This window comes from Enhydra lutris, unplaced genomic scaffold (genome assembly GCF_002288905.1).
Source record: "Enhydra lutris kenyoni isolate GAN:26980312 unplaced genomic scaffold, ASM228890v2 scaffoldscaffold93, whole genome shotgun sequence".
Lineage (NCBI taxonomy): Eukaryota > Metazoa > Chordata > Mammalia > Carnivora > Mustelidae > Enhydra > Enhydra lutris.
In genome coordinates this window covers 5,389,191-5,461,279 of record NW_019154177.1, presented here as the reverse complement: position 1 = coordinate 5,461,279, position 72,089 = coordinate 5,389,191, and positions in this window count along the sequence as shown.

Genomic DNA, 72,089 nt, shown 5'->3' with positions numbered 1-72,089 from the left:
ATAATAAACCAGCATTTGAACTGATAAAAATAAACCCCAGCTCTATTCCTACTCTCCACTACATGCCTATTCTCCTTCTCCTGTAACTAACAAATCCCAAAACAGGACACCCATCTGATTCCACATAAGTACAACATTGACTATATTTTATTTTAATCACAAACAAATGATGCCTCCCTACACTTTTTTTTTTCTTTTTTTTTTGATAGGCATTTGTTTTGGAAGCAGAAACAACATAAATAATTTCTGGGCTAAAAACTGGGCATTTTTGGTGATAACTATGGATCAGTCACAACTAATACAGAACAACATGTTCAAATCAGGTATTTGTTTCCCACTCAGTGACATAAATATACACCTCTACTCTCCCCATGAGCTTTATTTTCAATCATTTTATTTATTAGAGTTAAAAAGACGCAGAATAACAACACTGTATAGAAGACTATAAATTTAATGGCAAGTCTATCAACAGTTGGCAAGGTTTACCTCATTAAATAAATGCTCCTGACATGTTTATGTATGTTCTAACTAAAAGGCATTATTAATGGGTTAGAACTTGCTTTAAAAGTGGTTCTGTGGGGCACCTGGGTGGCTCAGTGGGTTAAAGCCTCTGCCTTCGGCTTGGGTCATGGTCCCAGTGTCCTGGGATCGAGCCCTGCATCGGGCTCTCTGCTCTGCAGGGAGCCTGCTTCCACCTCTCTCTCTGTCTGCCTCTCTGCCTACTTGTGATCTCTGTCTGTCAAATAAATAAATAAAATCTTTAAAAAAAAAAAGTGGTTCTGGCCTAAATTTCAGAAGTTTGGTTTTATTTTAACCTAAAGACATATTTTCTACATAACTTCCCATTTCATTAAAGGGATGTTGCTCCCATTCCCTCTCCAATTCAATGATATTTTAACTATTGAAGATTTAAGGGAAACTATTCAATTATTGGATTGGAAACTATTCTTCTGATGAGGCTGGCAGGGCATTTTCACAGTTTTAAGTACCCAGAGCTGAGTCTTCAATGAGGTCATGCCACTCTTTATGGAGACATCTGAAAGCAGGGAACGTTCTTATTATTTCCATAGGGTGTAAGTCAGTGCCCTGCACGTGGTTAGGACTCTATCAATGATTGTTGGATGAATGAGTGATGACTAGAACCTTCTAAAAATATCAAACCTTTCCTATCCTTTGACTCTCATCCTGCCTCCCATTGGATTACCAGAAATTGTGAGGGTTTTTCTCCCCCCTCTGCTGGAAAATGCAACTGTACTCACCCAGATGGTTGCATTCATGCAGATAAATCCATAACCTCCTCCTTCCTTAAATCCATTTTTAATTAACAATTGTGCATATTTAATTTTCAACGAAGCCTCTGCAAAGCTCCAAGCACCCCTTTCTCATCACTGAGAGGTTCCAATGGTGATAAGACTCCCGCATCCATCGGGTTGGAAATTAGTGCATTCATGAGAGGTGTTACTTAAATAAACAAATTCATTCTATCTTGCAGCATTGAATAGAGTCAGCCACAGCATCGAGGGCAATTTGCTCTTCTCGTGAGATGCTGTGGTTCACACGGGAAGACATGGAAAGCTATACCCATGCAGGTGGGCTCCATTATCCTCGCTTCAGGGGTTCTCCAACCAATTTCTGAAGATTGAAATCTGTTCGAAAGATTGAAAAAAGCCAGGATGTGGTGGATTTTCCAAGAGCCCATCTGTGTGATGTTTTGCCTCCCAGTCTCCCGCCTCTCCAAGAGCCGGGATAAGTAAATCTCCGTGATGGGCTCCACGGCACGGGCTGGATTATTTGTATTAGGAATAATCTTCTGGTGACCCCACAGGTGGCCAGAGCGTGGTTGGCAGGCAAGCAGTGGGTTGATTCTTAAAGGATTTTAGCAAGGTGAATATTAACTGTGACTTACACTTGAGAATAAGCCAGGGGATGGGGCTCTGGTCGGTGCCATGTTGTTACAATCCACTTCTTGTTTGTCACAGAGCTTGTCCATCCTGGACCGTGAGGCAGACACCCATGTCATTCCAGCAGAAACCAGGAATTCCAGGTGAAATGGAATGAAACTTTTTAAAACGTTATGATTATCATAGTCTTTATTCCCTTTGCCTCCTTCAGATCCTTGAAAACTATCAAGAAGAGATATTTTCAGCTCATTCATGGTCTATTACTGTGAGGTCAGGAGAAGTCTGATTTTGATAATCACAGGATTTCAGTTGGAAGAAATTTAACTGCAAAAAATTATGCTTCTATCTTCAAAGAGCATGCTAGGAAAGGGGGATCAAAACTACACTGCAAGGTCACAGTGAGGGTTCCATGAAAATTCTCGTTTTTGCCATATTTGGAAGAATTAAATTTTTTGAAGTTTTTTGAGGTATAAATTACATACAAAAAATTCACCTTCTTAAAGGTGTTCGTTTCTATGAATTTTCGCAAATGCACACAGTCATGTCACCACCATGATAATAAAAACCGAGTGTGCGTATCATGTTGGAAAGTCCCTTCGTGCACCTTTGCCATCTCCCCACCCCTAAGAACGTAGCCCAAGGTCTACTTTCTGTCCCATTAGCTGTGCTATTCCCAGAATAGTACACAAATGGATTTATACAGTCTTTAGCTTTTTGGGTCTGGTTTCTTTCACAAAGCCTAACGCAACTGAAATCCATCCCTCTGCTGCACGAAACATTGGCTTTTCTGCTGAGTAGTATACCACTGTTTTCACTGCACACTATTTGTTGACCCATTCCATGGTTGATGGACATTTGAATTATTTTCAGTGTTTGATGATTATAAATAAAATTGCTCTGAACATAGGAATACAGGTGTTTGTATGGATATAGATTTTCACTTCTTTTGGGTAAGTGGGGATTTCTGGGCTGTATGGTAAGCACATACTCACTTGGTAAGAAATTGCCAAACTGTTTTTAGATTGGTTTTACCAATTTTCATCACCATGGACATTTAGGAAGTTACTGGTGCTCCATATTGCTAACAAAACACGATATTGTTATTTCTTTTTTACCATCCTTATAGTGATATCTCATTGAAGTTTTAATTTGCATTTTTCTAATAACTAATGAAGATGAGCACATTTTGATGTTTATTTATAAATAAATATGGCATTCTAAAGCAGCGTGTGTTCAAGTCCTTTGCCCATTTAAATATATTTTTTATTATTGATATATCAATTACTTAATTATTAAGAGTTCTTTATATATTCTGGAAACCAGTCCTTTACCATATATTTATTACATATATGTTCTGTCAGTATTTCCTACCAGTCTGTGGTTTCATTTTTATAGCTTTTTCCCAAAGAGTAGAAAGAGCTAGGTAAAGTTGGTATTCACTGCCTTGAGGTAGGTTTGTAAAGCTTGGTGATCACATATGCACAGCAGGCGTAGAAGAGGTAGCCCCTGGAACTTGGCCCATATCACCTGTTAGACACAGAGAGCCCTGGTGGGAATGACCAGTCCACACAGTCTGTCCGCCTAGGGATAAACACACAAGTAGACACAGTGTCCAAACAGGCTGAGTACGTTCAAATGTGATTCAAGTAAGGGTCAACAACAAGGCATCATGAGACAGGTGGATGGGGATGGAGGGAGGGCGGTAAGATCTATGCGCTGCAAAGTCATTACTCAGAAAGTCTGCCCCCTAGTGTCAGAAATCCAGAAATCCAGCTAACATGATGCTGTAACCTGGTGATATTCATTTCTGAGAGAGAAGATGAAAAGGAAAAAACAAAAAAACAACAAAAAAAAAACAAAACAAACAAACAAACAAAAAACACAAAAAAACCCCACAGCTTCCTGGCTCTCTTTTCCAGAGACACCTAATTCCAGGAGTATTGTGGTATCCTATGAAAGCCTGTGATTTGGTCTTGATTATAGGATCACACAGATTTTAAAGCACTGTTTCTCAAAAGTGTGATTTGAAGACCATCTAGGTCAGAAGCACCTAGAAAGTCACTTAATATACACATCCCTGGGCTCCGTCTCAGGCTCGTTGACGGATGGCAAGTAAGACTGTCATCTATGCATGCTTTCCAGGGGACTGCTAAATTCTCCACCAACTTAAGGTATAACAATCATTAACCACAGAAGGACTGGGAGAGAGGGGAGATAGGAGAGGGAGCTGTGTGTTTTCCTACCATTCCTGCCTGTGGACGAGAATTGTTTCAGGAGCTGGAGCTGTGTCTGATTTTAAAAACAGAATCAATCAGTCATATTTCTGCAGACTCAGAAAATGGAGAGAACTCATATTTTGAACTAATACATCAATTGGCTATATATTACATAATACAGACATAACATACATAGATAGACATAGGTTGATAGAGATAGATGGTATCAGCAGAGTGATTTGCACCGAAAGAAGATTCGGTAATTACAGAAACCATATAAATATAATAATCAGGGGCGCCTGGGTGGCTCAGTCGGTTAAGTGGCTGCCTTCAGCTCAGGTCATGATCCCGGGATTCTGGAATCAAGCCCCAAGTAGGGTTCCCTGCTCAGTGGGGGAGCCTGCCTCTCCCTCTTCCTCTCTGTTCACGCTCTCAATCTTTCTCTCAAATAAATAAATAAAATCTTTAAAAATGTATATAGAAATCAGTACAATATTTTAGCTGGAACATCTGGGGTTTTGTTTTGAATTAAATACTTGATCTCATCATTCGAAGTGGCAGCGTCATCTCTAATGATGTATCAAAAATTTATGAAATGCTTAAGTTATATATGGTACACTGCCGCAATAGCATGAAAATAATAAAGGTGTCCCAGTAACTGAATCCTGACAAGCCTTCTCATACAGAGGGTCACATGCATTAATTCTTAATCAGAACTCCAAAAGGCTGTTTCTTGATTTTTTTTCTCTTGGTTTGGGTATTACCACATTAGTTTCTAATTGCCTGATTTTACACATTTAAAATGAAAATTTAGACAATGCAAATGAAAATTTAGTCTATGCGCATGGATGAAAATCTGAATAGAAATATACTTTGTGAAAGAAAACAGCAAGAGCTTTTCAATCTGAGACACAAAGTCCTACCTGAAAATATCAATTACAGGCCACCGTTGTTTAAATAGAAAACTAGAAAGAGCCACAGCCAATTTCAAAGCACAGGGAGGCTGTGACTTCTGAGCAGGTTCCACCTCTTCCACAAGTGAAAAAGAGACCTTTTCCCCCAGTGGGCTGTTCTGTCTCCCTGTTCTCCTCCAGTACCTCACCCCAAATGAAAACCAGACTTTGGGTCTGTTCTAGCGTTATTTACAAAGAATAAATCATGTTACTGCCTACGAGCAAATTTGGTTTGGTTTGGTTTCTGTTGCAGCATAAATTAACAAGGTGTCAAATGAACATCGTGACCCCATTTTGATGTCAAGCAAAGCACAGTAAATTCCTGAGAGCAGGGCCTCGTTCCGCAGCTCAGCGAAACTGGATGTGGAGAATTTCACAAGCACAGCTGCTTCTGGGGCACAGAAAATCTGCCTCCTGACCATGATCTGGTGGGAACATTTCCACCCTGGGTGACTCCCGCGTGTCTTGATGTCATGGTGCGTTCAGTGGCCGCGGGATGCGGTCGCCACCTCTGCTCCCCGCTCCCCTCTCCCCAACACAGAGAATGCACCGTGAAGAAAGTTCTCTCTCAGCTGTGGGTTTTCTCCACACAGCACTACCCGGATTTGGAAAGAGCTCAACTCCGCGCCTCCCCTGGGTGCATAGAACAGCAGAATGGAAGAGTGAAAACTGCCAAAATGCTAATCATGGGGAAAAAAAAATAACAAGATCCAGATGGGACAAAATGGACATATTTCATTTATCCTGGGAAACTCTACAGTATATCATTTGTGATGCATCACACACCCAGCCCCGGCCCTTTACAAACAAACACGACAGAGGCATATGCCACGAGATTATAAACAGAGTTGGCCATAAATTGGATGGGGCCGAACTCAGAGTTGCACACACGGCGGAGCCTTATTCCTTGGGTTCTGGGGGCTACAGTGTGTGCCTCTGGCTGCCCACCAACGGGGATCTCAGCTCACCCAATGGGGCAGGATCCCAGCGGATCAATTCACCCTGATGAAACCCAGAGGTTTTTCACACCCAAGAAACCCTAGGTCACTTTGATGTGGCCCAGGCTTACGCTGGGGGATCACATTTATGGGGCAGGGTTTCTCAGCTTTTAGTGGGAAGAAACGGGCTGTTTAAAAAAAAAAAAAAAAAGCAAAGATTCTTAGGGTCCTGCTGTCAATTCTCAATCTCAGCCCCGCTCTACTGACTCTGGAGTCTGGGAAGAGGGCTTCCCGTCCACCTTGGGAAGTTCTTCAGACTCTAGGAAACACACTAAGACAAATGCTGATGGGATAGATTATTAGGTAGGGGCATTTAAGAGCAACCGAATATTTCTAAAAGTCACTCCTTCAGCTCAGGAAGGAAAATGCCCTCCATCCATAGCGGGGCACATGTGTGATGAGATAGGACTAGCTACTTAGGTTAGAATCCTCCAGCAACTTATCACAAACTGTTACCTAGTCATGTAAGCATGAGAAGGGATTTCCAATAAGTAATATCTTCCTCTTCATGTGCCTCGTGTCACCTCTGCACGCTGACCTGTGGCTTCCACGGGGGTGAACTGTGTCTTCATTCAAGAAGCAGAGCGGTAGGGTGCCTGGGTGGCTCAGTGGGTTAAACTTCTGCTTTTGGCTCAGGTCATGATCTCAGGGTCCTGGAATCGAGTCCCACATCGGGTGCTCTGCTCAGCAGGGAGCCTGCTTCCCCCTCTCTCTCTGCCTGCCTCTCTGCCTACTTGTGATCTCTCTGTCAAATAAATAAATAAAATCTTAAAAAAAAAAAAAAAAAAGAAGAAGAAGAGAAGCAGAGTGGTAGGAGCCGAAGGGAGCCAGACCCAGGGGCAGTGAGCTAGAGTTCTCACCTCCTACAAATTACTTCAATGTCCCTTCCAGAACATTCATTCTAAACTCAACATCTATGTGATACTGATTGCAAGCTGGAGCATAAAGTGAGGGAATTAGAGGAATTGGGAAACCCACAAGGTCAGAGCCATGAGCCTGTGTCTCTTGCCGGCCAAGAACACAGAGAACAGGAAGTGTCGGGGGGAAGGTCCTTACTCCACCTGCTTCTCTGCGAGGGAGGACCGGACTGATCGATGAGATGGAAGCAAAGACATGCCTGGCATCTTCACACAATTTTTTGTTTTGGTAATGGATTTGCCTCTTTAATAATTTATGATTTAGAGTTTTTATTCAAAAATGGTTCCTTTTTTACACAATGTCCCTCTCATCACCTGACGTGGAATTTGCTCTGGATCAACAGAAGATTCTGCCTACTCAACTGTCTTCTGTCCCCTCCACTCTTGGGTCTGGAGTCCTATATACTTTCCAGAGTAATGATTCTGGAGAAGGCAGGACACCGTGGGTGCCTTGTCTACAGACACAATATGGAACTGTCTGAAGGCACATAGAGCATCACTATCACATTGCACTACGGTATGCCCTGTCAACTTTCCTTTGGTCTAAATTTACTTTTTAGATGTTCTATAACTTGTTATCATGGCACACTATAGGAAAATCTAAATGTTAATAAATCTTGATGTCCTTGTCCAGATCTTCAAACGGACTGAATGTTTGCGCCCGGCCCCTAATCTGAGTATGATGATATTTGGAAGTAGGGCCTGTGGAAGGTGATGATACCAGAAGTATGAAGCAGTCAAAAAAAGGATTAGTGGCCTTAAAAGGAAAGGCCCGAGAGCCTGTGAGCTCTCTTTCCACCCTTGTGGTGAAGGAAAAGTTGGTGCCCAAACCTCAGAGAGGTCTCCGCACCCTGGTCTTGGACTTCCAGCCCCTAGAGCTGTGAGAAATGAAGTTCTGATGTTTCTAACTTTGTTACAGCAGTCTGAGTTGACTAAGACAAGACCCAGGTTTATAAAGGGAACATGAGTCTTTTGATGTCACTACCTAAGACCTTTCCATCAAACTCCCCAAAGGTATAAGAAATAATGTCTTTTAGTTTTTCCTATATCACTCTAATTCCCACTTTGTGTTCCTTCTTCTTGGTTGTAAAAAGAAGCCACAGCCAAATTAGTTTTCCTGCCCTGATCTCCTCTGCACGCCATCTAAACTCTAGGGACTCTTACGGTGCTATGCTTGTGGGGGCAGCATCTGATTTTTGGTCACTACTACTGCAGGCTGACATCTCTTGAGCCAAGTTTCATCTCACCTGCTCCAGAATATTCCCTGTGGCTGAACGATACACTTCTCCTGTGCTCCTAGATTTCCAGATTAATCCAAGGTTTCTAATATTCCCCCTCTTCCCAGTGTGCTCTTAAGGATAAAGGATAAGGAGCCCAGACCTTCTCCCAAGTTTTTCTCTATTACTCTTTTTTCCTCCTGCTTGTTCTTCTGTTCTCCCCATGTGATAAATTCTGTCTAGACTCTAGGGTTAAAAACACTGCTCTGTTGTTTCTTTCTTTCTTTCTTTCTTTCTTTTTATTCTTGCTTCCTTTCAAATCTATTTCCTTCCTGTGTCTCATCTTTTTATTTTAAAACTCAAAAGCCAAGGTTTTTATTCCTCACTCATTGTCGTCTTCAGCAGATACTTCTCTTAAGGCAAGGCTGGCAGAATGCCTTTTCTAGTTTGGTTGGGATTGGGTAAGGGCGAAAAATAAAGGTGCAGAAATAGTGGGAAAGTCATGTTGGCTAATAAATAAAAGTATTTTCTCACCACAGTTACTTGTGAGCTTATCTAAACATATTTTTAGGTTTATCACAGAGTAGCACACAAAGGTTGCTAGAGTTGGCGGGATGGGGTCAATGAGTAAGTGAACCAAATTAACAAATTTGATTTTTAAAAAATGTGCTTTGAATTTAGGCTTTTGTTCAGTTTCTATAAACCAATTATATTTAATTTCACAGAGGCATCAACCTCATGGAGCATTGAACAGACAGATAATAAGTATAAGAAAAAGTGCAGATCTCTTTTGTTTTGGAAATTTTGAGGTCTGAAAGTATATAAGTGACACTTGAAGACCAGCCATGACTCTTAATCCTGAGCATTTGTCTTGGATTGTGGAGTCCTAATTCATTTTGGTAGCAGAATAACCATTTCTCTGTCTTCTCTTTAGAAACAGCTTCTTTGTATGACTTTTTTTTTTTTTTGAGCTGATAATTAGGGTCATTAATTGTCTTTTACCCTGGCTGTTATTTAAATCTTAATCCCATAGATTGTGGAAGCACAGAATTGCATTTCCTCCACTATGAAGCTGCTGGGCGTGAGCACTCAGGTTGGCCATACATTCAGTGTAACAGAGGCACACGCATGGTGTGGGAGGGAGAACAAAAGTCGAGATCTGGGGCTAAGTTTACCCAAAGCTCAGAGGGTAAGAAATAGAAGCAATTATATCACGAAAATAAGTCTCCATGCCATTGTCCTTTTTAGCACATTAGAACTGGAGAGGGGAATTCCAAGACTTACTAGGTAATTTCAAGTTTTGCTCCTTAAAATTTTCAGTTGGCTAATATTTGGAAGTTTATTGATGTGTGCTGATTTAAATGAATGAATGAATGCATGAATAAATGGATAAATGAATATAAGATCATGCTTGGGGATAAGTCGGAGAGGAAAAAAGAAATTAAGATGGGTTGAGTACTCACTTGAAGAAAGATGTCTATGTTCATCCTGTCAGTAAATATTTGTTGACTTCTATAGGTGCCACACACTTTATTTTTGGTATTTACTATGATGTGGTGTGCAAAAATATAGTTCCTGCCTTCACTCTTCACTTACACTTCACACTTCACTTACAATCTCATGATAGAAAGCTCAATTAAATCATTTTGCAAATAAGAAAAAGATTAGAATTGTGTGAATAGTAATAGGAGAGTTCCCCCAGCTACATGCTCTGCAAAGATTTCTTCCTGGAGTGGAGTAGATTGAGAATGCTACCAATATCTGTAGGTAAATTCCACCTCAGTCTAAATACTGGCATGCAACTGATAGCATGTCATAATGATTATTATTATTATTATAAACATAATTATAAAATTTATAGAAATAATTATAACATTTATTATTATATCATTTGTTTTACTTTCAATAGCTGTACTGGTTTCAAAATATTAACATAGTTGAGAGTTGGTAAATATTTGATTCTCCAAGTCTGTCAGTGCCCACTTTCCTTGACTGTTCTACTCTGTCCTCAGGAATGTCCTGGATCATCCCTACCCGGGGCACAACACGATCCAACAACTAAGGGGTTGACCCCTAATAGATTAGTGTCCCTTGGATGCTTCTCTGGTAGCTGGCACAGTTTTCAATTGCCTGATTCCCATGTCTTGCTTGTTAAATATGTTTAAGGTCACCTTTGGCCATATAGAGAAGTTTAAGATAAATTTTTTTGAAAGGTCATTGTATCTTCTAGACAAAAGCCAGTAGCTTCTAATCAGAGAAGCTATAATTTGGAGTTAACTTGGAAAGCTGGTGTGTTAGGAAGAGTACACAGCGAGAATAGATACACACAGGCCCTGTCGAGTGAAGGGGATCATACTGCATTTGTAGAATAAAAAGGTCAGTGTGGCTGAACCATAAGTGGGATATGCAAATGGGGAACTATGGCTTGAGAGCAAACAAGAGTTAGATAACTTAAGGCCTTAGAAGTCATGCAAAGCTTTTATGCCTTAAGAAAACAAAATGGCAACAATGCTGGTTAGTTTCATATGTTAAATTGACTGGGTCACAAGGTGCTCAGATATCTGGTCAAAAATATTTTGGGGTATGCCTGTTTTTGGATGATATGTCTGTTTTTGGAAGTCACTAAGAGTTTTTTGGATGATATTAACATTTGAAATGGTAAAATGAATAAAACTGAGATTGTCCTCTCCAGTATGGGTGGGTCTCATCCAATCAGTTGAAGACCTGAATAGGTCAAAAGACTGACCTTCCCCAGAGTAAGAGGAAACTCCTCCTGCCTGCCTGCTTTGAACTAGGGCATTGATTTTTTTTTTTTTTCCCCCTGACTTCAGACTTTAACTGAAAAATTGGCTTTTCTAAGGTCTTGAACCTACTGGCTTTTGGACCTGAACTTCCATCATCAGATTTTTCTGGATCTCAGGCCTTTAGACTCAAACTGGAAATCACACCATCAGCTCTCCTGGGTCTCTGGCTTACTGATTGCAGATCTTGGGACTTCTCAAATTCCATAATTGCATGAACCAATTCTTGTAATAAATTCATATATAGCTCCATATCCTATCGGTTCTGTTTCTCTGGAGAATCCAGACTAATACAAGTAAAATAATCCAGGTTTGAGAAACAGCCCTGGCTAAGGGAAGAGGATGCATTAGAGGGGATAAGAGTGAAGCCAAAAAGACTGTCAGAAAGCTAATGAGTTAAGAGTAAGGACAATTTGATCTATAGTAGTAGATTCTACTATTATACCAGTAGTTCTCAATGAGAGAGCCATAGTCTTCCATGGAAATTTTGTTCCATTTTGTTTCATTTTTTCCAAGATGATGAATACTTGTTAGTGTTACCTAATGGTAGGTGAAGTCCAGGTCTACTAGGCATATCTTAAAATGTGCAGGATATTTACATGTGAAAGGATAATTGTCTCCATCTTATAAAACTTTGGAATGGCCACTTAAAACCATAGGCTTTCATGTACGTGAAATTTCTGGATAGAATCAGGTTATGTTTCACATATAAACACATAGTACTTTTGTATGATTTAAGTATACACTGAATTTTCTGGGAATGCCCCTCCTATGTAATGAAGACATAACTGTCCTTCAGTTTGCTTGAGAAGTCACTAAGAGTTTTAGCCATTTGGAAAATTGTGTCACTGAAGGTAAGGTTGTTCTTGACATTTGAGTCCAATACGATGGACCTGCCATCACCCTGACTTTGTAGCTTTCAAGTCCAGAATGATTTTGTATGTGGACACATACCCCTGATGGCATGGTTAGGTCTTCTGGTCTATCCACACCTGATACTAACAAATGGAAATACGTATTACTTTAATATAATTGTCATCTATTTGTACTTAATATAATTAAAATACTTTCATTTGGTGTTGAAACTTTATGTGTAAGTGTGGCTATGTTAGGTATGATTTTTTTCAGCATAGTGAGGGAGGTATTATAAAATATTCTCTGTTACTGGGAGACGTTGATCTGAGACAGCTGAGAATCACTGGACTTGACTTACATTTGTATCAGCAGACACGTAAAAATGTGAATACAGTCCAAAGAAACTTCAGTGGTAAAATGAACAAGAAATAATGAGTGATCGACCATGAGTGTGGGACGAATTGGATGTAAAGGAAGTCTAAGAGGACTCGACCATGAGTGTGGGATGAATTGGATGTAAAGGAAGTCGAAGAGGACTCATGGATTATGGCTTGCTTCAAAAAATGGATTGAGGGGTCATTGACTGTGTTAAGAGACCTGGAGGAGGACCCCGCTTGGAAAGATTAAAATGAATTTAGCTGGGGTACACGTAGGATAGACAAGACTAAGTGTCAGAGAAAAGGACTACGCTAGCAACATAAATTCAAAAATCATTACATATGGCCAAAATCAGGCCGTGAAACTCAAGAGGAGATTTCATTTCCTGTCTACATCTGAGCCTTGGAGAATTCCAACACTTACTGACACTTAACATTGAATTCATCCCACAATGGGTTAGAGAGATGTTAGTTACCATTCCTATTTTATGATTGAGAAAACTGATACTCACAGAGATTACTCTGACTGAAGACACCCAGGAAGGAAATGGCAGACTTGGGAACTGGGGGTTGAAAAACAAAGTCAAAATCCATTTTCTTCACCTTTTGAGTGTATCAGTGAATAAATAAAATCTCTGAGGGAATTTACTTTGGGGGAAGCCTGTACCCTCAAGTATAAAAATTATATTATAGTTGGGAGATGATCCTCCATGGGTCTCTTGTGTTTCTGCACATCTTGTTAGCAAAGCTTTGAGCGCCCCTTTTCTGGCCATTATTAACAAGAATATCTGTCCTGTGAACAGTCTTGGAAGACAGATACTATCTCACTCTGGAACAAAGAGTCGGACATTTATTGCACACTATAAAAGAATCTGAAATCTCTGAGCTTTGGGTTCATTGCCCATATCACTATGCAGTGGGTGTGTAGGCATCCATCTGGACCCACTCACATCGCCTCCATGGGGCTCAAAGCAGGGGAAGCTAGTAAATATGTTGACATTCATGTGGCTCCCTATGTTTGAAAGTAATAAAATCCTTTCTCTCTGACCCAGACTGATGACTTCTGCCAGGATTCATGACATTACAGTAGTCTAACTTGCTAGTTCTCAAGTAGAGTAGAAGCTTGAAAATTCTTGAGAATTATAGATACTCCTTGATTACAGTGGGTTTACATCCTAACAGGCATATCATAAGTAGAAAAATCATTAAGTCAAAAATACATTCAATACACATAACCTCCCCAACATCATAGCTCAGCCTCGCTTAACTTAAGTGTGCTCAGAACACTCACATTAGCCTACAGGTGGGCAAAGTCATCTAACGCAAAGCCTATTTGACGAAGTGTTGCATAGGTAAGGTATTGAATACTGTTCTGAAGACGAAAGAGCGGAGTGTAGGAACAGAATGACTCTAAGTCTGGTGGTTGTCCACCTTCATGATCATGTGGCTGACTCGGGAGAATGTAGACGCCACCCCGCATCACGGGACAGCCTGGCAAAAGATCCGAATCCAAAGTCGGAAGCACAGTTTCCACTGAATGCATATCGCTTTTGCACCATCGGAAAGTGGAAAAATTTTAAGTCATACCATCTGAAGTTGGGAGCCAACTGTGTAGAGCGTACCAAATGCTCACAGAGTATGCTGGAGAAGGAGAGGACCTACAGGAGAAAAGAAGGAAGAGACTAGTGTAAGGGGAACAGTTGTCCCAGGATGGCATGGAGGGTCTTGATTTTGAGCACCATGGGGAGTATCTGACATCAAGAGGACTTGGAGTGGTTGCTATGCAAATACAGGGAGAAGAGTATCTCACCCCGAGAACAAAATGTCAAGGGGAGCGCTCTACGGCCAGAGAATAGTAAGGGGAAGAATGGGGGTGAGCTCAGAGAACTAGTGTGATCCACCTCTCCACCTCCGAAAGGCTCTGTAGGGCATTTTAGAACTTTACTTTTGATTATGAGTCTCCTGGGGAGTGACTATCAAGGCAGAGTAACCTGGTCCAATGTCTATGTTAAAAGAATCATATTTGCTGCTCTGCGGGGACTACAAGACAGGGAAGCAGTAGTAGGAACAGAGAGCCCATTTAGGAGACATCTCTGTGGGTCAAGGGCTTTGTTACATTGTTTACCTATGCATTTTAGATCAGGGTAAGACAACCTTGCTTTTTAAAAACAAAAGTTATTACAGGGGCACTCGCTACCTACTGCTCAAGTTAGAGTACACCTAAAATCCCCTCTTCATAAGCTGTGCAGAATTCAATATCATTAATATCTGGGAACGATGACAATTTTTTCCAGATCCTTAAGTGATGTCACAATATTCAGGAGAACAATAAGACCACAGGCAACATGGGCCAACAGCTTTGATGGGGGTGGTGATGGCAGCTGAAAAAATAAACAGAGAGGATTTACCAACCAAGTTGGCATTAACCATAGCAGGTATTGTACCTTTATTAAAATACTAATTACTTTGGGATGCTAATAGACAACGTTAACTCGGCAGGTGCAGTAGGTGATGGTGAACGAGGGAATTATTTTAATACAATCTACTCCTTCGTTTTTGCCTATTTAGACACAATATGATTGGAATTACACTTGTGCATGGGGGCATCTGCAGCATTATCTTTTCTAAATGTCACAAAATAGATTTTCCACACTGCTCCAACCAAGAAACTTCATTACAGTGTCTCTGAGGAGCCTGAGAAGCGATGGCTTTTGTCACAGCACCAAGCACTTGAAACACCTCTCAATCAGTGGTTCACTGACTAATGGGAACCGGAATTTCGCCGTAGCCTTACGGCAGATTTGGATAAAATGGTAATTATCATTAAATCAGTGCACGTTCTAAACACAAGCCTGAGTGTACCTCGGGGACAGAGCAGGTGGGCCACCCCACCTCCCACCACCGCCACGCAAAGCATAACCGGCAACAAAATGCAAAATGACCGGTCAGTGAGTCGGAGGATGGGATTTGGAAGGAGTAGGCAATTTCCAGTTTGCCAGGGGTAAGCAAAAATCCACCGTCAGCTGCTGACTAAACGCATTGACAAATCCAAATGTTTTCAGGTTAGGGAGAAAGGAAAATTTGCAAATGAACTGACAACAGATTTAACAGGTTTTAGCCCGAGGTGGTTTAAAATTTTGAACAGCTCTTGCCTTGGAAATGGGGGCAATCTTGAGGCCAACGCTGGTCTTGGGCCAGGTTTGCTATTACTTATAGGCCGACCCTTGGGTTCACGGACTCTCCAAATTATTTCGGTGTTTTGCTAATTGGGTCACAAAAATGTGTGCTTCCTCTGAGAATGCGTGATATATACATCTCAGGCCAACGCAAATCAAATATTCTGTTTTCTGTCTTCAGTTATTAAAAATGTTGAAATATGCCTTATGCGTGACACAATGAAAATATTCCAACTGCACGGGGAGTGTATTCAAATATAGCTTAAAACATCTTTACACAATGAAGGTATATATTTCACACAGAAATATATGCGTTCAAATATTAATTAAACTAACTGGATTTTCGACATTATGTCTCAGAGGCTGTTTTGGGGTATATTACCAGCCATAAAGAATCCACTGAATGTTTTGCTCTAGTACTCTATCACAGGCAAACATTCTACCCAAGTGATTTGATAAAGGGAGACCCCAGTACAGTTTCGTCTTGATTAAGCTTGTGTCCCTCACCAGAAGGACGTGACTGTGTGTTCTCTTCTGAAGCCAGGACATCACATGCCTGTTACAAACCAAAGCTAAAAGCCATAGCACTGGTTAGAAATAGTCCCCAATACCAAATCTCACACAAATCACTCTTTGAGATTACAGAATTATGTTTATATCACTTTTTGCAATTAAACGAGTTACATCTTTTAACTTCAAGCAGAGAAAGCACTTTTTGGCCAACCAAGAGCAGGATGCCTTGGGTGTGAGTGGGGCATGGGTAGGATGGCGTCGTCCACGGAGATGAACTCTGCAGAGGGCGGAGAGAGTGTCATCTGGGACCTTTCTCCAGCAGGAAGGTCCTTATTATCACTCTGTCGCTTACAAAGGTGATAGGAGAAATCAGAAGTGGTTGTGGATGAGAAGGCGGCTACTTCCTCCATTGTAGCAGGCCTTGATAGGATGTCAAAGGAGTTCATGTCTAAGGGTTTTATGTTCTCAGAGAATTGGGAAGCAAAGCAGTTTGCAGACAGTGAAGCAGGCAAGGGAAAGCCATAGGTTTAAGAAAAGAATTGAGGGCTTAGCACTGCCAAAGCAGAGAACAAAACAGTAACCTTAAGAGGGAACACGGTAAGATTGCAGGACAGAGTATGCGCTCTGGGTGAGTTTCTTTCGTGCTTTGCAGTGAGTTCGAAGCAAAATTGCAAGAGAAGAGAGCTTTGGGAATATTTTGAGCATAATATCCATCTTTGAAAAAATTGTAGTCTTTGAGGTAATTAATTGTCTTTGAGGGGCAGTCCTTAATTATATGTGTGAGAACTGACACTTTTAATTAAAAAAATACTATTATTACATCTCATATAAATGCGCACTCTGATCCTTTCATGAATTTACATGTGTAATGAAATGATGGAACAAGAGAACTATCACGTACATTGTACCCACCTCAAATTCCCAGTTTCCATATTGTACTTTAATTCTGTTGGATTGTAACCATTGGGTACAATTGTAACCATTGCGTAAGGGCACAAATACTACCTTTGCAACTTCTTGTGAGTCTACAATGATTACAAAATAAAAAGGAAACAAAACAAACCAAAACGAAAACATGCTCTTCATAGAGCTGGACATACCTTTGGGTGTATTCAGCATGCAGACATGACCCACAAGGTAAAAGTAAATTTAGCATCAATTCCCAAGCTTTCTGTTAGCCATTTTAAAACCAAATTTTACAATGAGATTGCAAATGAGAACTCTAAGTACGCGTTAGAAATATGGCACCAGGCTTTTTGTAGCCATCCGTATATAGTTGTTCCAGAGGAGAAGTACACAGCCCCCACTTTCCTTAAGAGACGTTTCCTTTTTTCATCACAAACCATGTAGCAAGAGCCTGCCACCACCTTTAACTGATTAGGAAGGAGTTGAGAATGTGATTTCAAGTACAGGGTACAAAAGAACATACAAATCGTTGTCCAAGAACAACTATCGATTAGGAACTACAATTTGTGTTTTTGAGCATAAGGAAAGCCCAGCGGGATATAACGGAACAACAAAGAAATCTCAAGCCATCTTGTTCCAGTGAGTTCCCTCCAACTCTGAACAAGTGAAATAGAGAAAGCTGAGAAAGTCATGTCACCAAGACTTCACCTTTGCATCAGGGACTGTACACAGAGAAACCAAAATAATACCCCTCATGAGACACTTGTCTATGAATATTTTAAATTTTGGATCTCCTAAGGGATGATAGAAAAGATTCCTTTATTTAACCAAATTTAGCCTTCATTACAGTTGTTGCTCCAGATTTGAATCGCTGAAAATGCTGTTCCATGCGTACGCCTTCTACGCGTTTTGGACTGTGAGGTTTTCAAAGAGCTAGAATGTTCTTCAGTGCACACAAGGTTTCCTAAGTTGCCTCTAAGAGTCTATGGTCCAAGAGGATGTTTTCATCATCTAAAAATATAACTGTTTTTAATTCATTTCCCTAATTATTTTTAAAGCCTTTAAAAGTGGAAAATTGTGATTATTTGATGTCTCGAGTCCTTTCTCACCCCATAAGCTGGATGCACGTTCCCTTAGTCAGACACATCGTGTCTCCAGATGTGCTGAGCTGGTGACGTTGTCAGGTGTCATTTTGTTCTCGGTTTTCTGATTTTTGAGAGAGACAAAGATACCATAAGCAACAGCTGGAATGTCAACAGATGTAATTGCTGGCAAATTACTAAACAGTGTGGGTTATTTCTATGAAGTGGCAGGAAAACGGGAGGGGTTTCAAAAGATAGTTTAAAAAAAAAGAAAAGAAAGCACTTGCCTTGAGCACAGACTAGAACAGTAAAACAGTTTTATAGTTTTAAATGCCGTCTATACACTCATGATCCCACTGGCTGGAGCCTCTTCTGTGAACTTCAGAGTCCTAAATGTGGTGCCTACTCAGCATACCCACATGGATTTCTCACTAAAACACATCTCATGTCTAAAACAGAGCTGATGTCGTTGCAAAGTTTGCTCTCACGGTACTCCTATCAGTCTCAGTCAACGGTGAATCAGTTGTTCAGAGGAAAACCCTGGGCCAGTCTTGAATCTCCTCTTTCTCTCTGCAGCACCAGGTTCCACTAGGGCTCATACTGGCTGTACCCTCAGATAGACACAAAGCCCTACCATTTCCCTGCACTGACTCTACCTTCCTCCCAGCCACCATTTTGTTCCTCACATGGGTAACCTCAGTGGTCTCCCTGCTCCACTCTGTACTGTCCTGTAGTTTCTTCTAGTGAAATAAGTCAGTCTCAGTAAGACAAATACTGCATGATTCTGCTTACATGAGGTACCAAAATGGCCAAATTTATAGAATCAAAGGGTGGAATGGTAGTTGCCAGAGGCTGGGAGGAGGCAAAATGGGGAATTACTGGTCAATGGGCAAAGATTTTTAGTGAGGATGAAGAAACTCTAGGAATCAGTGATATAACATTGTATCTTTAGTTGACAATAATGTCTTACACATTTGAAACATTTTTGAGAGAGTAAGTGTTCTTACTATAAGACAGAATAAATGTAAATCAAAGTACACCCACAAAACCAGATTTGTTAATAGGATTTGTTCATAAGAGCCAAAACCTGGAAATCATCCAAATGCCCATCATTGGAGGAATGCATTTAAAAAAAAAAAAAAAAAAAAGGCCAAGGTGTATTCATATAACAGAAAACTATCCCACGTTACAAAAAATGAACTAATAATGAACACAATAGCATAGATGAATCTTAAAAACATTTCATTGAGCCAAAAAAAAAAAAAAAGCCATACATAAAATGTACATACAGGATGGGTTTATTTACATTAAGTTCTAGAAAGTCCAAAAGCATCCTAATGTGAATAAAAGCAGAGAAGCAGAATCTGTATCTAGGATTGGGAGTGGGAAGAGGGAATATTTCCTGTAAAATTTTAGGAGTGAAGGAAATATACTCTATCTTGAATGTAGTGACAATTACAAAGGTGTATACAGTTGTCACAACTTGTTGAATTACATGGGTTCATTTTGTTGTATGTAAATTAAGCTCCAGTAAAGTTGACTTAAAAATGGGGAAAAAACTGAACTCAATTTATTAACTATATATCAGGAAACTAAGAACTCTAAAGAATCAATAATATATATACTACATTCTCTGAACAAATGCCATCAATATAAAGATCAATACTGAAAAGATAATTTATATAAATGCAGTGAAATTCAGAAAAAAGCCATCTATTTATTTTCTATTATTACTTTAATTATTATATACTAGTTGATTAATATTTATTTAATATATATTATGTAATAAACTGTGAGCTAAGGCAATTAATATTATGGATATTACAAAGTAGTCCTATACCACAATGAATATATTACACATTAAACAATTTGTGGATTGCCACTTAGGAGGTACTCAGAATAAATTTATATCTATAAATGTATCCATTATATAATAAAATGACTAAAATAAGTTTGCTCATTTCTCAACTGACAATCCCATATACTAAAAAATTAGGAAATAAAAGGAAGAAAATAATAAATTTAAAAGCACCATATAATAATCAAAAACATATAGATGACCAACAAATTCAAAGTTGGGTTTTGAAATACAAATATAATAGGCCCATTTCCCACATATTGATTGAGAAAAGGAGAGAAGGCACAAATACATTGCATTAGGAGAGATATAGTGAAAATTAAACCAAAATACAAGTATACATTTAATGATACGATTCAATCAATTTTTAAACTTCATAGGCTTGACAATTAAAAAAAATCAACAAAACTTAATCAAGAATAAATAGAGAACATGTATTAGTGAAAAATATTAGGGGCGCCTGGGTGGCTCAGTGGGTTAAAGCCTCTGCCTTCAGCTCAGGTCATGATTCCAGGGTCCTGGGATTGAGCCCCGCATTGGGCTCCCTGCTCAGTGGGGAGTCTGCTTCCCCCTCTCTCTTTGCCTGCCTCTCTGCCTACTTGTGATCTCTCTCCCTCTGTCAAATGAATAAATAAAATCTTTTAAAAAAATATTTAAAAGAAAAGGATTCAAAGTCAAAAAAATCTTCCATTCCTTCAAAGGAAAAAATTTTACAAAATTATCAAGGATTAAATAATTCCTATTTTAAGAAAATTGATAGTAAATGATAATAAAATGGAAATGACAGTAAAATGATAGTAAAAATTTTAAAAATTAAAAAACTAGATAAAAAAATCAATAAAAATCTTGAAAAACTGAGTCTTTTAGCTTATTAAAAGTATGGAGTTTCCTCCAAGAATGCAAAAATAATTGAACAAGAAAATAATACTATTACCAAAAATTGACAGGTTTCAAAAAAAATCAGATCCCCTCAATAATCATAGATAATAGTCAATGGTTAGTAATTTATGAAAAAAAATACTTAGGAAATAAAAAAAATAGATTTTTGATAACCTGATAAAAGAAAACTTCCAAAACCTATAAAACATATTGAATTTGATACTGACATATTAGACATATTCCCGCGTGAGTCCCAACAGAATGAGGATGCTTAGTTCTTCTATCGATGTGCAGCATTATACTGGTGGTTCTGGTCAATAGAATGAAAGAGAAAAAGGAGGCACCAACATCTATTATTGAAAAATCCAAAAGTCATTGTTTCCAAAAATCAGTAGATATCCAACAAACCCACGTGAAACATTAGAAAATATAATAAAAAATATTATTAAAATAATGAAAATATTAATAGCAATAAAATGAACAATGATCACAAAGGAAATGGTCTAAGGGCTTCCATCAACCCTCCTGACACAGGTTAGAAGAATTTGGGAACAAAGAAACATGCATCCCTGCTATAGGCAGGCTGGGTTGGAAACACATGAGGGCAACCTGAGGAACCCAGCCTTCTTGGAAGAGCTCGGGATCCTCCATGGAAGGGATGGAAGGAGGCCAGCAGGATGCTGAGGGTGATAAGGACATGCACGCCAGTCTGACTCTTTGGTGAAGGCTCAGTCTTAATAATTGCTCCAATCATTAGCACAGGAAGGCTTTGCCTTTAGCTGCCCTACCATGGTATAAGCACTGGGTCATGTCCTAGCCTAACCAAAAGTTACAGTAACTCTCACAGAGAGATTCAATTAGCTTAACAAATTATCAATTTGTTGAGTTTCTTGTCCATGTGGTAACGTCCCACAAAGCCTCTCTTTGTGATCCAGCAGCTGTCCCATCCTCAAATCACAGTCCCCATTAATCACGCGCTCCGCTTGCTGTTGTCTAAATCACAGAGCTATCCGAGATGGGAAAAACATTGGAAGAAAATGTTGCCTACACTTTGAGAACTGAAAGGGCTGCAAATGAGAATGGGAAACATGTTTCTGAATCAATGATAGGATATGTCATTGCTGTTTTATTTCCAATATCCTATAGCCACCATGTTCCATATGGAGCACCGGACCACCTGTGCTATTTTGCACATATGTGGTATCTGCTTCTCTTCTGCGTGTCAGATATCCTCAGCTAAGTCAACACAGAACAGCCAACTTTTTGTCTTCTCCAAGTAATTTCACGCTTGCACTTAAGGAGGGAAAATCTGATGTCTCTATGGGGAGCACCACCATGAACTGATAAAACAAATATGACAGGTTAAACTCAAATTACCTCGGTGCAGGCTATCAAGAGAGTTATCCTGCTTCTTGACTTCCTCTTCATTTACTCTTGTAGCAGGGAGTTATGAAGAAATAAGGCAAAACCATTCAAAATTGTTCTAGCATCTACTTCTTACCCAAAGGTCGGTGAGTCAAAGCGACCAACCCTAGAGATTGCCTGATTTTTCGGGTGTCAGGAAGTATGTTTTCAGGAGGAGCTGACATTTTCTCACTCCTGTGCTGAATCTTGATTCGTGCAAACAAATCCCGATATATATATATATATTTTTTTCCCTGATTGTCACTGATTTATTTAGGAAGAGGGATGTCATGTCCTTCTGGCCAATGACCTGAAGCTCCTTGGCTGGGGATTCTGGGAAACTTATTCTTGTTCTTGAAGAGAGACACAAGTCAAGGACAAATTCTCCTTTTTTCTAGCTTTTTGCTATTGAGTGGTGACTGGGGCTGCCACAGCTGGGGTGGGTCTATAGGAGAAGTCCAAGGCAGCAAGGCAGGAAGGGGGAAAGCACTTCAGGCCCCAGAGATGTGATGGAGTAGTAGAGACAACCAGTCCTGACATGACCCCAGCTCAGCAGCTCTTACTCTGAGAAACAGGGTCAGTGGGCTTTCTGTTGGGTGTGAGTTTTAGGTGATTTACACTTCATTATTTTTCCTCTTTGGATTAAACTGTCTAGCTAATCGGACACATTACGGATACTGTGATTCAGTGGATAGACCTAGGATCTCGAGGCCAAGTACCTGAGTTCAAATCCTGACTACATGTTTCTAACTTGGAGTCAGTTCCTGAACTCCACACACTTGCTCACTGGGTCATGAGGCTAGGCTGCAGAGGTTTCTTGACTTCATATTCTCTCCCCACTTCCACAGTTCTCAAAGGTGGGGTGACGGCAGGCAGAGTAGTGCAAGAACAGCTAGCTTAGATTGCTGCGAGCTCCCACAGAGTTGGAGAGAGAGCGACAGAGAGACAGAATGTTGGTTCACTTTCTTGCCTAAGATCCCAGAATTCTGGTTCTCTCTCAAGTAGCGATGCTAGGCAGGTGATCCCATGTGGATGCATTACTAGACGTTTCACTTGTCAAGAGTGTCTCTTCACATTCAGTGAGAGAAGTAAAACCCAGGAATGGCCCGAACAGATTTAAAGTATACAGGAACAAGGTAAGCTTTTCATACATAAGGATTGTTTTTCTGAGTTGAGTGTTAGAGACATCCATAGAGATGTGAGGGGCAACTGTTCATCAGACAGGACCTTTGGCTAATCAAACATAATAAAAAAATACACATATAAAATTATATATATATATCATAAATATATATTATATATTTAAATTTTAATATTTTAATATATTTTACTAAATATATATTGAATGTATTAAATAAATTATATCAAATAAATTAAATATATATTTAAATATATATTATATATTTAAATATATGTTATATGTTTAAAATATATATTTATTTAAAATTTGAAAAAGACGGGAATTTTGCCTTTTTTCTTTTCCATTTTTTTTTTCCCTAGGCAAGCCAGTGTGTCATATCACATTCAGTAACATCATCATTTATCTGCAGCAAAACTCCCCTTAACTACTCTTCAGATTCTCTGATAAGTTGGAGAGAGCTAGACTTTATGGAATCCAGAGTATTTCCTTCATTTGTTATTATGATACAGTCATTAGTAAAAAAAATGGGAATGTCATCACCGGGACAACCAGGAACAGAAGATGTGCAGTTAGCTCACTCAGATCCCTTCTGTGCTTTTGTGTTCCCATCTACTGTGGCTAAAAGAATGCAAAAAATTCCACTTTTATTATTTCTCCTCTCAGGTTTGTGTCTTTATCTCTCATAGGGTCTCCCTCTTTGTCTCAACGACTGACTGATTTGCACATATTCGCCTTTACTAATATAAGTATTTCTACGACTTATCTTTTAAATTCACCCTCCGTTCTTGTGCAGTAGCTTTCTCAGTAGTGGGGTGGATATTGATAAAAACTGTAACAAATCTACTAGTTTATCATGAGTGGAAGGAGAAGCACCTGGAAGGGTGTTTTGTTAACTGTCAATTATTACTCAGTTACTGATTTTAACTATCTATAGCTAAATTCGCTACTGATAAATCCTTAAAAAATAAACCATTCATGTCTAATGGCCTCAAAACTTATTTTAATTTTCTTAAAAGATTTTATTTATTTATTTGAGACAATGAGACAGAGACAGAGCCCGAGTTGGCGGGGAGCCAGAGGGAGAAGCAGACTCGGCGCTGAGCAGGGAGTCCGATGCAGGGCTCCAACCCAGGACCCTGGATCACGACCTGAGCTGAAGGTAGATACTTAACTGACCGAGTCACCCAGGTGCCCTAATGACATCAAATTTTAATAGAAAAAGGCAAGTTTCTGAATACCTTATTTTATTTTATAAACCTTATAGTCTTCTAATGTTAGATCAAAATATACATAGGGATAAACATTTTTTTTTTAATTTCTCAGATTTAAAAAAATATATATCTGGCAGAGGACCAAAAATTTAAGTTGTTTTAAATATCATGCAATGTAAAATAGTATATTCGATCCACTCCAAGGCATCCAAACAGAAATGAAAACAGGGAGTCACATACGTGTATGCTGATGTCTACAGTACCACGAGTCACAACAAATAAAAGGTAGAAATAACCCAAGTGTCCAGCAACAGATGAATGGATAAACAAAACATGGCATAGATACAATGGAATGGTATTCAGCCATTCAAAGGAATTAGCTTCTGATACGTGCTATCATAGGATGAGCCTTGAAAACATTATGTTAAGCAAAATAAGCTAGACACAAAAAAGAACAAATGTTGTATGGTTCCAGTTAATATAGAAATTATCTAGAATGAGACAAATTGATAAAGACAGAAAGTAGAGGCTCCCAGGAGCAGGGATAGGGGAATGGGTGGAGAATTATTGATTAATGGGTAAAAAAATTTCTGTTGGGGTGATTAAAAAATTGGGAACTAGGATATGGTGACAATGCCCCACATTGTGGACATAATTCACACCACCGAATGGTATGCCTAAAATGGTGACAATAGCACATTTTATGATACCTATATATTTAACTACAAAAACAACATAATAAAAAAGTATATTTGAGTAATGTTTCTATTGTAAAACATTTGATTGTATTTAAGATTTTGCTTGCAAAATGATCTGTTAGTCTAGTGAGAAATGCGTTTGAAATGGACAGTTCCTTTGAAAGTGAGATACAAAACCTCCCGGGCCTAGACGTGTAATCACCCTCTTACAGCTACAGCTTTGGTAAAAACCTCAGCCTTGTTTCTTCTTGGAGGTAGGGAGCCTTTACAGCGATGACCTTCATCTCTTATTTTAATTTGCCTGCTTCTCACCTCAGTTTTCTGTCCTGTACAAAGTAGAGTTTAACTCTTCAACAAAAGGTAGAATAAAAAATTTATTCTACCCACACATTCTAAGAATGAGATAAACAAGCCGCAAAAAAGACCCATGGTCCACAATCGTGGACATGAGGAGCGCTCAGCCCGACACAGACTCTCTAAAGAATTATCATGTAATAATAATTAAAAGTTCTGGTGCTGACCTGTAGGTAAGTTCTAATTCAAGTTCATGTTTTCTCAACTGATCTTTTCTGAGTTCTTCTGTGATGGAGCAGCGAATTTCGGCACTCCTTTCTCCCTCTCCCAAGTATTAGCTGATTACTTAGCCATGGCTACACTCTGGCTCAGCCTGCATCTAACAGCAAATCTCTACACCATGCCTCCCTCCAACTTTGCCCAAATTCCAGCAACAACCATTAGGATTACATGAAGAGAAACACAAGGTGTTGCAAGTTGGATTTAGGAGAAGGACACCGGGGGTGCGGGTGTACAATGAGAGAATCCGTTAGGGGCCCTGAGACATTTTGACTCATGAGGAAGGGGGATAGCAATGCTGGAGCTTTCCTACCAACACCTGTAACCCCTAGAAGTGTGTCCACTACTAACCTGAGGAAGGACAAGGGTTTGGAAGATCGGTAGGAGCAGACTCTGAGACTACCAAATCCAACACAGTTCCCGAGGCTTGTAAGAATCTTCCCACCCCAGAAACCACAAAGGCTTGACTGCAGAAAGCCCTCAACTCATGGAAAAATCATGTCACTGGGAAAGAATGACATTTTCTGCCCTGGCAGGGGATATCATCCCTGTTCTACGGATAACTTCCAGGAAATAGGAGTTGGCTTTATTTCATTCATCAGCATTCTTCCAAGGCATTATGGACAGGGAATATTTGATATTTCACTTGAGTCTAAGAAGAGGTATCTGGACTAGAATTTATTTACTCTTTTGTTCTTTAGAAAACAAAGGCACCAAGAAGTGTGCTGTGCTCTGAGAATTCTAAAAAGAATAAGACAGTTGCCCTGTCCTTCGGGATAAGTGGGGGATCAGACTTCTTGTCCACAGCCATAACTGAAATGACATGGTGCATTGAGAATTGTGATGGGGTGCACTGGCCATAAGGTAATTTAGTCTAATTAACCACTTATGGAAGTTTAGAGGGAGAAGTCAAAAAGATTTTTTGGAAGAGTAGGGAAAGTTTAAACAGAAATACAAGAAGATTTTGACTTAAGCACAGCAGATGGAAGTTGGGTTGGGAGGGGGCTGGGAAAGGTTCATGGGCAGACAAAATATTGCTTTTATTTTTGTGGTACTGATCCAAGTAGAGTATGTTGTAAGGATATAGTTTAGGGTTTTAAAAAGTGTCATTGTATTTTCTGCATTATTTTATGATAAGGGCTAAAGGAGCTATAACCAAAAAGTCTCCAAAGAGAATTCTTTTTTCACAGAGAAAATTCCTGGTCAGTGTTCGTATGCTCATTTCTAGTGATAGTTCCACTGCAAGGAAATTGTTCATTTCCTATCCTGGAGAGAGAGAGAGAGAGTATGTGTGTGTGCCTGTGTGTGAGAAACAGAGAGACAGAGAGACAGAGACAGAGAGAGACAGAGGGAGGGAGAGAAGGAGGGAGAGATAGAGAGGCAGAGAGAGAGAGAAGAAAGGGAATGGACACCTAACACCGAATGCCAGTATGACCAGAGGAGAAGGAAGAGTATGTAATGTTGGCCGGCCATGGAAGGCATAATTTTTACCTCACAGCAACAGGTAGAATGGCATTTTCTGCCACTTATTTGGGCCAATTTTAGATAGCTGGAAATGGAGAATGATCCTTGATATCTTGGGACCTACAGACTGGGTGAGAATATGAACTTTAAATGAGTAATTACAAATTTTAGTGAGGGATCAAAACCTTTAAATACATGGGTAGATAGATAGATAGATATGAGTTGATTTGATTTCTTACAGGGGCATGAATTTACCTAATTGTGAGTCTCTGTAAGACTGATGCAGGACCTGGGGGTGTGTGGGGCAGGCAGCAAAGGAGGAAAAATGGATTTAAAATGGGTGAGAGAGGGGCACCTGGACAGCTCAGTCGGTTAAGCGTCTGCCTTCAGCTCAGATCATGATCCCAGGGTCCTGGGATTGAGTCCCACATCGGGCTCCCTGCTCAGTGGGAAGCCTGCTCTCCCTCTCCGCCCCTCAGTGGGAAGCCAGCTTCTCCCTCTGCCTCTCCTTCTGCCTCTGCCCCTCCCTTCTGCTCATGCTCTCTCTCTTTCACTCAAATAAATAAATAAATATTTAAATAAAAGAAAATATTTATAGGGAATGTGTGTGTTGGGAGAGGGACGTAAGGTGCAGCTTCTCACTCCCACAAGCAGTTATATTTGGATGGATACGTGCAACATGGGAAAGGTTCAAGAGCGGCAACAAGATTTCTATAGAAAGTATTTTCTATAGAGTTTTGAGATTTGAATGATAAAAATAAACTATTTTTCTCAGTCAAAACTCTAAAAATGCCCCCAACTAAATACAAAATAAAACAAAATATATATTAAAATGGTAACATAAATACATAGGAAAAATATTCGTATCAAATGTCATTAAAATTAATCTATTTCATTTAAGCTAGAAATAAAAGCATTAGAATAAGGAGAAACTTCAGCTATACACAGTTAAGAGGATGATGCTTAGGACAAAAAATTTAGGGGTGCCTGGGTGGCTCAGTCAGTTAAACGTCCGCCTTTGACTCAGGTTATGATTCTCAATTCCCTCTATAAGGCTCCCTGCTCAGTGGGGAGTCTGCTTCTCCCTCTCTCTCCACCCCTTCTCCCAGTTATGCTCTCTCACTTTTCTTCTTTCTCAAATAAATAAATAACATTTAAAAAATATTTTTTAAAAAGGGCAAAAACCTTAAATATTAAATTTAAATTTAAATAAATAGCTTTTTGTTAAAAGTGGTTTTAATTAAAAATTAGTCTTGCTAGTTTTATTTGTTGCTATTTTGACACTAGCCCTTTTTTCATTGAAGGAGGATAAAATTAACAAATTGTATTAATGATGTTCAGAGTCAAGATTTTCAGGGTAAGAAAAAACAGACACAATTAAGGGAAATACTAAGATATTAATATTGAATTGAAAACGCCAACATAAATTAATGGGTTTTGAAAAGATATATCCTTTTTCCAGTAAAAGAGCCTAGAAATAACATTGTCCCAGTATAGCTGAGGCCCAGAGTCTTCTACCACGTCCCACCTGTGAATTTAGGCTTTTTTTTGGGGGGGGGAGGGTGATTCCAGTTCTAAGAGAAGGTACAAGATAAACCTAGTAAGCAAGAAATATATACTTAAAAAAAAATGGGGCCCGTTTTTCAAAATGACCTGAATGTCTACACAAAATTCATAAGACATCCATAAGAAATTACTAGAAATAACCAGTAAATTTAACAAGATCAAAGAGTAAAAGATGAAAATACTAAAGCAATTGTATTTTTTTTTAAATAATGGCAAGGAACAATTGGGAACTGAAATAAAAGCAATATCTAAAAATATTAAAATATGTGGGATAGATTCCACAATATCCATATTCGACTGTATTTTTTATAGTAGTTGTAAACAATTGGGAAGTGAAATTTTAAAACTTCTCTTTACCATAGCCTGAAAAAAAATACTTAGTAATAAATCACAAATCAGGTACACTACTGTAAAAAATACAAAATAAATTTTAAGTTAAAGAAGACCTAGATGAATGTACACACATTTAAGAAATAATTTATCCACAAATTGATTTATAGATTCAATGCAATCAAAATCATAATCTTAGCAAACGTTTTTGTAGACACTGACAGAGTTTCTAAAATTTATATGGAAATCCAAAAGCTGAAGAGAACCTAAAGCAATCTTAGAAATGGAAAATAAAATTGAAAACTTAAATGACTCACTCCCAGGCCTACTACAAAGCCACCGTAATCAAGACACAGTTATATTGGCATAAAAATATACAGGAGAGGAATGGAGCAGAATATAGAGTCCAGAAGCAGGTGAACACTATCAACACAAATTGATTTTGACAAAGGCACCAAAGACATTTAACGAAGAAAGGGAAATCTCATTAACAAATGGTGCTATAAGAACTGGGTAAAAAGAACTGGAAAAAAAAAAAAATGGATGCATCCAAAAAGAAAGAATCTCAATCCTTACCTCAATCATCCATAAAAATTAATGTCAGATAGATCATAGTCCTCAATGCGCAAGTTAAAACCATCAACTTTTAGAAGAAAATAAAAGAAATTTTCTTCACACTTTGGGTGTAGGCAAAGATATATATATATATATCTTTGTGTGTGTGTGTGTGTGTGTGTGTGTGTGTGTGTATACTATGTATATATGTATATCTATATGTATATACACTTTAATCTGTACATACTGAGCTCAGGAGTCAAGCAGCATCCAAGGGAACAGATCTGAGATAGATTGACGAGGAGCTAGCAATTGAGAGATTCGAGACTAGCTAAGATGTTTTAGGGTAAGAGAAGACAGCCAAAGCATAAAGACAAAGCAATATGAACATTAAAGAATCTGGTAGAGAAGACACCAACAGAGTCACCTAGAAAACACATCAAAGAAGCCACCAGCCAATAGTCTTGGGAACGACAGAAAGGTCCAGCATTACAGGGACAGAAAACATGTAGCTGAATGGCTTACGTCAAGGTCATCAGCGATGTTCTGTACAGCATTTCTGGTGACTCAGGGAGCAGAAAACAGGCTGGCACATTACATCTCCATGACTTCTTTCAGTCTCTCAATGAAACATACTGAAAATAAAATTACTGGAGATTTTTTCATGTAACTGAATCATCATAGGGAGCTCACCAGAGAATCACTATTGCAGGAAAATTGCAAAGGAATTTCTATGAAATATATGTTGTATGAGATAATATCATTAATTGTACAATCAGAAAAAAATGAACTGATTAGAAGACATAAAATATTATAGTCAAGCATGAGTCAAAACAAGTGGATACAATTGCTCCCTTATCACGCAAACTTTGGAGGTAAACCTACAGCCCTACAAAGCCGACAGGTGGATGTTGCCAAAATGAAGATAACAGAAACAGGAACTAATAGACAAATATGCCCTAATTTATGTGTGCCAAGTAAACTAGGGCACTATATATATATATATATATATACATATATATATATTTATTAATATTTTACAGAAAGATAAAGTAATAAAAGTGACTTCTATGGGGAAAAAAATATTCAGCACAGCTTTGCACTGTGCAGATGTTTTCTAGATATTTTTCCTCTTCCCATCACTGTCAAGTTAATCATTTCCAGTGGGCCAAGCAGCATTGAAAAGTGAAATTAACTTCCAGAGACAATTGTTCTTACACAAATCACAGTAAACATGAATAAGATACTAAGAATCATGGTAATAATAATAATAATTTTAAAGCACATTTCTATTAAGAACTCCTGAATATTTAGGTAGTTTGAAAGGGAAATTGGGCTTGTGTCTGCTCTCTACCTTCAGGTCTACCCTCTTTGAAATAACTTGCATTGTAGTTGGGGAAATGCAGAATAACAAAAGAGTATCAGCTTAGCGCAAAATCCCAATCTGGAGGTTAGGAAAAACATATGTAATGTCTCTACCATATACTTATATCCATCTGTCTGGCTGGTGTACAAGTCAGTCCAGAATTCTATCTGCTTGCTGAATCTCTCTTGAGTGTTCAAGGTGTCTTTATATTCTCTTCGATGATTACAAGGAACATCTAGCAATGGAGAAGGGACGGCGTGTTAGGAGCACACTCTGAGAAGGACCTGGCTTTGTTCCCATTTCCTACCCCTTGATAGAAATTCTCTGTGCTTATGCAAAGATCTGTGGCAGTCAGATGAAAGTAGGGTCCCTCAGGTTGGATATTTAAATCTTTCTATGGCAATTCACCTGTTGAAGAGCCCAAGGGCATGACAACAGAGGGAAAATAAATGAACTATTACAATAGGGGGAAAAACTCCCTTCATTCTGTCATTTTTAATGTAAGAGCTAAACCTGAGTTCAGGGCATCTATGTCCGCAGGAAGATTTCATTTTATCATTTAATGAACCCAAGCGGAAATTGTTTAATGCAAGAACCCATAGGATAGTTCATGCCAACGGAGGAAGCAATCAATTCAAAGAACTGTTAGACTAATATCTTCCAGTGACTCCAAGAAACTGAAATGCAAAACAGACACCCAGAGAAACTTCTAGTCTGCTTCAAATCATTGAGCCAGAGACGCACCATCCTGGCAAAGGGGAACCAGCATTACGTTATATATTTTTTCAAGTTTACGAGAGATCTTCTTCACGTGAAACTCATTCGACCTGTTTCCTTTCTACACAGAAAACAAACAAACACAGAGAATAAAAGGCCTCCTTTATATCAGAGAAATCTGATTATGCCAAGAGATAAATTTGAATGGGTTGTTGAAAAAGGATCCATGCGATGTAGCCCAAATGTGTCCAGCAAGTATTTGAATACATTCGTATCTTAATGTTGCCTTTTGCAGAGATTTCCTCGTTTCTATTGGTAAAGTTCTTTGAAGCTCTTGGTTTAAATGCTGACTGAAGTTCAATGTCTGATTATTTATCTTTTCATCTGGCATCATGGTTTCCAAAATATAGCTCTGCAGATTGTGCACCATATGTTTTCAAGTATAGGACTATTTTCCAGAAGTATTTGCCTCCTATATCCAATAACAGAATTACTTGTCTGCTGGATACTGTGTAATCCGGCTATGCAATTATAATAAATTCTGAGAGCGACATTTCTCTCTTTTTGAAAGAATGGTTTCATAATTGGAGAAAGAGAATTTGGAAATTTTACCCCATAGGGCTGGAATTGGTGCCCACTGGTATAAATATGATGTAAGATGAACTACAGATGGATAGATTGGGTTAACAGTGGCATTTCATCAAAAAGGGATGGTTGACTACAGAGGGACAACATGAGGGAATTTTCTTGGATTATGAAACTATTCACTACACAATTGTGGGGACGATCATACCAGTACACGGTCCTTTATAATCACAGAACCATCGACACAAAAGAAAACACTATGTATTATCTGTCTACCTAAAATAGAGGTAGGGAGATGGATGAACGGGTTCATAGAGTTCAAACTCATTAAACATTTAAAATAGGTGCATTTACTCATATGTAAATCATATCTAAATAAAGCTGATTAAAGATATGATTTTGTCATTTCCTGCATATTGAAGACTACAAAGCGACAATGTAAGTATTAGGTCATGTTATTGTCATTAAGAGGAAAAATAATATTTTATACAATATACACAAGGCTATTTTTAACTTTGGACATCAACTATACAATCTCCTGTTTCACAACATATTAGTGACTTTGGTTAAGATAGCCCAAATAAATGACTCATGTTTAACTTTCTAATCTGAATACACTCATCACAGTGTTTTTTTTTCCCCCACAGATTCAGCTCTTTAACTTAGTCCTTAGACTTCTTTTTTTCCCCCACATTTCAGATCCTAGAACTATTATTGGAAAACAATCTACATATTCAACTTTAGAGTGAGAGCTTTATATACGTAAACAGTTTATAGTTCTATTTATATTACGTATCCTAGAAAAAAATCAAACAATAAGTCTATTTGTATTAAGAATATATTACCACCTGCAAGTAAAGGATGTTTTTTGTGTTCTTGTTTACATTGTATTTTGATGACTTGGTTTTCATCTACCACTTTTTTCTTTCAGAACTACTACAAATCCTTGTTTGTATGGGACACTAGTCACTAGGCTTCATTAACATATTATAGCATCAAGATTCTTTATGTCATTAGATCACACTGTTTGGCACCTTTCCTCATTGCATTAAAGCATTTCCATATTGTTCAGTATTTAAAATACTTCAGGAAGATAAAAGAGTAAAAACAAAAATAGAGTAATTTAGGAAACTAAAGCTCTCATCAAGATGCAAAAGAAAAAAAAAGGGGGTTCATAAAAGAATCTAAATGAGCACAATGGCAGACATGAGATGACAGTTGGGCAAGAAGAAATGTCCATCAAAGAAAATTAGCCAAGAAAGCCAATCGAGTAGGACAAGTGTACTTTTTGGAAAAAGTTTCATCTGTATAAATTTCTATATTTATTACCAATTGACATGCACTTCTTAGGGCTGTGTTTGTTCCTGATTGTACAGCTATGCTCATTACATTCTTGCAAGTACTAAATAACCATGATTTTACTTTTGTATATTTGCTGCCTCAGTAACCTAAACATGGCATTTCCCTTAATTTTCATATGTCTGATCATTACTGAGTCTGAACATTTCTTTTCATGTGTTTGCTGGCTGTTGGATTTCTCCATCAGTGAATGTAAACAACATTTATTGAACACTTACTGAAATAATGAAGCATAAGTCTTTCTGTCTTCATGAAGCTTCCATTCCAATGAATGCTTACTTAAGTTCTTTGATGATTTTCTACTAGCATGTTTATTATTAATATATTAATATTTAAAGTGTGTCATTTGATTTAGTGTCTTTTTTGTCTTTATTAAATGTATAGTTTTTAATCCAATAATCTTTTTCCAGGACGATTCCCAAAGCACGTACTGATGCATATAAAGATGTTTCTTATATGTATCTTAGAATGTATTTTTACTAGACTTTTCAGTCAATGTTGCCATAGGAAATATACAGATATATGTTATGAGATGGATTTCTAATCTTCTCTGACACTGAATTAATTGTCCAGTGTTTTCATTGAATAATTCTCCCCTTCCCTATGGACTTAAAATGACTACTCTATTAAATATTGTTGTATATTAAATATAAGTGTCTGTATTCAGGATACTTCTTCACTTGTATTACTTTGTATAAACTTAGTCCCTATTTACTTAATTGTCAAACACTAGTGTATATTTCAATATCTGGTCACACCTCTTTAATCCTCTTTAAAAAAAAAACCGTCATGGTTCATCTCTTCCATTTATAATTTCCAGTAAACTTTATTTCCCAGTAAACTTTTAAAATGCTTTGCAATTTTCTGAGAGAAATTGTGTTAGGATTATATTTGAAATTATTTTGAAGCTATTTTTAAAATGAGAATGAATTGCCATTATTAAAGTATTTAGTATTTCCATCTAAACATGATATAGCTATCTTTTCAGTTAAGACCTTTTTTTTTTTTAAAGATTTTTCTTTTTATTTATTTGACAGACAGAGATCACATGTAGGCAGAGAGGCAGGCAGAGACAGAGGGGGAAGCAGGCTCCCCGCTGAGCAGAGAGCCGAATGCGGGGCTTGAACCCAGGACCCTGAGATCATGACCTGAGTCGAAGGCAGAGGCTTCACCCACTGAGCCACCCAGGCGCTCCTCAGTTAAGAATTTCAATAGGTCAAAAAATTCTGTATTCTCTTCATATTTGCCCCAGAAAGCATTGGTTAAGTTAGTTTTTTGCTGTTTTGTATTTTTGGTTGGTAATACACATGGAGTTGTTTCTCCATTCTATATTTTTAATTGATTATTAAATCTTTTTTAATGTTTCCAATTTAAGTCAGATTTACCCCCTCAATGGATTGGACTAATTGGATTTTGTGATCCTGAAATGTTTTCTAATGCTGATGCATTTGGGTTTTCTTCTTCATTAATTCATGACATATTCACTGACTTTAGAAAACAGTCTGGTTTGAGGTCATTCAGAGATGACTGTTTTCAGTTTCACGACTGAGAAAAGTTTTATTTTTTAATTTGAAAAATTTAATATGCCAAAGCCTTCACACTGATAAACTTGTCTTACTTTTCAGCTTACAGATTTTCAGCCCAGGGAGTGTGAGCTATTTATAAATGACAAAGCACCACAACCAATTAGCCCACGTGATAGATGTTTTTACAAAAAATGGGATAAAGCTTTTAGGCGAGCAAACAAAAAGGAACTTCTCCTGGGCTTGACATCTCAAGCGCCTGCAAAAACTTAATTAAAGGTTCCTAAAGACACTTGTGAGACTTCATCTGGGTCTCTACCTGTCCCCTCCTTTTCCTCTCCTAGACACAGTTACTCCCAAGTAAGCCATTGACGGGGAAGCTGAAAACCGTGCAAAGAATTTCAAACATAATGGAAAATCGAGAAGATCCTGTCTTCTTCCTCTTCTTTTTTTTCCTTTCCTTTTTCCTGCTTCCGATTGGGTTTTTACTCAGCAAAATTTGTTCCCGCAGGGGTTTTTTTGGTTTTTTTTTGTTTTGTTTTGTTTTGTTTTTAAAAAAAAAGATTGCGTTTTACTGTGAATTCCAACTGAGACAGCCCTGGACCTCTTCCCATGCTGAGTCCAGCCCAATCATTTATTTTCTCAAGGACCTTTATAAATAGGCTATGGAATAAATTGGTCTTATTGGAATAATTACCTTTCATCACACTCAGGCTCCTGTTTGCAGAATCGGGGGACAAAGTTAGAACAACAAGGGCAAATTGAAATGGGATCCAGAATGCAGCCTTTGGTTTACCTCAGTATAATAATCCTAACTTATGTCTGTTCAAAAGCCTAGGCTTTTGGCTGAAGCAAATACAGGGTACAGAGAGCTCCTGGTAACCGCCTAACCAGTTCGGCTACTCCACAGTCAAGCAGAATCACTCAGGAGAAACTTTACTTTATGTGTAGTTTTTGTCCACTTGTTGTTGTTTTCCTAAAATCATAGTTGGAAGGAACATTTCATCCACCCAAACCATATGGTCCCTGGAAGGTAATCTTTCTAGGTGATCCCAGGCACCATGTCTCTTCTGCAAGAAAACCACAGAATTATTCAGTGAGAAAAAGTTACATAAAGTAAAAAAAAGAAAAAAAATTACATAAAGTAATAGATTTTTTAAAAAAGTATGTTTTTTTGAGCCCCAGCTATTGCATTTGGCTCAATATTTTTTTTCTTTTCCTGGCTTCTATACTTTATGAAGTCTCTGTGCTGTTGAATTATAAGGTCTTCCTGCTTGGTCCCCTGGATCATAGATAACCATCTCTAAAATGGGCTTCCTGCCTTTATGTCTTTATGCGGAGCTGACATCCCTTAAACCCCCACAGTTTCAATACCCTAGCCACCACTTCACCAGAGGGCACCGTCCCCTGGCTCTGATTTGCAAATCTCAGTAATTTCCAACCTGATTGCTCCCAGGCACCTCACTTTGAATATCTTGTGATTTCCTGGCATCCTCCAGCCCACAGTGGCACAGAGGATCCAGCGAGGGAAGGGAAATTTTGGATCCCTGCCTAGGAAGAATGACCTAACTCTAACCTCTTTGTTTGTTGGCTCTAGACACTTTTTTTTTTAATGCTCCTTGTGACCCCCTTCAAAATAATCAATGAAGAAAGAGGTAAATTTAATCAAATAAGAATATATTTTATCTTTTTTACTAAATCATTTTTTGAAAAAATGAATTCTCAGACTTATGCATGCTACTTTGAGCAGCAATGAGAATGAAAAGTCCTTCTTCCTGAGCTGATTTGATTTTCCAATCAGCAAGTGTCATAAGATTATAATGTTTTAGGAAGAGGGGAAGCCATTACAAAAGAAAGGCAGTGTTTCTTTGTGTCACTTGACAACAACATTTTAGTATTATTTGCAAAGTCATTTTAAATTAGAACTACTGAATTGGGTTGAGAGGAATAAAAGATGGTTAGAATAATGATAGAAAAACCCCAAGTGAGTAATTTAATAAAGAAAACAATCTATAGGGACGTACCATGTTGTGTTTTAGAAAGCAGTCCTATCTTGGCCAAATGTATTCTGGCAGCAATGAACATACCTAGTTCCTGGGTCTTGGTCTCTAATACCAACCTCGTATTAAAGTAACCAGAACTCCTTGGAGAAATGGCTGTTTCTTGGGTATGCAGCATAAGAAATACAAGTGCACTTGGGCATCCTGTAGTTTCGGAAAGTAAGGATCTGCTCAAAGACAAGACAAAGCAAACCACAGCTCAAGTTAACGAGACTATGTCAAAGGGATCTAGGGGCCAATGGAAAGAGCTGGCAATGGCCAAGTTGAGACTTTTACAAATAAGTGACTGAAAAAACACTCAGTATCAAAATCAGTATCAAAATCAGTATCAGATCAGCCTTCTGATTTGATACAGTATCTGATACAAGTAAGTGACTGGATAGATTAAAAAATGGGGAAGGAATAGACAAATTTCCATTGCAGAAGAATTCCAAATAATTTATGTAAACCCTGCATCTTCAGAATGGGGGCGCATAGCTCCCCCCTCCTTAATTTGTCGGCTGCAGGTGCTGACTGCCTTCCAGAGGGTGCTGCATGGATAGCAGGAGAAAACAGAGGAGGCGAGGCTGACAAACACTATTCTTATTCAGATTTCCATTGTTTTACTGTAATGTCCTATTTCTGTACCAGGATCCCATCCAGGGTACCACATTACATTTATTTGTCTTGTCTCCTTAGGCTTCCCCTTTCTTGGCTGTGACAATTTCTCAGCGTTTTTTTTGTTTGTTTGTTTTTTGTTTTTTGTTGTTGTTGTTGTTGTTGTTGTTTTTTCCTGGTGACCTTGACTTGTTTGAAGAGTGTTGGTCAGGTATTTTTAGAATGCCCCTCTACTGGAATGCATCTGATATTTTTCCCATGATTAGACTGGTGTGGGTGTTGAAAGGAAGACCACAGTACCGAAAGTGCCAGTTTCATTGCCTCGTCTCAAGGGTACATATTTTCAAAAGGACTTAGCTCTGTTGGTGTTGACCTTGGTCAGCCAGCCTAGGTAGTATTTGTCTGGTTTCTCCCCTGAAACATTATTCTTACCACTCCTTCCTTTTCATACTGTCCTCCTTGGGACAGCCCACATGTAAGGGAATTGATTGTTGGATGTATGAGAATTCTCTGTACTGTCTTCACGATTTTCTGTAAATCTAAAACTGTTCTAAAATTTAAAGTTTACTTTTAAAAAAATCGATTGGCTCTACTACTTTATATGATAATGCCCATATAGTGTGGAAACTGATGAGAGCCCACATTCGATAGAATAGCTTCTGCAGAAGAAATATTATTTATTCGTTCTATCTAAAAACCTAAAAACTTGCCACTGCTAAGCAAATCAATGAGAATCTTTGATCACATTGTGTTGTACCTCCATCTTATACTATTAGCTTCAGGAAAATAAATTTTAAGCATGGGAATGGCAAATAGAGATTTTCACACACACAAAAATTGTTAATAGTGGCCTGCAGATGAGAATAAAATTGGTTTTATACAGGGCAGTGGTCCCTATGCAGAGCATTAATAATTGTACCCAGCCCATCTAAACTACTTAGCATGATTCTTATTTTAGATTCATTGCAGGTGATGGGGTTCAATGGATAGAGATATACCAATGTTCAATAGATTTGCCCAATAGCACCGCTAAGCTCCTTCTTCCTTTGAATGTATCAAGTTAACTAGCTTTAACCTCAGCACATACAGAAAATTCTACCTTCTAAAACGTGTTTAAAATGCAACGAATCTTTGCTCTTTGATCTAGAATTTATACATTTTAAAAAGCGTATGTAAAACGTGCCCCACTCCTAGCAATTTTGCCTAGGTAAAACCATCTCAAATCGAGTCGTTTTCTAGTAAAATTTTCAATTCACCGAGGTTAGCCTGTCTTTTCCTTTCTGGGTGATCAGATATCCCAAATTGTCATCTTGCATGTTAATTATTGTGTTTCCAAGGATATGAAAGAGCAAATGTTCTAAAAACACTATTGATATAACAAATAATTTATATTCAGAAAACACTGGAAAACAAACAAAAATCCCCATAATCTTCAGAATAGGAATCAGAAGACACACAGCATGTTTCATTTGTATTAGCAAAATTTTAGGATTTCTAATCCCTAATTCCAGTGATAAGACATGCAGCAGCATTACCTTACTGCCTCAAATGTGTTCTATCATACAGTTTGCTTTCTAAGAATCTTTTGTAACACCTTCAAGATTAAACTAGAGTCTGTTCATCCCAAAACAACACATCAAAAAAAATTATTGCCAGAGTTCATGCAATGCAAACTGGAAGACAAGATGTTTTCAAGATTTGAGATGTCATACATGATATTTTATATCCTGATATCCTTCAGTGCCACTCAAAATGCACATTTCTTAACTATACAGTAACGTTCTGATCCGATAGACTCTGAGTTACTGCCATATAGGAAAAGTAGATATAAAGGTAAATAATATTTTTTCTTCCTTTGTGATATAATACACAAGAGAGAGGGTTCTTTTACTTTCTGATTTTTTTCTTAACTCTTAAATTCTATTTCTCATTGTTCACCCTGTGTCTCCATGGTTTGTAAGAAAGCCTACTTATTCATTTCTCATTTATTCAGTTCATCTTTTTTCATTTAAGGAGAAGAATGTTAAAAACTCTTCCCCCACACAGTATGTATTAAAAATTATCTTCATAAGAGCTTCAGGTTAGAAAAAGGGCCTACAACTAGGAGTAAAATGTACAACTTGTTCTTATTCCCATGTACTATTGATAACCCAATCAATGCTTTTTGGGGGGAATGTAACTGGAAAATGTAATGAATCCCAAAATCTCATTTAGTATTCATGAGTCCAAAGCCAATTTTTCTCTTCCGGTTCATACATTGCATATAGCACATAATTATGACAAGCTATAGACATGCATTATCCATTTTTATGAAAAATACAATGCTTAGGGAAGTGGGGCTTATATATTTGCTGTGGTTTTTATTAACAAGCATATGAGATGCTGATCTTTGTGAATTAAAACCTCACACTTAAAAGCAAAATTATAGGCAAACCTACAAAAACAACACCTTCCCCCACCCCCAAAAAAAGAAAGAAAGAAAAGACGAAACCTTCAAAACCAACCACAAAACTTACCAAAATAATCCAAACTATAAACAAAACTGTCTCATTTATTAAACTGTAAATTAAATGAAAGAACATTAAAAGATTTGAGCTGACAGACCCAATGATCGCTCCCTGATCTGAGCCGCAGTGCAAAAGACAAGGAGATATTGAAATGTCAGTAAAAATTCCATTTTGCAATACTCCTGCTAAACAAGAAAAGGCATTTTTCTTTGGCATCGAATTATTTAAGAGGCAAGAGCAAAGGTAGAAAAAAATAATTGACTCTATAAAAAAAAATGTAATTTAATTGACCACACTGGCTACAGGGAGAAAGGTCTAGAAGCAGCTGTAAAAGTCTCCTAGAGGAAGCTCTTCCAGTCAGACTCGGGACAGAACCTATTCATCCAATAAAGCAGGAGTGAAGAGCATTACCTCATATCGGAAAATTCTCATCGGCTGGTCCAAGAGAGGAGAGAAAAGAAAAATCCTAGCAAATTTAATCTCATTGACATTTACATATATTTTAGTTGTGATGGTTTCAGCCTTATTGTTAAGAAAGTCTTGTGAGCGCTCTGCTCTGGACAATGTCAATTACTTCTTTAGACTCTCGTTTAATTTAGTCCCATGAGCAAGCAGCTCCTGCTATGAATTTTCTCCCGGTCAGTGGGAGGAAAAGAGAAGTGCATTTCATTGGGTTGGTATAACAGTAGAAATGACTAAACCTGTTTTAAATAATATGTAACATAATGTATAATTATCTGCATTGAAATATATGGTTGGTCACTTAAAAATTCTACAGCATTTCTACAGCATAATCATATATATTACACATATTATGTGTATATTACATATGATCATATATACATATATAGTTGTGTTCTTTGAAAATACTGTTTTGAATTTTTTATTTTTTGTTTTTATTCAAGTGCTTATCTGCTTTCTATGAAAACAGTCTTTTACTCCTTATTGGCTTTTCTCAGAATTTCTAATCAAAAGCTATAGATCATTTATGCTAAAAAAAAATTAAGCTGAATGGGTCTCCAAATCCTCCTTTTAAATTTCCAAAAACTGTGATATTTCTAGAATCTCTAAATAATGGTTCTTTTACAATCACAATAGACCGCCCTTCTTAAATCACTTAAATGTGCCAATAATGAGTTTATTCTTTATTAGACAACCAAGTTTGAACCAGAAACTGGCTATTTTAGTGTGTTATGTTCTCTATGTACAAGTGGAGTTTTGTTTTGTTTTGTTTTTTAGTGCAATTATATGTTCACTAGGGACTGATGCCACAGTCGATATGCCTCCGGATCCTAAACCCTGAAGTGACTATCAGCTCCCAAAGGCCAGAAGCTACAGAACCAGTCAGTGTTCAAGAAAGGAGATCAGGAAGGTCATCATGCAATATACCACCATTATAACATGAACCTGCATAGATGCTCCAAAGAGATGATACTGTCACTTCCCCCAGTTCATGACTAGAGACATTTCTGGCTCTGTTACTTCTGACACTGGGTGCTGGGTGGCTCAGCTAGTTAAGCAACTCCCTTCAGCAGTTACTTCTGACACCGAGTCCAACCGCCAAGTCAAGCTGAGTTTGAATCAATATACTCATCTACAAACAGCTATACCCAAATGTAAGATCTCACGTTAGAAATGTGAAAAGAATCAAAATGTTATTGTTTGTGTTCAGGGTATTGCTTGAAGTCATTTAAAAAGTAATGATTGCCACTAACAATAGATCTAGAATTTCTGATTCATATTACCCTTACTTATGAGTAAGGTGAAATGGGATATGACAAGTCTTCTTTTTTTTTTTTTTTTAAGATTTTATTTATTTGAGAGAGAGAAAGAGCACAAGAGGGAGGAAGGACAGAGAGAGAGAGAGGGGGAAGCAGACTCCCTGCTGAGCAGGGAGCCCAACACGGGGACTCCATTTTGGGACTCCAGGATCCTGACCTGAACCCAGGGCAGACGCTTAACCAACTGAATCACCCAGTCACCTGTGACCACTCTTTTTAAGATCTAAATTCCAAAATGGTTCTCTGACATATCAGGGACAATATATCTATCTTAAAAAATACAAATGTATTCATTCTTTGATTCAGCAAAATTTACTGAGTTCATGCTTGGTGCCAGTTCTTCTGGTATGTAGGAGAATATAGCACAGTGGCAAAGAGGACAAGCAAGGTCCCTGTTCTTAAGGAAGATATGAGGAGGGGCGCCTGGATAGCTCAGTAGGTTAAGCGTCTACCTTCAGCTCAGGTCATGATCCCGGGGTTCTGGGATCGAGCCCTGCATTGGGCTCCCTGCTCAGTGGGGAGCCTGCTTCTCCCTCTGCCTGCCTCTCCCCCCGGCTCATATTCTCTCTCAACTACATAAATAAAATCTTTACAAAAAATGTTTCTAAAAAAGGAAGACCTGAAGAAAGGCATCAATAAACAAGTAAATAAATAATCAATAAAACAGATAATAACTGTGATAACTGCTATTTATGAAGAAAATGAAAAAGGAAATTGTACAAGGGAGTGAGTGGAAGATCGTCACTTTCAATCAGATAGTCAGGGAAGGCCCTCTGAAATTCGATTCTATGTTAATTTTGAACCCAAACTAAGGAAAGATTTTAAACAGACATACACAATATCATTCCTTTTTTTCCCCCACTAAAGAGCGGAGAATGGATTGGAGGTTCAGGGCAGGGCAAATGTGGCAATCCTAAGACAGGACATCAATTCTGGTCACAGTAGAGATGAAGAAAAGTGATGGGACTTGGGACATATTTTGAAAGTAGAGTCAAGAGGATTTACTGATGCACTGGACAGCATGCAAGTAAAAGAGGAGGAAAAGAGGAGATTAAGAATTATCTCTAGATGTAGCAATCATTTGCAGCTGGGTGGATGAGAGTACTTTTTACTGAGATAGGAAAGCATGGGGAAGAATATTTGAAGGCAAATTTTAGACATTCAAATAGTAATTTCAAAATGGCAGTTGACTCTGTAAACTAAAATTCATCAGGTGAGGGCAAGATTTACCTTTCAGGGTGTCATTACTATATAGATATTTAAAGCCACAGACTGACAAGGTAGAACATGTAGCTAGAAGAACATAGAGGGGGCACCTGGATGGCTCAGGGGGTTAAAGCCTCTGTCTTGGGCTCAGGTCATGATCTCAGGGTCCCGGGATCGAGCCCTGCATCGGGCTCTCTGCTCAGCAGGAAGCCTGCTTCCTCCTCTCTCTTTGCCTGCCTCTCTGTCTACTTGTGATCTCTGTCTATCAAATAAATAAATAAAATCTAAAAAATAAAAAAGAAGAAGAAGAAGAACATAAGAACATAGAGCCCAGAATTCTGGAGCTCAAGACAAAGATGGCGGAGCAAGCCAGAGAGAATGATAAGTTGCCAGTGAAGTTGGAGAACTCATGGAAATTCTCTTTTTACCTATTTCTCTATCAACACCATGTAATAAATCAATTCAGAACTTAATGGATACAACAACAATCTTTTTTTTATGGATCATGGTTTGGGGGATTGACTGGGCTTGACCACAGTCTTCACTAGGGTTTCTCTTATAATTGGATGGTGCTATCATCGTGAAGTCATCAATTAAATTCAAACTTAAGGTCAAATTTTAAACTAATGTGATCTATTTCAAACTAATGTCATCTATTAATTTATTAATATTTTTTTATTCTACATGGAGTTTGCAGTTTAGAAAACCTGAGCTTTACTCAAAAACGTTCCTCCTTTTAATTAATAACCTGAGAACCATTCAGCTTAACTATTCTGGATTCTGTTTCCTCATTTGTAAGGAGTTGTTTCTAAAGTTCCTTTTATCTATAAACTTCTGTCATTTCTCCAGTCAGTCTCCTTTTTCCCTTTAGCCAACTCTGCCATGGTTACAGCAAAGGTTTCTGATTTCCAAATTTGAACTCAATTCAGGTATAGCAATGTTAAAATAGTTCTGTGATCCATAAATATTGACATAATCAAGGCTTGACCTGCAAAAAATAGTGTGATAGACCAAAATTTATTTATTTATTTATTTTGCCTAAACTCCCATTTCAGGCCTTTCTTTTGTGTAGAAAAAATCCTCACTTCCTTTTCAAGTGATTGTGACTTATTATCACCTCCACATTCTTCCCATAACAACTGAATTCTGGAAAGATCAGCTATTATTAAAACTAATATCTAGCTAGCTAGCTCTCTTTCATCTACATATTTATTCTATGCCTTAATCCAGAAAAGATTAAACTGAACAAATAAAGCAAATTAATGTAAATCAATGATAGCATGTTCCAGGGCTATTTTTTAAAATTTTAACCCTAATATAGAACTAAAATAAATAGTTATTAGTCATGGATATCAGCTACCAATTGATGAAAAAGAATGTTTTGAGTTATTTGGGAAAGGACAGAAATTTCTGGAATTATTCAGACTGCTATCTTTTCAACTGAAACAGGAAAACAGTCCTGTTATCTTCCTTGCATTCCTAATTTTGTCACATTAATTATGCCTATACAGGATCTCTTTGATACGGATCGTGTGTGTGTGTGTGTGTGTGTGTGTGTGTGTGTGTGTGTGTGTGTGTGGTTCTTTCCCTTCTGTATAAATCTGTGCAAACTGGAGATTTAAGTTCAATCCCTTCTCTATAGGAGGTAAGAAGAGATAATGAATTATGGTCTCAACAAAGAAGATTACTCAGAGCATCTTTGGGAGAGAAGTGGGGCAGTAGGCTAGTCTTTTATTAAACACATCATATCTAGGACCTCCCTCAAAAATCCTTTCCCTCATCTCTGTAAATTTAAAGAGAAATTATCTAAAATCTGGGAAGTCTAAAACCTGTGTTGTTGTCAGAATAAGGCACAGATCATGGAAAGCCATGAATAAAACCCCTTCTTCCTGCCACAAAAAAAAAAAAAAAAAAAAAAAATCACATGGCTTATTTGCTTAAAAACACATAAGGAGGGGCTGCGTGAGGAATTAGGGTAAAATGCAAGGCAAAAGGAAAGGCATGCCAGGGAGCTAGTTGCCAATGACCTGAAACAGATGCCAACTTAATTTGGGGGCCAATTTGTCAAGCATTCTCTTTGAACTGCGAATTTCAAAACTACAGAAATTTCAGCTGGAAATATCGTGCTGTCTCTGAGAAAGATCCCTCAGATAATCAAGGTTATAATTACAGCAGAGGTGATGAAACATGTTCTACAATCTATACTTTAGTTGATGCTGTCTATTTAATTCATCTAACTGTGGGTTTTTTTTTTTTTTCTCTTTACCCCATTATCTTTCCAAATTTTCTCTAAATTTCTTGGACAAGTCATTCATGTCACGTTGCCCATGCTACTGTATAAAAAGACATCAGTGCCAAGAACCAAAGAAAATTTGTTATCAGGGGACTGGCAGTCTGCAAATCACTGTGACTGGTAGAAACATTCTTGCTGTTGTTAACAAATTGTGTCAAAAGCACATACGATGAAATTCAAATATGCTAATGCTACAAAGCCAATTTGACATCCCAGAGCAGATTCAGACCTGGACCTCAGAACCAGCACAGGGGTTGATAGAGCTATGTATCTGCTATTTTAGTCATTCATTGGTCCAAGACATGTTATCGGAAAACTACCTTTTAAGGTAGGAATGGAAAAATGGGGCTGGGGAGAAGCTTAAATGAAGGCGAAACTATCTGGTATTCCTAAGGCACTATTTTCAGCTGAAATGTGCTTGGGGTAGTTAAAAACTGCAATGTTTCCGGGGCCGAGTTTGATAAACAATGTTGAATTAATCAAAAGACTGACTCCGTGCACGGACACTCTATTCTATACAATCAATCCCACTTTAAAATAAGAAACAGAATGCTGATCTTTCAAATCTGGGATAATTCCTCCTAATTCTGCAAGCCAGGATTGTACACTGATGGGTCTGTTTGTCCTAAATATGGTCTACACTCGGTAAGAACAACATTGTGGATTTTGTAGCCAAATGATACCATATATGCAGAAGGTAATTTGTCAATAACAGAGAATATAAAATGCTTCACATAAATAGGAAGAGAGGACGGGAAGGAAAGGAATATTTATTAAGAACTTAGAGCATGCAAGACATTCTCTCCATGAAAGCCCGACCTCAGATTTTCATTTAATCATTCATTCCTATCTCAGACCTTGTTCTAAACACTGGTGATACGTTAGTGCAATAAATAGTTTAAAAAAAAAATTCTGACCCTGATGGTGTTTATATTTTGTAAAGAAGAGAGAGACAACGTAATAAAGATAATAACTAATGTTACTACTATGTGAGAAGCCAAATAGTGCTCTAGGAAATAGGAAAAGAAGCAAGAACTAGAGTAGCCCAAGGGGACTCAAGAGAGAGAAAGTATGTGAAAAAGGGCATCGGGGTAGGGCAGCATCGAGAAAGCAGCATTTGAGCAAAGGTGTGAAGGGGATGAGGGATGAATCACATGGATGTTGTGGGGAAGACTATTCCAGAAGGACCAGAGATGGCAGTTTCTCAGGAGAGACTGTGACCAGGATATTGAGACAGTGGTGCAGGGACAGGAGGGAGGAAGGGCAGGGATGCTGAGATGAGGTCAGAGGGAAATAAGGGGTGTGTCCCTTGAGACCCTGTAGACCACCGTCAGAATGCTGGGGGACTCTTAGAAGTTTCAGGAGAAAAGTCCTGATGGGCATGTTTAAAAGGTTACTCTGTGAGTAACAGACTGTGAAGGGGTAAGGATGGAAAACCTAGCATCACTCAGAGGTTTTGAAAGCATTTAGGTGAGAGTTTGTGGTGACTTCAGCCAGGATCTTAGTGGTAGAGGTGGTATGAGGTGGGGGGATTCTGGTCCTATTTTGAAGACAGAGACAGCAAGCTTTCCTAACTGACAGCGTGTGGGCTGGAGATAAGGGGAGAAGACAAGAATGACTCTGAAGTTTTGTCCCGAGTAATTGGAGGGATGATTTATTTTATTTATTTTATTTTATTTTATTTTATCTTATTTTATTTTATTTTGTCTTATTTTTTGCTACTAATGACATACGGGAACAAGTTTGACAAACATGGAGGGTTTCATCCTTGAAGTGTGTTATATTTGACATTCTTAGCCAGCACTCTGACAGGCAAGTTGTTGAACACATAACCCTAGAATGCAGGAGTGAGGCCGGGGCTAAAGTTATAAATACTGTAAATAAATAGATAAACAGAGAAATAAAAATAATATAATAATAATAAATAAAATAAAATGGTATGATGAACCTGTTTGAGGCAGCCAAGGAGGAAGCATAGCCATGAAGGAGGGGGGACTGCGGACGAAGGCTTGAATCACTCTGAAGATAAAGGGTTGAGGAGGGACGGGGGATTCAGAGGCTGACAACGAACCCCTAAGATAAGAGGAAATACCCAGAAGAGCAAGGGAACTTTTCCAAGAAGAATAATGTGATGAGCTACATGAAATGTCGCTGATAGTCTAATGAGATTACAACTGAAATTTGAACGTTGGATTAAGCCAAGTCGAGATCACCAGTGACCTTTATAAATTTTTTTTTTTTTTTTAGCAGAGAGGAGGGGAAATCTTTGGGGTTGGCTTAAGAAAGAATGGGAGGAGAGAACTGGGGATAATGAATATGGACAACAGCTTTGAAGATAGTTTTTACAAAAGGGTCAGACATGGGAGCATCCAAGAAGGATAAGTAGGGTCAAAGGGAGATTTAAAAAATTTTTTAATATGGGAGAAATGGTACTATTTGATATGCCCATGAGAATAATCCAACACAGAAGAAAGAAGTGATGGGGTAGGGCTGAGAGGAGGGGGCGTTTAGACCAGCCGAGGGGCTGACGGGGCACAGAGCTCACCTGGAGCGAAGACACCTTCCGTGGGCTGGCGCTCCGTTGTTGAGAGTCTGCAGAAATTCTCTTCCGACTGCTTTAGTTCAGGAGTGAAGAGGGAAGCAAGCACGACAGCTGATCATGAGGAATAGAGACGAGGTTTCGGGAAAGAAGAGAAAACATAAAACAGTCACTTAGGAGAGTCCAAGGGTAAACAGGTTTGTGAAATAACGAAAGGCCACCAGGAGAGTCCCACCCACCTGAGATCACCGGCCACGAATGACAAGCGCGACCTGTCAGCAAGGTTGGTTTGTCTCAGGCGGAGTCCCGATGCAGAATGAACAGAATGCAGAGAGGTTCATGATCCTTATTTTTCTAATATTTAATGTGGCCTTTTGCCAGGGGCTGTACTCATTCATTAAAGCCAGGAGGAAAAGGCACTTGTATTTCTATTCAGCTTAAATTGCTCTGTCCCTTCCAAATATTTAGCAATGCCTGCAGATGGTGAAGTCAGTCCATCTGGGATAGAGTTTATTGTATTTCAGGACAGAGGTGTTGTCTCCTCCTTTCTGTGCTATCCTCGAGGCTCCCGGGCGGGGGGAGGGGCACACGCCCTGAATGTATGTGTAGGCAGGGATGGCTACAGGAGAGCCGTCTACACGTACCTGCCCTCTGGAATAGGGTGTTGTAGTGGGGGTGAGGGATGCTCTTTCTCCTCATTCCCCATCTAGACCTCTGAATAGGGACTATCCCTGAGGCTGTCCCCACACCCCTCTGGGGCAAGGTCACAAATTAACAGAATGGCGGTGGGAAGTATGGGGGTTTCATTAGCGTTCCTGAGCCACTGAAGTGTTCTTTTGCATGCACGTCGATTTGGGGACAAGTGGGCCACCCCCGGGACCACAAGGCAGTCAAAGGGCACTGGTCAGTGCTGGACGAAGAATAAAGCTGAGGCTCTGTGGTACAGCCAGAGGGAGCCTCTGTGGGGCTGGCTCGGTTCGGAACACCGCCAGTATCCAGCTGAGCAGAGAGGGGGCTACAAAACAAGCCCAGTGCAAGTGCCAACATTCGCCTGTTATTTGCAAGGAAAATCTGTGAATAATAAATACATTTCTGGGGAAGGGGTACAAAAAAGGAGAACCATGAAATGCACACGTGTGTCATGATACAAATATTTACAACCTGCGTATGTATAGTACTTAACTGTTTGGGGGAGGGTCTTTTTCATCATGCTTCCCTTCCTCCCCACCCTTTCCCTGCATCTTACCAACATCGAGGGAAAAGCATAGCACTGCTTTCCTGGAGATTTTGTTTTAATGTAAATATAGGTAGAGCCCAATGAGCGTTGGTGAATGAACAAGTGAATGAACGCTGGAGGGAAGGTGTCATGGAAGGTCAGCAACGCATTGAGCTAGACTCCCAGAAGGATAATAGTGACAGTGGGATGCACCCATAGCAGCAGCAGGAGCACAGGAACTAGAAAGTATAAGTCGTGTTGGAGTGAGCGCAAGCTGTCTCCCACTTGCTTAATGCAATGGAAAGACCACAGGACTTGTCCACGTACTTCAGTAAAAATTCTGCTTCTTACCCCAATTCTCCATGTGGCTTTGCAAGAGTTAGTTAACCTCTTTGCTCATCCATTTCCTCAGTAAAAAATGGAAATAATTTTATATTATCTTTCAAGATTGTTGTGAGGAGTAGATGAGGGAAGTTAGATGTATCATTTCGTACCTAACATGTCTTCCTAAATGTTACATGAGAAATAGGAAAGGCAATGAAGTTTGGAGTAAAGTTTGGGATGAAATCAGGGCAGGACTTCAACGTCATGATAAATATCCAGACAGGATGTGATGCCATGGTTGAAGGTGACATGGAGAAAGGTTGTGAGCTGCGGATGTTACCACTGATCTCAGCCAAAGACCACCACCGGGAAAATAGCTCTGGCCGATTGCTCTTTGCAGCAAGGGACTCTGAGGTGTTTAAGTAAGAGAATGGCAGGATTTATAGGATCTGGGTTTGGGTTACGTGATTTTGGGGAGGATATTGGGCTTTTCTCTGAATTGGACATTGTCAAGAAGTGGGGGTAAAATTGGGTTTCATAATGAATATAATCCAGAAGGAGAGAAGAGTCAAGAATAAAGATATCAAAGGTAAAGAAGCAGTCATACATATTCGCCAATATATAGGCTTTTTGGTCATTGTTGTGGCTTGGACAAATTACTGTTTTTCTCTGTGTTCAGATAAGATTGCACAGTCAGTCGTCTTGATTTTGTCTTGATCTATCAGGATCCAGAGCAGCTTTGTCCAATATCGATGTTCCTTAGGGTTGTTTGTGTTCAACAGGAGAACATCAAGGTCGAGTGGTGAGGGTCACATAGGCTTCCAGCCACACCAAGACCTGAACTATAGACCAGCCAGGTCCAGATGTCTGGGCTCCTTCCTCCTCGTCAAGAGTAAGGACAAAGAAGCATGCTCTAGGACATATACATAAAATGGATTGCAGGAGAGAAGCTAGAACTGGATCTTCTCTCACCAGATGAATGAAAAGTGAGAACTCAAAGTGAAGAGTACATGGGTGGATTGTTGAAAAGCCAGAACACTGGATGCCTCTTCTAGTAGAAATAGTTCACAGGGACTTCTAGGATATGTGGTGGTTGGAAAAGCATTCTATGTTCTCTTCGGTTCTTAGGATTCATAATTCTATGCTTCCTTGAGCATGACTTATCAAAGAAGGGTTTCCCATCGTGACAGTTGTTTTAACTACCTGGAGTCATCACAGGTGTCAGTGTAGAAGAATGCTTATCAAGCCTCTTTCTCCAGAGGCCTAGATTCTTGCAAAACTTCCTGAGATGTCATCTCAGACTAGCAAGGGGAGAAGAAATGAGTAGGGTTCTCTCCCCGCTCCACCTGATACAAGCCAGGACCAATCTCCTTTGGTTTCTATCATATATCAGGGTTTTTTAGAGACTGTTTAAAAAAAAAAAATGCATTGTTTCCTGACATTTCATTGCCTTTGTTAACTAAAAGTCTCCATTCTGGGCAGAGTTCATTGTAGGCAGGTCTGGCTTTTAGTTTCTCGAAGGCTGTTTCAAATGTAAATGTTTGTCCTGACTCCGTCTTTGCCTATGGTTATAGCAAGACCTTGCTGAAAAGTGAACAATTATTCAATCTCAGCACTCATAACAACAATCACTTTGATAGCTTTTTGCCTCATTATGCTCCCAGTAAGCTCGATTATTAAGCAAAATGGTTTAAATGAAGAAATGATTACAACACGGGAAATGGCTTTTCAGGAGTATTTGCTTTACAAATTCATTGGTCTTCCAGCTTGATACTAATATTTTATCTACTAAAAGATCTATCAAAGCAGGCAGGCTTCTTGAGCTGTTTAAAAATGGAACGATTATGTTGTTTTTCATGCTTTCACATTACTAGCACTTAAAATACACTTAATATATTTTGTGCAAAAGAAGGCAGTCTCTCTGCTGTTGACCCAAAGTGTCACTTGCCCATGGCTTGATTGTGCATTCTAGGCCATTCACCAACATAATCTTACAAGTACATTATAAATATTATGTTGCTTTCAGTTATTTACTCTGGTTTGTTACCAAGTTTCTCTATTATTATAAAGTACCCTCAGAGAGCTTCATAAATGAAACTTTTTCTCCTTTTATCTAAAATCAGATAATATAGGTTTACTTGGATGTATATGGTGACCTATATCTGTATCGTAACTCCGTTTCTGGCAAGATACTGTATTTTTAAGAAGAATTGTGTCTCCGTATTGACTTCTCGCAAGGCACATCATAATCTCTAGAATAAAATTGGACATATTCATGGCACGTAGGAAGTTGTCTGTGATATGGACCCATGATATATCTGGTCAGCCTCACATCCCCGACACTGTTAATGGCCATCCGAAAGGTGAGCTCACTATCAGTCATTAGTGTTCTCCTTTTCTCTTATTAACATAGTGAGCCAACCCAGGCTTCCCTTGGCTTTATGTTTCTTTGCATCTTTCTTTCCTAACGCTTTCCCTCAAGAACTCCTATAAGTAAGTGCTGCTGCATTAATCTTTTCCACAGGTGTATTCCTATCTTCTAGCTTTTGCGAACACGTCACTGTGAAAAGCGATTTCTCCTTTGAGTAGAGGCAGGTGCTCGCTTAATACCCACAGACTCCTGCTTACAGATGTTGGTTCAGTGTCTGCCTGGACCCTAGGACCTCATTCAGATCTTCCTTCTTTTAGCTAGAACGCCAATCATTGTCTGCCAGCCCCCAGACTCTGCTTCAGAAAAATGATTCCCACATTTTTTCAGTGAAGGAGAAGGTTTACTTGGAAGGTTTGGGCTTCCTTTTCACATGTGATTTAATGAGGGGAGGCCACTAGCTCCAAGAGCAGTCAGTGTATGAGTGGACCAGAGCTGGAAGATCAGACTAGAGCAAAATAACGAGAGACGTCATGCAAATTCACTCTCTGGATCATTTGAATAACTCCAAAAAATTATTGGGAATCCAAAGGCTAAAAAAGGAAATGCAAAACGTCCTATCCTTGGAAATCCCTGTCTTTAGGGATAAGGAAACTGAAGACAAATTGGGGAGGTTTGAAAATTATCCTTTGGTCTTACTGTCCACACAGGAGCTGTGGGATGATGAAGAAAGAATGACGCTAGTACTGTACAGAAAGGGCCGCCCATGGAAGATTTTTGGAAGACTTGCAAGACAGATTTGGAAAGAGAGAGAGAGAGGAGATCTTGAATGAAAAGCTGAACAGAAGTACACGGAGGTCTGGTTATTCTTCAAGAGAGTCTTAAGAAGGTATGAGTTGATTTAGTAGATGTTAAAGTCAGAAATTGAAGCTGGGTCCCTGAAGAAATTTATCAAGACAGAGAGGTCAGAACCTCATTAATAACCTAGAATTACTCCCCAGAGACAGCCCAAATACAGCCAACAATTCAAAGTCATTCTCTCAAGGCAACTCAAAATAAGAGCTATCAAGAAATCACCCCTTGACGACTGGGACCTATTCCAAGTACTTCCATAATACTTGGGATGATCTGAGAGGTATAGAAAAAAAAATACCAGCATTATTAAAAATATCAGAATTATTAAAGTATTAATTTGCCAGCTTGAAATATTACATCTGGGGATATCACTCTTGGCCTACTTGAATATATCCTAGAAATGTATGGAGTCAGGGTTATAGAGGCCTAGAAATCAGACACAATTTTTTGAAGGTGCTGAGTATGGTCAGTGTTAGGCTAAACCTAGCCAGATTGGATGTTAGTTGAATGGTCACTGTGCTCACAGGGTTTTGCTTTTATGTGTATGGTGGTAGATATAAAAAGCTGATCAAGATTAATGCTGTATGTGTGGGAACTGAGTCTTGGAGGAAAAAGAGTAAAAGGGGAGTGGGCAAAGGACAGAGTCTGTCTTCTTTTAAAGCCTCTCTGAACTCCCATGCTATCATATCCTCATACTTCACGTAGCCAGAACTGGGTCTCGTGGCCAGTCTTTCTGTGCAAGAACCTGAGAGGTAAGTAGTTTTTAGCGAAATCAGGGTTCTGTTAATGACTAAGATGGGGATCATGGATATTGTGTTAGAGTAAAAAAATCCCGTGAACAATTAATGCTTTCAAGCAAAATTAGGACTCCTTGACTGCAAATCTCTTACTATGACAGAGACAGAAGACAAAGTTTAGAAGACTATGTTAGCAAAAGAAATATCAGGGCCAGAAGGCAAAGATAAAGACAAAAATAAGGAGACACCCAGATCTAGCACAAAATGCCTGTCCTACATGAGGTCAAAAAGTAGAGTTGGGGGGTCTAAAATCCAGCTGAGCTGTCCCCCAAAGAGTAAAGTCTCTGTAGGGGAAAGAGACCATTAGAGACCTGGGCGACATATGTTGCTACTGCATAAAAGTATGACTAAAAACACTCCTCAAAACCAAAACATTAAGGAAAGTTAAGTAAGATATGTCTTATAGAATGGATAGCTGAGTGACTGGTAGTTATCAAGCCTGAGGGGCATGAGTTCCATATCCATCAACAGCAGCCCTCTTCAGGTAATGCTCTGAGGGTGCTTCTCTGACAACAGGACTGGGGGAATCTTGTATTTGAGGCATAAAGCGATTACACTGCAAGAGTCTGTGGCTGCAGGAAGTTGTCATTGACTGGAGTAAACATACCTCCCAATCAAGCAAGTGTGTGCAGCAGGTGGGGAGAGCTGTTACTGCAAATTTTCCCCACGCCTTGGGGCACCGGGACACTGGTTCCTTGAAGTTCAGAGAGAAACTAGAAATGAGGGTATTTTGAATGTGCCAGAGGAGAATGAAGTCTGAAGAACGGGCTTAGTGCCACTGCAAATTTTGAACTCCCCAAGATAGCAGGATTATTCCAATGCTACACACTGAGAGGGAAGGCTTTCTCTCCAAGAAAGGGAGAATTTAAATAGTGCCATAATTAATTCCATGGTGAGATGCTTCTCCCTACTAAATTTTAATTCAAGTCTTGAAGCCTAGACCCCCAGGATAGAATGAATGGCAACCTGGTGAGCCTGAAACAAAGATTTTCCTTGATTTTATCTCTCTTCTGTTGCTTAAATATCATTAAGTCTTAGGCAAGAGGAATGTGGGTCTAGTTTAATTGTGTTTTGGAAACTTCCTTTGTTTGGGGTAACCACTATCAGGGTTGAGGATTGGTGTGTGGCTTAATGCTAAGATATTCCTTTGTTCCTAATGTAAACTTTACACTTTTTATAAATAGGAGCATATGAGAAACTTGGCAGGAGAATCCACTCTCAAAGCCGCTGCAAAGTGACATCCCTTCCAGTGAGAGACAGACAGGCATCTACCCAGACATCTGATTGAGGTTTCTGCTTTCTGGCTGAGAGTTAGCAGCCTTCAAACAAGAGCATTGGCAATGCAGTTTGCTGGACTTCAACTCGGAGAGTTTGGACATTCTCTGAACTTAATATTTAAAGGCAAGATAATTGTGTTTTGAGATTTATTTTACTTTGACATTAACCCGAGAGTTTTGATCTTTGATTTCTGTGGACTTAGATTTCTAAGATCTTATTCTTGACATTTTAGCTTCTCCTCATGTGGTAATGAGGGGTGTTCGTTCTGAAATTTGGAATATCTCTAGAACGTTGACAACTTATTTGAATGTTTTCATGCTGTCACTTGATTTAATAGCATAATGCATGGTTATCTTATGCGACGTGGCTGAACATACTTTGAGAATAAGAAAATGAGAATAAGAAATACAATTCTGCGCTAGGGAACAGAAGGGTCTTCACTTAAATATATGAAACTGTCCCATTTCAGACACCTGTTGGGGCAAAATCTAAACTCCTAGGAGCAGAAGAAAGTCCAAACAGCAGTAAAAGGGATTTGGGAAATGGATTCCGGAGAGATAAGTCGAAGAGTCCTCATGGAATGGGGCTTGCCTCTTTTGGGAGGGGTATCCACATGGTCGGTGGAATGCAGAGCCGAGAGTTCAGTGCAATCATTTAAGAAAACAAAAGCCTGAAATGTAATTGGGAGAATTTCTAGTTTTCTGACCTCATTTTCCTCTTTCTGTTTCCATTAGAGTAACACACCTGGTCTCGCTCCCCACCTTATTCATTCTCCTTTATTGGAGGAAGAGATTATATACTGGAGCAGGGGATTTAAAAGATATATGTGGGGATGACTAATCCAGCTTATAGTGTATGGAACAGTAACCCCCCCTCCCAAATTCATATCTACCCAGAATCGAAGAATGTGACTTTTTCTTTTTCTTTTCTGGAAATAGAGTTGTCACTGATATAATCAAGTTAAGATGAGGCTATATGGGATTAGGGTGAGCCTTAAGGTCCTATGTGTCCTTAATGTCCTCTTCTCTCACTTAGTGTCCTTGTGAGAGAAGAGAGAACACGCAGAGACCATAAGGAAGAACACCATAGGGATATGGAAGCATGGCTTGGAGTGACGTGTCTACAAGCCAAGGACCACTGAGGATGGCTGGGACCACCAGAAGTGAGGAGGAGGCAAGAAAGGATTTTTCGCTAGAGCCTTCAGAAGGAGCGTCACCCTTCCATCACATTGATTTCAGACTTGTAGTTTTCAGGGCTGTGAGGGAATAATTACTTCTTGGGTTAAGCCCCCAAGTTTGTCATAATTTGTTACAGTAACCCCAGGGAAGAACTCCATCATCCTCTGTTTTGCATCAAGTTCCGTCTGTAAGAGGCATGCATTCTGGTCTGCATTCTGCCATGTGGTCATCTAGCCACGCTGGTGATGAGGGTTGGATCTGTCTAAAGCAGGAGCGTAATATTAATGAGCCCATTAAATTGGAAATCAGAAGTATAACCTCCAGTTATCTTAACAGTGATAAAGTTAATAATCTGACCATCAGTATAATCCACATTTATCTCAGTTGACCCCATTCAGAAGGGAATTAAGTATATTAACAAATAGCATACATTTATTACATGCTGTATTACATACAGTATATATTAATTTTGTTGTTTATTGCTCTCCTAAAATCCCAACACATTACAATACACAGCAAAACTCCCAGTCTTGATCCATGCTATAATGTCTTCTTTTCCCCTAAATTAGATGGCCCCTATCTTAGTCAGATTGGGTGGCTATGATAAGTTGCCACAGACTGAGGAGCTTAAGCAACAGACATTTATTTTCTCACAGCTCTGGAGGCTGGAAGTCCAAGATTAAGGTGCCCTCAGGTTTGGTTTCTGGATCTCTTCCTGGCTTGTAGATGGGCACCCTCTCCCTGTGTCCCCACATGGCCTCTTCTCTGTGCCCCCAGAGAGAGATCTCTCATGTCTCTTCCCTTTCTTTCGAGGACACCAGTCCTCTCGGATCAGGGCATCACCCTTATGACCGCCTTGAACTTAGTTGCCCCCTTAAAGGCCCTGTCTCAAAATGCATTCATATTGGAGGCTAAGACTTCAATGCGTAAACTATAGGGGAACACAACTCAGTCTATAATAGCCCCTTTGATGTTGATCTTCTAAAGTCTTTGTCTCCAAAGTCACAGGTTTTTCAAGGACACAAAAATTATTTATCATTGACACTCCTGCAAACTTCTTAATGACTTTCTCCTCAGAAAAAGACTCCCTACTCACTCTTGGGAGGGAGACAGTTCTCTTTTCTTTCATTTTCCTTATAAACTCAAGTCATTATTTGTACCTCAACCACCCACCCCATCTTTGTAACTTTTCCTGGACCATCTCTGAGGCCTGAAATCCTGAATTCACCTGCCTTCTGTATACATTAAAGATATCAAATCTGTCCTAGTTTTAACAATATATTTATTGCCTTCTTCTTGCACCTGGGCATTTTTATTGCTTTCTCCTTTCTTAGAACATTCTTCCCTTCTTCCCTTGTCCATGGGCATGTGTAACTCTATTCAGTACAATTTTCATTAAGGTCTATAAAACACTATCCTTGTAGGACTTTATTAGTGTTCACTCTAATTAGTTTAATTTAATTTCATAGAGGCTCGATAATTAATTTCCAAAAAATGTAATTAATAATTAGCATTTAATATATGAAAACATTTAATGAGGATAACAAGGATTCCAACATAAACTATTTTCACAACAAAATGGATATAGTTTCCAATAAAACTGAATAAAAAATATGGATGGACCTAGAGGGTACTATGTTAAGTGAAATACGTCAGTCAGAGAAAGACAAATACCAAATGACTTCACTCATACATGGAATCTGAAAAACAAAACATAAGGACAACAACAACAACAACAAACAAAAAAATGGAAAGCAGAAACAGATTCAAAAACAGAGAACAAACTGGTGGTTGCTGGAAGGGGGAGAGGTGGGGGATGGGCAAAGTGGGTGAAGGGGAGGGGGTGGCGCAGGCTTCCAGGTATGGAAGGAACAAGTTGTGGAATGAAAACACAGCCTAGAGAATACAGTCGACTATATAATAGTGTTGTAGGGTGGCAGAGGACAGCTGCCTTGTGGTGAGTAGAGCATAACATACAGGGTTGTCAAATCACTGTATTGTCCCCCAAAACTAATGTAACATGTGTGCCATGTATACTCAAATATTTTTTAAAAACTGAAAAGTATTGCTTAAAAGAAAACTTATATTTTAACTACTTTCTCACCACAATTTGTGTTTCTGTTCTCTCTTTATAACCAGTGGGACTACAGCATATGCCCTTCCAGTGCTGGTGAATTTGTGAGGGAAAGAAAGGAAAAGAAAAGAAAAGAAAAGAGAAGAGAAGAAAAGAAAAATAAAGAAAGAGAGGAAGGGAGGGAGAGAGAAAGAAAGGGGGGAAAGGGAGGGAGGAAGGAAGGAAGGAAGAATGAGAGAGGAAGGAAGGAAAAGAGAGAAAGAAAGAAAAAGAAGGTGTAACAACAGTTCTTAGGTTTTCAGTTCTACCAGCAGAAATGATTCCATTCTATCAGGGAATGGCAAAAACAGTGCAAGGCAACCATCATAAACCATGCCTTGGTTGCATTGTAAGCTGACATGGTAAATTCCCTACTTCGCTGTTATGTTTTCCTCTCTCTTGCACTCTATTTTTATTGAATGGGGAGGTGGCTGTCCTGACTTCAGACAGAAAAGAAGCTGGAGACGCTGTCTTAAAAAGCAGGATTAATCTATATACAGATCATACCATGATACTCGAAAATAAAAAGATAATCTAAATAAGTATTTAAACTATACATAGATCCTATCAGACTACTTGAAAATATAAAGATTTGTGTGAATAAATATATTTTATTTATATAAAAAATTTGTAGGACACCTGGGTGGCTCAGTTGGTTAAGCCTCCTCTGACTCTTGATTTCAGCTCAGGTCATGATCTTGGGGTTGTGAGATGGAGCCTGGAGTCAGACACCACACTGGGCACAGAGTCTAATTGGGCTCTCTCTCTCCCACTTCCTCTGCCCCTCCCTCCATCTCTCCTTCTCTAAATAATAAATAAGTAAATAAATAAATTGTAAATATAAGTATATGATGCTATTTATTACATGCCTATTTTGTTCATACTTGAGTACGTTAGATTATTCTTATCAAATGTTGATTTGCAATTGTGAATAAAAGGTTGCTTAGAGGTAAAATAACTCACTAGAAATGGTTCTGCCTCTAGCATATCACACTCACACTGTATTACCATTTATTGATCTGGTTTTGCCTTCTTAAGAGAAAGAAGGAATTGTGCTTTGTCTTTTAATTTAGCTTTTTAACTTTTCTTTCAGTCTTTTTTTTTTTTTTTTAAGATTTGATTTATTTACTTGTCAGAGAAAGAGAGCACACAAGCAGAGGGAGCAGCAGGCAGAGGGAGAAGCAGGCTCCCCACTGAGCAAGGAGCCTGACGGGGGACTCAATGCCTGGACCCTGGAATCATGACCTGTGCCAAAGGCAGATGCTTAACCGACTGAGCCATCCAGGTGCCCCGTTTTTTAAGTTTCTATTTCAATTTCAATAAGTTAACACAGTGTCATGTTAATTTCAGGTGTACAATATAGTGACTCAACACTTCCATACATTGCCAGGCGCTTATCTTGACAAGTACACTCCTAATCCACTTGACAAGTACACTCCTTAAGTACACTCCTTAATCCACTCACCTATTTCAGCCAGCCCCTCACCCACCTCCCCTCTGGTAGCCATCAGTTTGTTCTCTGTAGTTAAGAGTCTGTTTCTTGGTTTACCCTTCTCTCTTTTTCCTTTTGTCATTTGTATTGTTTCCTAAATTCTACATACGAGTGAAATCATATAGTACTTGTCTTTCTCTGACTGACTTCACTTAGCATAATACTCTCTAGCCCCATCCATGTCGTTGAAAATGGCAAGATTCCATTCTTTTTTTGTGGTTGAGTAATATTCCACTGCATACATAGCACATCTCCTTTACCCATTCATCAGCTGATGGACATTTGGGCTCTTTCCACAATTTGGCTATTGTTGATAATGCTGCTATAAACATCGGGGTGCATGTACCCCTTTGAATTAGGATTTTTGTAACCTTTAGGTAAATATCCATTAGTTAGCATTATGCCTTAAAGTGTACAACAAAGTAGGTGTTGGATAAAATTTTTGTAAGTTTTAGGGGGAAAAGAAGAAGAATGATCTTAACAGCTTTATTTCCTAATATCTTCATTGCTTCCAGACCTGTTGATATTAAACAGCTTTACCATTTTTAAACGGAATCCAATATCCCTTTCTACCTTCCACTAACTACAAAATTTAAATATTACCAATGACACACAATAAGACATTCGCAATTTCAGTGAGGCTTTTAGGCAATAGCCATTTATGTGGCTTTGCAAATTCTGCCTCATATTTACGGAGAGTATACTGTAAGACAAGTCACTTAAGCCAAACTGAATGGATACCAGGGAGAAAGGCACAAAAACTATTGTCTCAGTAATGCTATTGGTGTCACGAGCCTGGGCCAGGTTTATTCTGACTTATGCTTATAACAGACAGGGACGGACTGCCAGGTGACCTAACCAGGATTGACTGGTGTGTCTTCGAAGTGAAGGCCCAGAAATGTGCACTACAAGAATGACCAGGATAATGAGATAAGTAAATTGGAGATCTGAGAGCAGGATAATTTTATTAGGGCTGGAATAAAATAGTTCCATAGGACATCAAACTGAAGAATATTAGCTGACCGGGGGTGAATAAGCTGGGAAAACCACAGGACATGAGAACGTCAGAACTGCTGATCAACAACCATGCACAAAGGATTTAAGGGGATTTCAACGAAAGACAGCTGAACGTAGTACAAAATGGTGGCTAATTATAAGAATTGAAACTCAGCAGTCAGGCCTTACATTTCTGCTATTTCAATGACAAGTTTTAGAATTCTAAGTAAGTTAATTATAGCTTGGTTTCTTCATCTGTGCAATGGAGAAAATTATATATACATAATAATAGCTACAGTGATTGATATGGAGATTAAATGAGATAATATCTATAAAACACTTAGCACAGTGCCTGGTACTTGTAAAAGGTCAATAAATAACATAGAAGCATATACACGTTACTGTTATTATTAGCATACAGTCTTAACTCAGAGAGCTACTTGGACACCAGTTTGACATATGTAAAAAAAAAAAAATAGAAGAAAAGGATTTTGTTTTTTTCTGTGACTAAGAAAACTACACAGTAAGATCTGTATGAAATTGACACAGAATCCAAGTAGAAGATGGAGGATTTTAAAATGGCACAACATCCTGCCTCCATTGTAAAAATCCATCAGGTTATAATGAAAAGGCTGTGTTCTGTAGTTTGCCAACTGAAATATAACCTGTGGCCTAGTGACTGCAGTGTGAGCTCAATTGTACTCTATAAATCATGGTTCACGTGTTACATAGAATGGTTCAAAATATTAAGTGAAATAGACAAAATCCTCACGCTGTATGCTTTCATATTAAAATCCCTGAACTCTCTCACAGCTGCCTAAGTGCAAGACAGCCTTATCTGTTAGCCACCTATCGGTTTTATTCCATTTGATCAAATCTGTGGTTGTTTCAGGAATAAGTATGACCTAATTACCAGGCAACCTGGTATTTTTTGTTGCTAGGAAAAAAAAAATTAAAGATTGTGTTTATTTATTTGTCAGAGAGCAAGAACACAGGAGCGGGGGTGGGGGCAGAAGAAGCAGACTCCACACAGAGGAGGGACCCGGCCACCCCGCAATGTGGAACTTGATCCCAGGATCCCAGGATCATGACCTGAGCTAAAGGCAGAGGCTTAACCTACCGAGCCACCCAGGCGCCCTAGGAAAATTTTCTTACAATAAACTCTACTTACAAAAATATGAATAGAGGCAATTAGAATCAAGTTTAAATAATATTGAGCTTCTCCTGGGTTGTATCCACCACATCTAGATCCTGAAGAAGTGTCCCAATTACTTAGTCTTTCCTTGATCAGCAAATTAACATTCATGCCGACACCAAATAAACAGTGGCCACTGATTCTCCCCGTTGTTCTTGGTTCTGCCTTGAGTCTTCAGATTGACCCAACTCAGACTCACCCAACTCCTCTTCAAGTTCTGGTCTCTTCTTGTTGATTCTTGGCACTGAACCTGGGACTTCCTTTACAATTATAGTTTAATTTGTTCTCAGATTTCATCTCAGCATCATGGCCAATGTTGTCCTGTTATGTGCTTTACCAGGAGATGGATTTCTTCTTTGACTCCACTGCTATGAGTTACTCTTTGTAAATCACCCAAAGAGTACAGCCAGGATTTAAAAACTTACACCTCACCATCCACCCTTGAAGGTAAATGTCCATGACATTTTCAGAGAAACCAGATCGTGGGGAATCCCTCAAGTTGGAGGCAGTTTCTGGATAGAACTTCTAACTTCAAATTTTAACCCCACATTTAACAGTGATGAACACATTGTAAATATTCCTTTTCATACTCTTCCATTAGTTTGGTAAAAGTCCCCATTTCTGCTCTCACAAGAAGGTCCAAAGTCCCTGTTACTCTTCAAATTAATGCACAATCCATAATTATGTTACTCCTTTTATTCAAGATATCACCTAACATTCCCTTTCCTGTCATATCTGGGCAGAAAAAAATGTTTTGTGGATAAATAAGAATGTTTTCTCTTTCTGGACCATAGAAGAGGATGCTTTTTTAGTCCATCTCAATCTTTTCTTGGCATTATTGTTAGGCAATTTTGGGTCCTTCAACTACATATCCTTGAAACTTCCTATAATTTTTTCCTGAGAATTTAGGCAAGAGGCCAAAGTTAAGTATGGGGAAATCACGTTCTATGTGAGACCAGGTGGTATTGTCAACACCATCATCATGACATTCCTGGATTATTGGATTTCATACCTTCTAGCTAAGCCATTGTTTCTTTCTAGATCCCAGCAAACCAACTCTTTCAGCCTCTGCTTGTGCTTACAACTCTAATTTTCCTTGTCTATAATTAGTCCTCCACATTCACTGCAGAAGACATGATGGAGGAGAGGGAAGGGAATGGTCATAATGCTTCAATTCTAAAACAGGATCAACTGTAAGGAAGTGAGATACGTCACTGATTTAGTATTAACTTTGGAAGAGGAATCTTATAAAAACACATCACAGATTTTTTTTAAGATTTTATTTACTTATTTGACAGAGAAAGAGCACAAGTAGGTGGAGAGAGAGAGGGAGAAGCAGACTCCCCACTGAGCAGAAAGCTCAATGTGGGGCTCTATCCCAAGACCCTGCCCAGCCAAAGGCAGATGCTTAACTAACTGAGCCTCCCAGCTGCCCCACAGATGTTTTAAATGTGCAAAATATCTTAGGTTGGAAAAAAAAATGTTGTATCCGTAGACTTTTTATCTTTCACTGGGTCATGCACTGTGCTAGGCACATACTACGTGCTCTAACTCTCTTGTTTTGAATTCAGTTTTAACTATTTCACAAATGAGAAAACTGCATTTCTTTATACCTAATGAACTTGCTCAGGGTTACTGAGCTAGTAAGGGAAAGAAAGGTCTATGTTCTTTAAATTCAACTGCCAATGGGGCACCTGGGTGTCTCAGTGGGTTAAGCCTCTGCCTTCGGCTCAGGTCATGATCTCAGGGTCCTGGGATCGAGCCCCGCATCGGGCTCTCTGCTCAGCGGTGAGCCTGCTTCCCTCTCTCTCTGCCTGCCTCTCTGCCTACCTGTGATCTCTCTCTCTCTCTGTCAAATGAATAAAAATTAAAAATAAATAAATAAATAAATAAATAAATAAATTCAACTGCCAAGGTCATGTATTCTCTCCTGGAGGTATTGTAGATGAAACACCCTGCCTCCTAGGCTCACGGAGCACTGGAGGGGAGAGGAGCTTCGATGACTTCCTATAATCCAGCTGTTTTCTCCAAAAGCCTCTAAGTAACTCACTCCCAAAGTTATACATTTTCAGTGCTTGAAAGAATTATAATCCTCAAACTTTGAATCTACAGACCCACCCAAACCACATTTTGTTGACTACTCATGTTTTGTTGTTGTTGGTTTTTGTTTGTTTGTCTTTTGTTAGGAGGGGATTGTTTTGTCTTCCTACTCACTTCCCTGATCTCCTGGCCTTGAAACCCCTTGTTTTCTTTCCATTGAGGGATCTGATGTGTGTCTTCACTTTCTTTTCTACTGAACTTGAATCTGCTGGCCCATCTCCCCATGCACTCCTTCAACAGCAAGGTTGGCTCCCTAGTTCCCTGTCCCTCTGCCTTGCCAACTCAATTCCCAATTTAGAATTGGTTTAATCAGTTCTTACTCTGTCAAGCACAGTGTTCAGAAAAGCATGCCACCATTCAGACCGTTACATGTGGTTAGTGTCCACCGACCTATCTGAACCTCTAGCACTGCTGAGAATCTGTTTTCTACTCTCCCTGGTTACTTCATCTTGCTTGGCCCATAGTGGCTTTTCCAAACTCTAATTATTCTCACTAGTTCCTTATTCCAAGCCCATGCTGTTCTTAGTATCTGATCTTGTTTTCCACTTTCCAGAGAGCGTAGAAGACGGAAGTTCCTCCTTTTCAAAATCCATCCTCTTCCATGCACTCATGTCAGTTCCCCCCAATATTTACAAGACTCACTCCTTGAACTCTTTCAAAGACGTGGTTTCCATGCCATTTTTTTCTTATTTCCAAGTGTCTTATTTAATTTGAAGCATCTCCTTTCTCTGCTCATTTGGTCCTCCTGGTTGTTTTTAAAGCAATCACTTTCCAATATACTGTCTAATTTATTTACAATGTTTAAAGTTATAGCTTATCTCCCTCAGTGAAATGTGATCTCCACTAGGAGCTTCAACTATTTTAAACACCAATGTATTCTAAGCATCTAAAACTGTACCCAGCTCATGGTAGTTTTCCACATATATTTGTTGAATGAATGAACAACTATGCACAAATATTTTGGTTGCTTGCTTTCTTCCTTGTCCTTCCAGAGGAAGAGGTTACTTAAACCGTGTTTATATACTCCAGCAGAGATCAGGAAGATGATATAATTTACTTCTTCATATCTGAATTATGATGTTAAGGTTGCATACTTGACACCCAGAATGAGAAAGCTCTCCTTGCAATTCCTTCTACCTAATTCAAGGGCAGGGAATGTGTTTGCTGACCCCTTCACCTCTGACCATCTCTCAATAAATCTGGACAGAACACATACCTCTGCTCTACTCCATCTCTGTCATTAAATGCACTCCCCAAACAACTGGCCTGCAGGTTGATCCAAAGGGACTGAATTCTGCTGTATTCCATTTTCTTTGATAGCTTGGGCCAAGGATTTTTGTCACTGCAACTGAATTCTGTGCAGATGATAGTCTACCAGAGACTTCACTGACACCAGCGAGAGAAATCTCTTTGAGCCCAAGTTGAACTTCAGTCATAATCTCCCGTGAACAGGAATCGTTGAGTGTAGAGCAGTAATATAATCGATATCCCCTTTGGCTAAAAACTGCCTGGGATCCATAACCTACTGGAAAATGCACTGCAAACACCTGCTGTCTACCAATTTCCTAGAACAAAATATGACTGCAAGAAATACTTTATCAGACAGAGAATATTTCCAAATGCTGAATTTCCAGGCTTTATCAAAGAAGCCGTTCTTAGAAGATCCATTGCATTTACCCTGAGGGCTTAAGTGTCACAGAACAAATACATCTTTTCTTAATGTTTGAAAACACTTTTGTTGCCTGCCTTCTCCTCCTGCTTTTAATGGACAATAGCAATTCCTGACACACACACACACACAAAAACTCTGAATACTTTTGTTCAATTTACTCCTGGGGCTGTCTTTAATTCTTCCTTTGATTCTTACCCTTACCTGGGGTTGGCTTTATTTGGTTCACATCAAATCATCTTTTCAATTTTTAAGTAAAATATTGTGTGAAGTAGACACTTGATTCTGTTTTTTTATATTAATACATCACTTTTTTTCATGGAATTATTATTTATTTTATTATAAGTTATAATGATAGCACCTTCTGCATATACAACACTTCACAACACACACATCACTTTTATGCATGGATTTCATTCCCACAAATTCCCTCTGTAAGTGACACAGGAAAGCAATCACCATTTACCCAAATTGACTGGTCATACACTCCCAAGTTCAGAGAACAAAGGGTCGTGGCCAAGCTCACCCAAAGATGTCTGTGATTGATAGCAGCTTCGAGTATGAGAACGCGAAGACATGGGACATGAGACACCAGCTTTTTAGAAGTGATAAATGCCTGAATTTAAGGATAAGGCTGCTGACCGTGGCCTTGAAGAACTGATACCAGCACCTGGAGGCCAACAGACATCTGATTCTCCATCCTGCTCAAACTGAAAACCATTTTATTTCCTCCTCTGTCCGTATTCCTCCCCGTGGGCTCTCCCCCTCAGCGGAAGCTGGCCCCTCTCAACCAGACCAAGAACGCAGAAGCCACACTGGACACCTCAGTGCCCTTCACACCCACCCCACCCACCCAGACTGCTCATCACACTGTTGATTTTTTTTCTACTTGCTGACTCTGTATCTTCACAGCCTGGAAAACAGGCTAGCCTCCCAAATGATCTCCGATGGCTTTTTTTTTTTTTTTTCCCTATGCTTAAAATATTCTCCACCCCCAACCAGGCCATCGAGGGCTTTAAAAATTCAAGTATAATTTTACCATTCCTCTCTTAAAACCCCTTGATGGCTCTGTACTGTCCCAAGAAAAAACCCAATTATAGGAAGAAAGAAAAGAAAAGAAAAGAAAGAAACCTCTATAAGGCTCTTTTAGGTTCATCCCTGTCACCCCAGCCCCATATTTCACTCCTATCTCATCTCCCATTCTGTCTTCCCAAAAGGCATCAGGCTCTTTCTCTCAGCCTTGGATGTGCCGCTCTACCTGGAATTACTAAAATTTTCCTTACCTGCTTCACACCTGCTTGTCTTTTAAGTTCACTCCATGTATCATTTCCTTCAGGAAGACTTCCCTACTGCCCAGGCTGGATAAGATAGCCTATCCAACTGTTCCCCAAATGCCTGGTGTGTCTCTCCATCTCAGCCCTTGACGTGCTGTATTGTCATTTTCTGTTTGCGTGTCAGCCATCTGTCTAGATTATAACTCCTACAGGCAAGGAACAGCAACTCACTGAGTTCTAACTGCATGCAGGGACTGTCTGAGGCACTTCGCATGTATGAACTCCTACAGTCCATCCAGAAATCCCTATGGCTTAGAGACTCTCCTATCCTTGACACAGATGAGGACATGGATGTACTCCAAAAGCAATCTCGGATGTACTTAGAAGTTAGGTATCAGGGCCTCTCAGTCAGTGTCAGAGCTGAAGCTGAGCTCAGAACATTGAGGCAACTGGCTTTGGAGAAGAATACATCACTTTTAAAAAGAATGATGAGGGGAGCTTGGGTGGCTCAGTAGGTTAAGCGTCTGCCTGATCAGGTCATGATCGCAGGATCCTGGGATCAAGTCCTGCGTGGGGCTCCCTGCTCATCAGGGAGTCTGCTTCTTCCTTTACCCCTACCTCCTACTCATGCACTCTCTCTTTATCTCTTAAACAAATCTATACAGTATTTTTTTTAAAAAGAATTATGATTCAAACTGCAATCTGTATTCCATCAGCAACAATGTTTGAAAGGAATGACTACCATCTGCTTGTTTGCTGTGGAGGTGGGGATTAAAGCAATTTGTGGTTAAGGAAATTAGGTATGGAACTATGTTCTCCATTGTTTTCCTTTAAGGAGCTTTTTCTAACTGTCATTTTTCCTCTTTAAATAAACTATTGGATTAGAGATCCCACTTCACTTAGGTTGTGACAAGGCCAAACAAGCCATCAGTCTCCAAACTACAAATGGATTGTGTCACTAAAATGTGTTTGTTATCTGCTTTTAGTCTGGTGAATCCTTAATAAATTTTTAGGCAGAAATGACATTCCTTAACATGAATAAGTTAACGTGAGCCTCCTGTCATGACATTCTCCCCACCACGCCCCGGTTCTACACAAGATCTTTATTTTACATATCTATATCTATATCTATAATTAATATATAATGTATTATTTGCTTCAGGGGTACAGGTCTGTGATTCATCAGTCTTACACAGTTCACAGCACTTGCCATAGCACATACCCTCCCCAATGTCCATCACTCATCCACCCCATCCCTCCCACCCCCCACCAGTCCAGCAGCCCTCAGTTAGTTTCCTGAGATTAAGAGTCTCTTATGGTTTGTCTTGCTCTCTGGTTTCTTCCCATTTCATTTTTTCCTCTCTTCGCCCATGATCCTCTGCCTTGTTTCTGAAAATCCACATACCAGTGAGATCATATGATAACTGTCTTTCTCTGATTGACTTATTTCGCTTAACATAATAGCCTCTAGCTCCAACCCTGTCATTGCAAATGGCAAGATTTCATTTTTAATGGTTCCATAATATTCCATTATATATATACATATATATGTATATATATAATCACATCTTCTTTATCCATTCATCTGTTGATGGACATCTAGGTTCTTTCCATAGTTTGGCTATTGTGGACATTGCTGCTATAAACATTGGGTGCTTGTGCCCCTTCAGATCATTACATTTTTTTCTTTGGAGTAAATACCCAGTAGTGCAATTGCTGGGTCACAGGGTAGCTCTACTTTCAACTTTTTGAGGAACTTCCATACTGTTTTCCCGAATGGCTGCACCAGCTTGCATTCCCACCAACGGTGCAGGACATTTCTCATGTGAGAAAGGAATGGCGGCGGCCAGTTTGGGTGCTTTGCTCCTTTATATCTCTGATTCTTTCAATTTCTCTCTTCTGTTTTCCTCATGCTTTCTCTCTGATCTTTCTGAGGCATTTTGTCCTTCCATCCCTCCAGCTCACTCTCAGTCTCTTAGCCTTCTTGCATGGCTTCCATTCCCTCCCTACCAAATGTCAACCCACTAGTCCATAACTACACACTCACCAGCTATGTCAGCCTCTTTGCCTTCTGCTACAAATGTCTATCAGGGCGCCAATCCTTTGTCATCTACTCCGACTCATTTATGATTTGAGTTTTCATCTGGATATTTGACAATGTATGGTAACTGTCTTCCAAATTTTCAGTTTTTGTTTATTTGTTTGTTTTTGTTTTGTTTTGTTTTGTTTTTGAGTTCTTTTGCTTCATTCCCACCCACATTCTTTCACTCTCTGCAGGAAATTTGTACTTGTCCTCTATAGAGAAATTAGACACCATTGGACATGCATTCCCTAAACTTGCCACTAATGTTAGCATGTGTCCTTATCGTCCTCCCATCTCTTTCAAAGGGCACACGCTCTTCTTCTTCTAATCAAGTTCAGTCCTTCCACCTATGCTTTTGTATTTTTCTTCACCCTTCTTAGACATTTTTCTCTATCACTAATGAATGAAACTCATCACTTTCAATCACTTTTTCTCCAGTGGATCCTTTTTGAACATGTATTTGAAAGTATTCTGTGTATAAAAGAGAATTTTAAGAAAATCTATAAGCATTTCCTCTTTTTTTCTCTTTTTTGGTCCATCTCAACTAAGCTTCTAAAAGATTAGTCCAGTGGTAGAAGAGTTTCACAAGAAGCCAAGTTCTGGCATGAGCCCATGGCAATAGGTTTTAAAGTAGACTGGAGTAGACTCATGGAACAGGATGAGAAAAATAAAGAACGGAGAGGCTATTATGTTAGATGGTTGCCAAAGTGAGGTCTGAAGTCACCTAAAATGAAGACCCACCTTAACCAGGAGGAAACACTATGACCAGGTACTAAAATATTTGTCAAGTATTGGTAAATTAGCAAGAGTGATCAGAAAGTCCATGGATAACCTAACAGATGGGTGAGGAGGGGTTGGTGTATGCCTTTAAGGAGCAGGATTTTTCTCTACAGAGAAGGAAAAATAGTATAGATTCCAGAAAGGAAGTCAGAGAGATGCCGACCTAATTCCCAGATGTGAGATCCATAAAATGTCAGAGAAAAAAATGAATCCAAATGGAAGGGTTGCAGAGAAAATAGCTTTCCCTGGCAAAGTCTACTTCTAGTAAAGATCAGAAAGAGTCGGGATGTTCAGCGAACAACTCATAATGAGGGAGAAATTGGTAACCAGATCAGGTTACCTTCTCCCAAAGTCACGTAGAGGGTGAGTACTGAGCAGAGTACATTAACTGAGAATGTGCACTGCCGAAGAGTAGAAAGGCTCAGATCGTAGGCAATGAGTAAGGATAACAGACTTGGGTAATGGCAGACTAAACTGGCCACACACTTCCAAGATTTGCTCTAAGAGTTTCTTATTCATCTGGGAAAGACCAACTATGACAATAAGTCCAAAGGAAGAGGTACTCAGTGAGGAACTTCTGACTGACTTGACCATACTGGCTCTGATAACAAGGCTCTGGGCATGAGGTTCCTACACTGAGACCCCCTCCATTGTGGTGTTTGTGCTGAAGGGCTAAGGAGTTCTACTGCTCAGAGTTGAATCACAGAAACTGAGAGAAGCTCATCATGAATCCATGCTTCATAAACCCACAGGAGCCACCAACTATGAGCATCTCCAGTAATAATAGTCTTGCTCTAATTGACATATTGCACAGCGGGCTGCGTTACCTAGGTCTCTATTCAGAAATCCAGGAGTGATGATTGCTGCACACGTAATTATAGAAATGCTCATCACCCCTTCACCCTCTTTTTTTCCCCAATAGAGACGAATTTTTGTTAAAAATACAGCCGTTTCATGGACTTAGCTTGAATTTGTTCCTGATGCATTCACTGATGGAAAACAGAATTAGGCCAACTTTATTTCTGGGTTTGATGTGCTTTCCAGACTTGTTAGGGTTAGCTGGAAGTCGTCTTACTCCCTACAGTGTTTAGATGTTTAAAAGTGCTTTGCTGCACGTACGGAGCAGCTTTTTACTGTGGCTAATCAGAAATAAGCAAAGGGACAGATTTACAGTGGGAAAGATAGGGAATATAAATGAAAGAGCTCTGCTTAACTAACCTGAATATAAACATAAAATTAAATCAGGATGCACGGTAGGGAAAGCCATGTTAAAATTTCCAGTTTTCATTTAGATATTGTACATCAGATAGACCCAGTTACTAGTTTCAAACCTTCTATAAAGCATATTGCAATCTCTCTCATCTGCAAATTACATCCATGCAGATGTTACATATCTTACGATGGAAACACTTCCAAAAGGGGAAAGTGGTTTTCTTCATGTCAAATGTAATAAACCCAAACCAGGTAAGTCAGCTTTGCAGCCTGGAATCCTATTTGTTTGCATTAGGTTGGCTTTTCTCATCTACCTTTCAGCAGTAATATTAGACTATACATCCATTCTGATGATGTATAAATGGAAAATTTTCAGTGTAAGAGCACACGGAAACCTCTACGAGATCCCTCCGACATGCGTTTTCTCTTATTTTTTCCTGCTGTGATTTTGGAAGGCTATACTTTTCTCCTGTTAAAATGATTAGTGCTTTAAGTGAATGAGATCACTTACTGAAATAAAAGTCCAGCCAAGCCATATTCTCATATCGTGATCTCATACCGGCGCAGCCTCAAGAGAGGCCCCCTGAGAGATTTTGCAACGTTGTTCATCCAATTGTTGTATGCGGCCCCTCTTCAAAAAGGAAACATGGTTGACAAAATCTAGTAAAAAGGGCCCCTGGATGCCAAAAACAATATAAACGCACGTGTGCCTTAATATAGGCTGCTATCTTGCACAAATAATCTTCCTCTGTTGTAAAACCCGTGGTCCATGAAACACCTGAATACTTATGTAATCCTCCCTTTCCGCATGGGGAGAGGCCCAAGACACTGAGCTCTTTACGTAGCCCTGTGCCCACAAACAGACCCCCGGCATCTCTTTACGTAGCCCTGTGCCCACAAACAGACCCCCGGCATCTGGGGATGCTGAGGCCACCTTCAAGCATCACTTGGCTCTCTCACCTCAGAGAATTTGAATTGCTGTTCCCCTGACACATAATAGCTTTCAATTTTCCAATGACTGTCCACTCACAACTA